At 34.6% G+C, this 72089-nt stretch overlaps 1 protein-coding gene and 1 long non-coding RNA gene across 2 annotated transcripts; one reads left to right on the forward strand and one right to left on the reverse strand.

Annotated features, from left to right (window-relative positions):
• Positions 1-1941: 1941 nt before the first annotated feature.
• Positions 1942-25875, forward strand: LOC136043017 (uncharacterized). The gene is made up of 2 exons (XR_010621530.1): positions 1942-2399; positions 25509-25875. It is a non-coding gene; the product is annotated as an uncharacterized LOC136043017 (long non-coding RNA).
• Positions 25876-48197: 22322 nt separating this feature from the next.
• LOC136043027 (uncharacterized) lies at positions 48198-53612 on the reverse strand. Its single transcript, XM_065727916.1, has 2 exons — positions 52667-53612; positions 48198-48687 (listed from the first exon to the last, which is right to left on the reverse strand). The coding sequence occupies exons 1-2, from the start codon at positions 52752-52754 to the stop codon at positions 48287-48289; spliced, it is 489 nt and encodes a 162-aa protein (XP_065583988.1). The 5' UTR covers positions 52755-53612; the 3' UTR covers positions 48198-48286.
• Positions 53613-72089: the final 18477 nt, after the last annotated feature.

The raw sequence follows: 72089 nt of genomic DNA on the forward strand, positions 1-72089 counted from the left end.
TTTTTTGAAAATTTTTTATAGTTGCCATTAATTCACAGTGCTTAGCAAAATATTTTAACAGGTATTTTATGATTATGAGATAAAAATCTCAGTTCTTAGAAAAACATTCCAACTAGTATTTTATGATTATGGAATAAGAATCTTCTTTTGTATTTTCAAGAGGTTTAGATCTTTCTTTTTTATATTTTCATATAATTTTATTGTCTAAAAGGTATTCAACAATTTTGTTCTTTCAAAAGGATTACTCAATAATTTATCCTATTTTACAGATAATTGAAAGTAATTTGCCAAACACTTTGTTTAAAGTAGGGCTTGTTTTGCTCTAAGCTAATATTACGACTAAGCTTTAAGTTTATTCGTTAATTAGACCTAAATGCACCTGAGCTTTACAAGAGTTTACTTTACAAAGTAAACATTTCAACGTTAGAGACAAATTTTAGTAAAATAATATTGAAACCAACTTCATAACAACAAATATGTTATAAGAAGCAACAAAATATCAAATATGTTACAAAAGTTTTCCTTACAAAACATATCACAATTGAACCTAAATCCGAACTCTGTTGAAATTAGTCTTACAGGAGTCACGGATCAGTTTATCAAAATCCTGTTTTAATAGAGTTATAGGAGTATTTGAGAGAAGATCCAATATTTGGGTGAACACATAGTATCAAGATTTAAGTCTGGCGTATTTGAGGGTGTTTCATAATGGGATCAATTTCAGAAGTATCTCTACTGCATGACCAGAGAATGGTCACTGGCAAAATAACCATGAACCTTGGTAAGAGTATCTAACTCATATGATTTTGATGCCTAGTGACGAGCATGTAATCAATGAAACTTTAGGGTTTTCCATCTGGCGACTTCGATGTTGCCTTTAGTGTCCTTGGTGCTGAAAGAAAGTGTTAGCAATGTCCATATTGTAATCTTTATAGAACTCAATAAGAAGTTTTTTCCTCTTGTTAAGTCGTCCATGGCTAAATATACCCATAACAACCTTGTTTCTAGTAAAAGAGGTTCCTACAAATCATCAAAGTTACAGGTGATAAGGAAAGGTCTTATTATGGAAATATCTCAAATTGTTTTTGCAGTTGAAACTGAAATTTTCAAACTTGACATGTGGCCTACTGCAGTTTTGAGTATAGACCTGTATAATTATTATGTTGATCCATACATCTTTTATCCGTGTCATTATCAACCGTTCTGACACAAGTATTGCGGAAGTAAAGGGATCACTAAACATTAAAAATCGACACCTTAGGAATGGAGACGCTTAGTTTTTCCTATTACTATCAGAATAGAATAGCTGATCCTTTCTTAACCAGTGGTAGATAAGTTTGTTTCTGAGATTCCCACGATACCCCATTTATAATGATGTAGTTTATTGAGAATGAGATTATTTTCTTTGTTTTGCAAGCAACCCTCCAGGGTTGGAGCTGCCTGAGTGGTTAAAAAGTTTCCACTTGTTATTTTCCCAATCATCAAATCATCGGTTGCACCAGACACGGTAGCGCTTATTTCAAGGTCTATTGACAATTATCTCAGACCCGGTAGTTAGCAGCTCATGGCGTTTGTTGGTTGCCCCAGAAGTAGTAGCATAATGATTTGGAAACTTGATTTATTTCTTCTGACATAGTATTCCGAATTTTGAGAGTGCGTTCTGTTACTACTGTTGCAAAGATGACCGTCATCGTGTTGTTTTCCCTTGGTAACGAAGGATTTGAACTAGATAAGCATTCTTTCTACCAGCTGCTAAAAATAGTTGCTAATAAAGTCAATTAACACAATATTTTGGTATTACTTAGGGATTATAATTCAAAGTTTAGAAGTAAACGCCTAAAACTAAATCACACTGATTGCCACACATGACTATTGTGATTTTAGTGAAAATGTTAATCGTGTCATTGATTTTTTGCTAAACACCAATTAATTTTTAGATGCACTTCGTTTCCGCACAAGACGGTTCATAAGAGTAATTGGAAATCTTTTGAGGGCAGGACCAACAATTAAATGGAGTTAATACGTATCAGCAAATTGAGGAGATCGTTGCTTGAATATGTAAGAACGCATGTGATAAAGACTGCTTCTCAGATCATAGATTTGTGAAAACAGAGTGCCAACTAAAGCTGAAAATTGAGAAGAAAACCTAATATAATAATACCAAGTTTTATTGTATCATGAAAAGTTTCATGACAAAGCTCTAAAGATGAGAAATGATCATGAACTAGAAAATAGATTCACCGAACAAGAGCTGAAAGCTTGTAATGCATAGAAAATAGATGGATATTGTAATTCAGTGCCACAAAAGACGGTGCCACAAAAGAAGTTGGATATAAGAAGGTTGAGAAAGAAAGAAGGATTAGTGATGTCACTTTGCAGCTAGATAAATTGAAATAAAGGTAAATTGTTGGTAAATATTCGTCTAATCATCTCTGTGCTAACCATTAGCTTCATATTTTGAAAAAAAAATGTAAAAGTGGTAATAAAGAGGTAAATAAGTCTGTAGGGACGATAAGAGAGTATATATTTAAGAACATAGCCATAGAAGCTGGAAGGGCTGCAGGTCATGGAGATATTTGAAATGTATACTTAAAAACCAAAAAAGACGGCAGGTAGCCAAAGAGACATCTTTCCATTTGTCGAAGACGTAAATTTTCAGCTTCCGACCAGTCCAGAAAAGGTGACAATACAGTGAAGACAAAACTTTACTTGTGTTATCAACCAACTCATTTCATAGGAAGCCGTTGATATTCCATATACCCCATTCTTTAATCCTGAAATATATTCAGGTCTAATTCTCCCGATGAAGTGTATACTGCATTTAGGGATACAAGTCCCTAAGAGATGTGTAACCAGCTCACCATGACAGAGTTCCACCTAAATTGTTTAAATATGACAGAAAGGCTATCAAGAGACCACTTAGTAAACTACTTACAAACTATCATATTGATGAGAAAATTTCACGGGAATGGTAAAAAGGCAAGATTGTCAAATTTTTCAAGAAAGGAAAGAAATTAGTGCACGATAACTGGAGGGAAATTAATCGTCAGAAAGTCGGAAGTAAGGCTCTTCGTGATATAATATTAAATAACTTAATATGATATATTAAATTGGAACAAATCTATGTGGACGGACGGTTTAGTACAAATTAATTAAAAAAACTTCATGGAAAAAAAAAATTACAAAGAAAATCAAATGCCATATAAAAAAATGTTCATGGTAAGGAATTGTAAGTGAGGGGAAATACAGCTCAATAGTAACCAAAACTCGAAAAACCAATTCTTGATACCAGTAGGCATATCGAAAGATAAAGCTTATTATGCTAATTCCAAATATACAAGTTCCACTTAATTTACTGTTACCTATCAAAAGCTAAGTTTCTGAGGAGATTTGCCAGACTTTCCAAGAATGGAGGAAATTCTCACTGAAAGTTAAATAATTATAACAAAAATAACACCGTTAGATTCACCGTATAAGAGAGCCTTGTTACAAAAATTTCCAGTCCTATCCGAAGAGATAGGACATTTTGTGTTTTTTCATCACAAGAAAGATCACGAATGTGTGTTCATTTGTATTGCTTTATTAGTTTTTTGTTGTTTTTTTTCTTGGGGGGATCGTATCGACCCAGTGATCCTATAATGTCAGAATATCGAACGAAAATTAAAAGTTTTAGTACCCTTTTAAAGTGAGCAAAAGATTGGAGGTCAACAAGGCCCCCACCCACACCCTCCTTTCCACAAAATTATCCGAAATGTTTCTCTTTTTTCATAGTCATTTTCCTCAATATAGATGAAATACCCAGTAAATTTGCTTTTTGAGATAACCTGACTCCCCCCTCCCCACAATCGTGAGGGAAATGTCCTTAAGTTTAAGATTAGCCCATTGTTTACACATAGTATTTGCTATTGGGAAGTCTGAATAAATTTTTTGGAAGGAGAGGGGGAGGGTTGAAATTTTTGGTGGGGGAGATTCTCAATGAGAAGGGAAATTTCCAGAAGACGGACTTTTTAGGAGAATTTTATACTGGGGATATTTGCTAGAACTCTTGTACGAAACTTTTGTCATATGTCATTTTTCTCTTTGCCGACTTAATTTTACCAGTGGATATGTTAAGAGTAAATGTCCAACATAAATTTTCACCTGGTTTAAATATTCTAGAAAATATTTTGGTGGAGACATGGGATTTTCCCTGGAGGTTGAACTCGATTTTCTTGTACTATTCAAAACGATCAGAAATTAAATAAAAAAAATCTGCCAAAATAAAATTTCAATATATTGAATTTAGTTTAATGAAATTAAAGCCAAAGTTTAGTCTTTGCCAAATCTAAATGACATAAATCAAGCTAAAATAAGGAAACTAAGGAGACTGAAAGTAAGGAGCAACGTTTAAACTTAAAACGAAAAGAAATTATTCCATAAATGAAGGTTGTCACCCCTTCCCCAACACCCACTCTTTACGCTAAAGTTGAAATTATGTCGCATTCTCTAAATAAAACTCTTGAAACATAAAGTTTGTTTAATTAGAACAATAAGAAGTTTTTTTAAAAGTACTAATGCGCTCTAGCATGAAGAACTAGGTGTTTAGGAAAATAGAAGCTCCTTTATGTGCGTAATAGTTTCTGCTCGCTTTAAGGTTTAGTTTTGCTCCTTACTTTCAGTGGATTTTTTTTTTATTTAATTAAACTTAAGATCAGCAGAAACAAAAAACCTATAATAATTCAAACTCAAAACCACCAGAAATTGCTTTTACAGAGCACAAAACAAACACAATTAGATAAACAATTAGAGCAAACAAGCATAGAACAGTTATTAAAATAAATAAATACATAAATTTAAAACCTTTTTTTTGATTGTGAAAATTATACTTAACAGTATTTTACTTTTAAACAACGATTGGCACCTATTAAAGAATTATTATTAAGGAAAAGGGTTTTTATTTCTGCTGATCTGAACTTAAAAAGAAAACTAGAATTTTCCGTTTCAAATCAAATGAGCCCTCTTCAAAGCTAACACGACCACCGAAAACCTCATATGTTAACAGTGGACAACTTGTATAAAATGCAGCCCTTGTCTGGGGACTCCGGTTTTTTCTTCAACCCCTATGTTGTATTTATTTAAACTTTGGACTATTTTGAACAAAATGGCTATTTCAAAATTTCGATTTTGAAATATATCGAAATTTTGACCGTTTTTGTCAAAAACGACCTTCGATCGTTTTTGTTTCTCAAAAAAGGTCAAACTATTTCAGTTTTAAATCGAATGAGCCTCTTCGAAAGTTTATATGGTCAACCATTCCATAAAAATTTCAGATGCTAAGAATAGACGGTTTACATAACCTACAGTCTTAGCATGAGAGGAGGGGCTTAAAAAAATCTAGAATTTTCATTATGTCATTAAAAGTTCATACGGCCACCCCTTCTTTAAAATTCTTATATACCCAGGGGTAAAATTTACAACCCTTGACCCTGGTCTCTGGGGGTGTGTTTAAAACCCAGAGCCATTATTATGACACAAATAGACTAATAAAAGAAAAAGACTATCTCAAAATTTCAAACAAATGCATTTTGGGGGTAAAGAGAAGGCAGGAGTGTGGCTACCCTTCGATCACTTTTGAGTCTTAGAAAGAGCACTAAAACTTTTAATTTTCAATCAAATGAGCCTCCTTTGAAATTCTTTCAACCCCTCCTTCCATATAATCTTTATATGCTCCTAGGGCATTACTTTCAGCATGTAATCCCAGTTTTCTGGTAAATTTTGTCGACCCCAGAGTTATGTTATCTGATCTTTGAACTATGTCAAACAAAGAGGCTATCTCGAAATTTTAGTCGGATGCATTTAGGGAAAAGAGGATGCAAGAGGGGGTTTAGTTGTTCTTCGGTTACTTTTAACTCTTAAAAAGGTAACTAAAACTTTCAATTTATAATCAAATGAGCCCCTCCAAGGTTTGTAAACCACCCTTTCTCTAAATCCTTAAATGTCCCCGGAAAATAAACTTTAGCACGTATACATGGGTTCTAAATGGGTTATGTCGACCCTTGAATATTTGTTACCTAATCTTTCGACTATTTTGAAATAAATGGCTAATTCAAACTTTTAATCGGACGCGTTTTGAACAAAAGAGCGTAAAGGGGGCTATCTGTCCTCTGATCACTTTTCACTCTTAAGAGAGGTAGTAGAAACTCCAAATTTTATTCAAATGAGACCCCTCTCAAGTTTATACGACAAGTCCTTCCATAAAAAACTTATATACCATCGGAGTATAGCACCTATTTGTAATAATTGACTAGTTTAAAATTTATATTGAATACATTTTTGGAAAAAGGACGTGGAGATGAGGGGGGGTTTTTTACCCTCTGATCTTTTGACTCTTAAAAAGGGAATATAAATTTCAATTTATAATTGAATGGGCCTCCTTCAAAGCTTATATGACCACCTCTTCATATGACGTGTCTCTCGGGAAAAACATATTGTTATTTTGGAATAAAATTTGACTAACAAGATTTTCAAGGGGCAAATCTAGCCATGAGGCTATGGGGGACAATGGGTCAGCACTCATGATTTTGGAATAAAAAAACGTTAATATTTTTCTAGAGGCAAGGTTGAGGTTAGGCCATTATGGGAGGGCCTGGGGTTAGCTCCTATGATATTAGAATAAAATATCGTTAATCAATTGTTTTTTTGCTTATGTTTTTTTGGGGGGTGAAGGGGGAGAGATCATCAAGGGGAAGCCAGGGGTTAGCTCCCTTGATTTTTGGAATACAATATCGTTAATAAGGTCGCATTGCCTTTTAATTGAATTAGCCATGGCACTTAATTTTTTCATAAGACTGCACCGATTTGATTTTAATTTCTTTTGGTTATAATTCTAAAACACAGGAGTAAAATACCTTCAATAATTTTGTTGGGTGGAAGGGGGGTCGGGCAATGGAGCAAGGGCCAGGGGTCAGCTCCATGGGTTGTTTTGAATAAAATATTAGTAATAAGTCCGTCTTGGCTTTTCTCCAATCAGTCATGGCTCTTACGTCTTGTTTTTTTTTCTCCAATCATCCATGGCTCTTAACCCTTTCATCACAGTCCACCAATTTGATTTTAATTTGAAAATGTTTTGAATTAAAGTCAAATTAATGATTAATAATAATAAGATATGAGAACTTCGTTCATGATTTTATACTAAGAGGCGGAGGAGCTTATTTATGGAGGAAAGACTGGGTGTCAGCTCCAATGCTTTTTGGAATAAAATCTCGTTATTAAGTTTTCTTGAGGGGAAGGAGGTCTGCTTATGGAAGGAAGGCCAGGGGTCTGCTCCCATTATTCTAAAATAGTGTATCGCTAATGAATTGTTATTTTTTGGATGAGGACGGGGGCTTTAGGCCGTGGGGGGAGGATCGGGGGTCAGCTCCCATGATTTTTGAAGCAAAATATCATCAGTGGGTTTTTTTGTGGAGGGCTTGAAGAGAGAGCCAGGGGTTGACTCCTAGGATAGTTGGAATAAAATGTCTTAATGTTAAAATGTCTTGTTGTTGTTTAATTTTGTTATGGGGGGGGTCTTCAACCCCAGAGTATTTGTATAAGATTTGGTCTATTTTGAACAAAATATTTGCCTCAAAAGGATCTTAAACAGGAGGCTAAGGTATCCATAAGAACCTTATATCCACCCGGAGCGTAAATTACAATTTCTTCCCGCCGATTTTGGGTTATGATTGGAGAAAATATGGCATTGAAGGGGGTATTAGTTTCAATCACATAATTTTTCCGCTTAAAAAAGAGCTAGAAGTTTCAATTTCGAATCAAATGAGCCCCCTCTAAAGCTTATATGGCCATTTATTCCATTAAAACCATATATAACCCTGGGGTATGATTTTCAATCCTTTCCCCCAGGCTCTGAAATGTTGTGTCAATGCCATAGGATTGTTGTTTAATTTTTGGACTAATTAAGCAATATGGTTATCTCAAAATTTCAATTGGATGCATCTAGGAAAAAAAGGATGTAGGGGGAACTAGCTGCTCTCCAATCTCTTTGGCTCTTAAAAGGGGTAGAAGGACTTGCCATTAACAATCGAACGATCTCCCTTCAAAGTTTATACGATCGCCCCTTCTATAAGAGCCTTACATGCTAATAATGGAAAAAGAAAATAACCCAGAGCCCTTTCTCTGAGAACACTGGGGGACTTGTCATCCCAAAAGACGTGATTAAAAGACGTGAGTAAATTTTAAGCTTTAGGACCTTTTAGACCCTATACGACCGTTTTTGTTGAACAAAATAGTTATCTCAAAATTTCCACTAGATATGACTGGGAAAAGAATGGGTATGGGGAGGCGACTAGCTGCCCTTGAATGACTTTTGACTCTCAAAGACTTCAGTAGAACTTTCTATATCCAATCGAATATGCTCTTTTTCAATCATTTGCGACCACTCAGGCTTGTAAAAATACCTTGGTAAAAGAAAATAAATTAGTACATAAATAATACGCTGTACCCACATCAGTCTTTACTTAGGCAGTGCTACTGTGCTGCATCTGAATATACCATATTTAGAAAACGGGCCAACTACCTGACTTACAGCCCTTGCCCTGAGGGTGGTAGAGGAAGGGCTAGGTATCCCCAAATATATAATTACTGGATCTGTCCACAGTGCTGAATAAAATACACTAGGACTTAAGATTAAAAATCGAACAAAAAATCCAGTACCTTCAAAGTTTATGTGACCACCCCTTCTATAAGAGGTTTACATGCTAATGGTATCTAGAATGACCAAAAGCCCTTTCCCTGAGGATAGTGGGGGACGTGTCATCCCAAAACATATGATTAGTGGACCTTTTAGCTTTAGGACTCTTTAGACATTTTACAACCTTTTATGTTGAACAAAACGGCTATCTCAATATTTTGACTGGGTATGTCTGGGAAAAGAATGGGCGCGAGAGGCGACTGGCTGTCATTCAATGACTTTCGGCTCTAAAAACTGTAGTAGAACCTAAAGTTTCTAATCGAATATGCTCTTTTTAAATCTTTTGTGACAACTCAGGCTTTACAAAATACCTTGGTAAAAGAAAATAAATTAGTAAGTAAATAATACGCTGTGCCCACATCAATCTTTGCTTAAGCAGCGCTGTTGTGCTTCATCTAAATATACCATATTTAACAAACGGACCAACTACCTGGCTTAAGGCCCTTGCCCTTAGGGTGGTAGAGGAAGGGATAGGTATCTCAAAAAATATAATTACTGGACCTTTCAACATTGCTGAACAAAACAGATCTCTTTGAATTTGGATTGGATATATATTCAATCGAAATTCTTAGAGGGCTAATGAAGGGCATAGGGGGCTGATGACCTGCCGTTCACTTTTGACTTTTAAAGAGGCAACAGCAATCACTTATTATTTTTGTTTCATAAAACAGACTGTAACTTTAAATTTATAACCAAAAGAGCCTATGGTCAAGTTTATACGCCCACCCGTTCAATAAGGGGCTTGCATGCCCCAAGTGAATAACTAATGACCATTGCTTCCATGCTCTGGGGGTTGTGTCAACTCTGACAGCCTTGTTATGCAATCTTAGGATTTTTTTTTATTATAATGACAATTCCAAAATTTCTGTTGCATGCAATCTGGGGTAAAATCTTAGGGGAGCACGGTGAGTTTCCGTAAGATCACTTTTGACTCTTTACAAGATAACGAAAAAAACAAGTTTTTTTAGTTTTTTTAATTGAAATTAAGGAGCGACACTAAAACTTAAAACGAACAGAAATTACTCCGTATTTGAAAGAGGCTTTTCCTCCTAAATGCCCCGCTCTTTACGCTAAAGTTTGACTCTTTTTCTTAATTGTACATTTTAAAACATTAAAAAACTTCAGCTTAAAGAGTGAGGCATTGAGGAGGAAAAGCCCCTTTCAAATACGGAGTAATTTCTGTTCGTTTTAAGTTTTAATGTCGCTCCTTACTTTCATTTAAAAAAAACTCTTTTTTTTTGTTTAATTTCTGGACGTTTTTGAATTAATGCATGGTTTGATCTTGGCTCTCCGCAGATAAATAATTAAAACAAAATTTGCATATTAATTTTTTGGGGCTAAATGGTTTTTTCATAGTTTTAAACGGAAGATTTTGAGAAAAAAGCAGCGAAGGAGGAGGCCTAGCTGTCCTCCAATTTTTGATTACTTAAAAAGGCAACTATAACTTATAATTTTGTACGAACGTTTTCATAAGTAAAGAATATACGTAACTTACGAATTAAATTACGTAGCGAACTTCTGTATTCGTATATTTTTATTGCGTATATAAGGGGGCTCACCCCTCGTCGATACCTCGTTCTTTACACTAAAGCTTAAATGTTGTCCCAATTCCTTACGAATGGCCCCTGAATCACAAAGGCCGTAGAATAAATTGTTGAAATTACTAAAAATACTTTAGCTTAAAGAGCGAGGTATTACGAGGAGGTAAACCCCTCATATGCGTAATAATTTCTGTTCGTTTTAAGTTTTAATGCTGCTTCTCACTTTCAGTAGAAAAAACTTTTCATATTTAATTTTTCTTTGTTATTTTAAATAATGCTAGAAAATCCTGCGCCCCCTCCATTAAAAGTCTCCTTCCCCATGAGAAGCTCCTCCATTGAAAGATCCTTCCCGGTTACTCTCCCCCTCAAATATCCCCCAACACCAAAAAATCCCCCTGAAAACGTCTGTACACTTCCCAGTAACCATTACTATATGTAAACACAGGTCAAAGTTTGTAACTTGCCACCCCTCCCACGGGGACTGCGGGAGAGTAAGTCGTCCCCAAAGACATAGGTATTGGGTTTTTCGACTATGGTGAATAAAATGAGTGAATATCTGAGGGTTTTTCAACTATGGTGAATAAAATGAGTGAATATCTCAGAATTTTGATCCGGTGACACTGGGAAAAAAATAAGCGTGGGAGGGGGCCTAGGTGCCCTCCAATTTTTGGTCACTTATAAAAGGTACTAGAACTTTTAATTTCTGTTAGAATGAGCCCTTTCGCAACATTCTAGGACTACTGAGTCGATACGATCACCCATAGGGGAAAAAACCATAAAAAAAAACAAATAAACACGTATCCGTGATTTGTCTTCTGGCAAAAAAAAGGCGAAAATCCACATTTTTGTAGATAGGAGTTTGAACCTTCTACAATAAGGTTCTCTGATACGCTGAGTCTGATGGTGTGATTTTTGTTAAGATCGTGTGAATTTTAGGGGGTGTTTCCCCCTATTTTCTAAAATAAGGCAAATTTTCTCTGGCTCGTAACGTTTGATGGGTGTGACTAATCTTGATGAAACTTGTATATTTAAAATCAGCATTAAAATGTCATTTTTTTGATGTAACTATTGGTATCAAAATTAAATTTTTAGAGTTTCGGTTACTATTGAGCCTGGTCGCTCCTTACTACAGTTCGTTACCACGAAATGTTTGATTAAATTAAAAAGACTAGTTTTTTTAACTGAAAATAAGGAGCGAAATTAAAACTTGAAACGAACAGAAATTACTCCGTATATGAAATGGGTTGTCCCTTCCGCAATCCCTCACTCTTTACACTAAAGTTTTTAATTGTTTTAAAAAGTAGAACTGTGGCAAAGAGTCAAACTTTAGGGTAAAAAGGGAGGGATTGCGGAGGGGACAACCCATTTCATATACAGAATAATTTCTGTTTGTTTGAAATTTTAATACTGCTCCTTGTTTTCAGTTAAAAAATCTATTTTTTTTATTTAATTTCTGAATGTTTTTGAATTAATGTATGTTTGATTTTGGCTCTCCACACATAGATTATTAAAATGAAATTCGTATATTAATTCTTTTTTCGGCTAAATGGCTTTCTCTTAGTTTTGATCAGACGATTTTGAGAAATAAGGGGTGGGGAAGGAGACTTGTTGCCCTCCAATTTTTCGGTTACTTAAAAAGGTAACTAAAAGTTTTAATTTTTAACGAACATTTATATTAGTAAAAAATATACGTAACTTAAGAATTAACATACGTAACAAACTTTTATATTCTTATATTTTTATTATGTATATGAGGGGGTTTATTCCCTCGTTAATACCTCGCTCTTTACACTAAATCTAAAGTTTTGGCCCAATTGTTAAAGAATAACCCTTGAATCAGAAAGGCCGTAGAATAAATAGTTTAAATTACTAAAAATACTTTAGCATACAGAGCGAGGTATTTATCTTCTCCTAAATACCTCGTTCTTTATGCTAAAGCATTTTTAGAACCCCTAATATGCGTACTAATCTCTGTTCGTTTTAAGTTTTAATGCTACTCCTTACTTTCAATTGAAAACACTTTCTCATGTTTATTTTTTTATTGTTTTTATTTATAGTGATGCTAGAAAATCCTGCGCCCTTTTCATTGAATTTCTCTTCCCCATGACACATTCCTCCAAGGAAAGATTCTCCCTCATAGTCCCCTTCCCTCAACCCCACTCCCAAACCAAAAAAATCCCACTGAAAACATCTGTAGCCTTCCCAATAACCATTACTGTATGTAAACGCTGGTCAAAGTTTGTAACTTGCAGTCCCTTCCCCAGGGACTGTGGGGGAGTAAGTCATCCCCAAAGACATAGTTATTATGGTTTTCAACTATGCGGAACAAAATGCCTATCTCAAAATTTTGATCCGTTGACCTTGGGAAAAAATGAGCGTGGGAGGGGGCCTAGGTGCCCTCTAATTTTTTTGGTCAACTAAAAAGGGCACTAGAACTTTTCATTTCTGTTAGAATGAGCTCCCTTGCGACATTCTAAGACCACTTGGTCGATACGATGACCCCTGGGGAAAAAAAGAAAAAAAAAAAACACACACACACACCCGTGATCTGTCTTCTGGCAAAACCACGAAATTCCACATTTTTATAGATAGGAGCTTGAAATTTTTGATTCGGGGTTTTCTGATACGCTGAATGCGATGGTGTGATGTTCGTTGAAGATTCGATGACTTTTAGGGGGTCTTTCCCCCTAATGTCCAAAATGAGGCAAATTTTCTCAGGCTCGTAACTTTTGATGACAGAGACTAAATTTGATAAAGACTAAACTTCTATATTTAAAATCAACATGAAAATCCCATTCTTTTGATGTATCTTTTAGCATCAAAATTCCGTTTTTTAGAGTTTCGTTTACTATTGAGCCGGGTCGCTCCTTACTACATTTCGTTACCAAGAACGGTTTGAAAACTAGAACTTCTGATTTTTAATTAAATGGGCCACCTTAAGAAGTATATAAGACCATTATTTCCATAAGAACCTAATATTTTAATAATTGGCAACTAATGTGACTGAAACCTCTTGGCCTGGGATATTTGGGAGATTGCCATGCCCAAAAACATATCTAATGGACCTTTCAATTAAATTGAACAAAATGGTAATCTCAAAGTTTTTATTTGATTGGTTTAAGAAACTGTTGGGACAGGAGAGGGGATTGGTTGTCCTCCAGTCACTTCTTATTCTTAAAAAGAACACAAGACATCTCAATTTCCAATAGAAGGATTATCTAAAATATTACGACTTGAGGGGGGGTTTGCTGCCCTCCAATCACTTGCATTTCTTAAAAAAGAGACTAAAACTTTCAATTTCCAATGCAATGATTCACTTAAAATTTATATGACAATTTTTTCCTTACGAAGCGCATTAGTCCGAAAAGTCGCACTAACGGTCTTTACGAAGGCTGCGCTATTGTGCTGCCTATTATAAGTGTTCGTTTGGGGTATCAATTATTCTAGAATTCTCATTTGTGGTCAGTTTGAATTCGAATCATAATAGGTTTTTATTTTTGCTGGTTCTAGGTTTTATATTGCTCTTTAGTTTTCTTTGAAAAACATTTTTCCCAGAAAGTTTTTTAAAATTAATTTTTTTTTTCCAGTGCAAAAGATTGTTATATTTTCATATACTTATCTTGGGAATTAAAATACATACTTCCATTTTTTTTTCTAATTTGTGTGTTTTGTCTAATTGGAAATTCCCCGCAACAATCCTTTCTACAAAATGCCATTCGGTGTTCCTGCATTTTGCAGATTCTAAATAACCAGGATGCACACATTTTTTTATTAATCGTGTGTAACATCCATTTTTGAAATTATATACCCTTAACAGTTGCTAAGAAAACAAACACGCTGAACTACAAAGGTATATATATATATATATATATATATATATATATATATATATATATATATATATATATATATATATATATATATATATATATATATATATATATATATATATATATATATATATATATATATATATATCCAAATATATATACATATATATATATATATATATATATATATATATATATATATATATATATATATATATATATATATAACATATTGCTGTTATATGACTTTCAGGCCCTTATGAACACTCCCCAAAAATTTCAATGTAATACCCTTAGACAATCCTAAGATATTGCTTGTGCACCCTTTTGACAAACAAAATTTGACCTACTAGACTCAAACTTTTAGGGAAGTTGAGGGCATAAGTGAATTATATGGATAAGGCTTTTAGACTTACTTGATAAAAAAAGACTAAATGCTATTAACTAAACCACAACAACGAACCTATGCCACAGGGCAAAAAAAATATATATCAAATGATCTTTGTGTGCTCTGTTATCTATCAAATTGTTTGAGCAATATGGAATCCAGTATAGACAAAAAAAAAGACAGTGATAAGACCTAAAATATACAAACTTAAATAAACATTAATCTGACCATCACATGTTTTTCAGAAGGCTTGAATTTTCAATCTATTTAATCAAACGACTTATGGAATTTTTTTGAATAAAAAAAAAATGGTGACTGTGTTACATGCATTTACTTAAAAAGAATCTTTATCAGAATCAAAAAGAACCTTTTTCTTCGGAACCCACACCAAATTTTGTCTTCCTTGATTGTTACGTCATAGTTTTCTTAAAGTCTGTAAAAAACCTAAGGGTGTAGAGAAAAACCTGCAGGATAAGCCAAATAAGTATTTCTTTGGATGTTACCTCATAGGAATTGCTTGTTGCGTAATTGCGAGTGTTCTTTCTTAAAGATTTACGAGGGCTAGGAAAAAACCTTCAGGTCCCGCTAGTGAGGAATCTTCAAGACGCAGGACCCTAGCGAGAAATTATACTTGGTTCTTAGGAGCAAAATCTCCCGGGGCCCTAGAGAGGAATTCCAAGAGGATCCCTATCAACCACTTTCATCGGACCTCTCACCTAACCACCTTAGCTTCCTTTCTCACTGCGTACCCTAACATTCATTTCCAACGGTGGCTATAGTTTCTAATTTCACCAGGACACCTAGTAGTCTTTTCCAACGAGAAGGGCCGGCCATTCTATTCCAACGGGATAACATCTGGAATGACCGAATCATTCCATTGAGGCTCTAGCAACCAACCTCACCGAGGCCCCTAGTATCCAAACAACTGACCAGCCAGGTGCTTATTACATAATGGGTTTTGTTTGCTTTTGGCTTTTACGTAATAGGGCTTGTTAGAGTCTACCAGTCAGGCAGGCAATCCCCGGTCGTAACTGATTAGAACAAAACGTGGGTTGTTAACTAATACTTTAAGACATTTTTTTTCTTCAGGATTTGCCTTTTCTTCTGGATTTCATTAGTTTCAAGGTGTTTTTTCTTTCAAGTCGCTTTTGTCAGGGAACTGTTATAATCCAAAGATTTTTGTCCAGATTAGGATTCGAAAGAGATATTGCTGCCATAGAATGGAGTGCTAGAAAGGTTGACTATGAATTCCTCTCCATTATTATGATTTGGGGATACTTTCTACACGATAACCTATTGCTGGCACGGTGAAATCCTTGCCCAGCTTCTAAAACAATTAAATGAATTGCGAGTTCCACTTTGGCCGCAATAGTTGACATGTTGAGGAGAAAATTGATTACTAGAAATTATTAACATTTGGTATGCATCTGCAGGTTAAGTAATGCCTTAGAGAGTATAATCGTATAATATTGGGGCTTGTTCATAACGTATTTCCTTAGTTACAGAGTCTATGACTCTTTTGAAACTTGATACTGTTATCAGAGATAAAAGTGAGAGTAACATTATGGTTAGAGTATGATGTACCTTCATATATAATCAGAATTCTTTCTTTTGCTCTTCACTACACAGAAGTAATAACTTATATTAGAGACAATCTTGATCGAGCATACCTAAGTATGCTTAAATTTCAGGGTGCAAGATGCTTAAATTTCATTAGTGAAATATATTGAAGATTTGTTGTGGAGCAATAAATTTAAGGAATAATATGCCCAATTCCTTTTAATAAAATACGTTTACAAGCATTATTAAAACACAAAGAAAAGTTATTAAAACACAACAAAAGAAAGAACAAATCAAAGGATGAAATATAAGTGAAAAGAACCATTAATTAAAAAAAAAGTTGGAAATGATAGCAAATAATTCCAGCAGGAGCCGTAACATTCAATCTCACCAGGCCCCAATCATTTTACCCCACCAGTCCTCATAGCATCAAATTTCGCCGCGAAGGACCCCTAGCAACTAATTCCAACAGAGGGCCCTAGCAATCAATTCCATTGGGGGGTGGCAAATTCTTTGCAAATTCTTCGCTGTCCCATTGTCTGTGCATATAAATAGATTGTCAGGTTTACCGGCTCTTGAACATGCAACATATAATTGTCCATGGGAAAGCAATCGGTGTTCAGATCTATACTGCATTTTTCTAATGATTGCCCTTGAGCTTTGTTGATGGTGATTGCTAATCGAATATTCCCTGTGTCCCCGTCGTCATTTATATATTCCCCTGTGCCCTTCCAGCGTCCCCTTTTTAGTTGTGTCCCTGTGTCCCAGTCGTAATTTATGTCCCCTGTGTCCCGGTCTGTAATTTCTCTTTGAGTGTCCCGGTCGTCATTTATATTCCTTGTGTCCCGGTCTGTAACGTCATAAAGTCTTCAATGGCTCTGATGGGGCAGCCAATTGAGGAAGTTTAACGTTTCCTGAGGCGCAAAACATTCCCATTGTTTCACCATTATATTTCAAGGCCTTGCAATAGGGACAAAGTTTAGAAATAGTCCCGATTCAAACACATCTACTAAAGCTATAATCATTGACGGGGCTGTACTTGAATACCAGGCGATAATTTTGACATTGTTCTTGTGATTCTTCGGCAAGATTTGTTTTTGGTAATTTCTCTTTGAGACGCAAGCCTATTTTCATGCTGTTCTTGTGACTCATCGGTACGCTTTCTTTTCTTACTTTCTCTGTTAGCCGCAAACCTTTTGGCATTAACTCTTTGAGCAGCTTCCTCGGCTGTTTCTTTGCCATTGTAGGATTTATACTAAAACTTCTATTTGAGTTAACTCTTTCAGCAGCTTCCTCGGCTGTTTCTTCTGCCATTGTAGGATTTATACTAAAATTTCTCTTTGAATCGCCCCTTTAAATACTTTTAATGACGCCATATACAAAGCCTTATACACTTATAATGACGTCATCTGCGTACAAACAAAAAAACACACAACTTATTTATATACAAATATATAGATTAGCTCCAAGAATTCTTAGCGATAGGGTTGGGAACTATAAAATTGGGTGATATAGCGACGCTATGGCTATGAAACCCTAGTAGCAGGCTCAGGAAGCAAAAATCCTGTTTGTCTATTCACACTAGTAACACGAAGTCCCCTAGTGGAAGGGTAGGGAACTAAAATTCCCGAAAGGGATGCACCCCCACCCCTCTTCCTACTCTTCGCCATCTCTCACCAACGACTATTTAAAAAAAATTGACACTATTCTGAAAAAATACCATCCACAATAATATAACTCCTATTTGCTTAAAAATTCCTCTCATAAAATCGAAATTTCCTTTAGAGCGAAACCTTCCAAGAAAATATTCTACACCGCCCACCATTAACAAATCACATGCTTAAGTTGAAACTTATCCTAATTTTTTAAATTACGGAAAGAAAGATAAACCAAAACTTACATCAAAATATCATTCAAGGTTTCTTGATAACTTTTATTATATTTATTGAAAAGTTTATTATACTAAAAACTAGATTTTTTAAATTAGTACATTTGTAGAAAATCCTCTTATAATTAATCTATGGCTATGTATTTAAAATCTATTTTAAAGTGAATTTCGTTACTGCAGATTCTCAGATATCTAAATGGATAGGAATAAAAAGCTGAATATGAGATATTTAAAATGAATGTTGCTTTCATGGAATAGGAAATCAACTGCTTCCAAACTGAAATAAATTGTTTTATTATATATTTTAAAAACTAATTTATAGTAATGTGAATCTTTAATATCTAAGCTCTAAAAGGGCTCAGAATTGCCTTTCCCATTGCTAGATTCCAGAATTAGCTCTAGTGGGTATAATCAGGTTATTTTTACTTGGATGAGTATTATTCAGGTTGTTTTTATGGATCGTAAACTCATAATCTAGTTGGCTTAAAAATAAGTCCATTATAAATGAACTGACATTACCTTCTATAGAAATTCCAACAATTTGCTTGTATAAATTACAATTTAACTTTATAAATGTATTCAGTAGAATAAATTATAATGAATCATAAACCATATCCAAACTATTGTATCTTGATCTAATAACACTTTTAAGGAAGTTAGTCGATTTAGCGTTCTTATAACTATCATTATAAAAATAGACAAAAGGAAAATTTTCTTAATAAAATTTATTTCATTTCAAATACTAGAATAAGAGGTAGATGGGTATATAACACTGTAAAATTATATGCATGCACTCTTCTGGTTGAAACTATTGCTTGAGGGTCTATATCTTGTAATGAATTAATAACTTTCTTATATTCACTGATGTCCACCTCACATCATGACTCCTCGGAAGAATATATACTCACCAATATGGGTTTCGGCACAGTACATGCTTTACCCCAGCAAATTTCTCAGTCGGTAGTAGGGCCTACACAAAAACGAGTGCAACATGCCTAAGGTACTACACACAAATGAGTCAACCCTGTCTAGAATCTCTTCAACTATGAACATGCCTCTGCTATGGCTAACACACATACTAATGCACCCAGCCTGCAATACTAATCAGAACCTATGCTTGCATTTTGGAGGGAAATTAACTTTTAGTTAGCTATTTATCAATGTTTCCGATCTGAGTAAACTATAAATTCAACGGCGCATGATTTACTATTCCATATATTTACTACTCTCTAGATTTCATTGTACCTTAAAATTCACCAAGGGCAAGTTCACCAAGGCTGTTTTAAGCCTCTTGTTTATTGCCAGAAGAATACCATCTCTCCATTTTCCTCACGAAGACAGGTGCCTTTGAAAATAATAAAAGTGATTTCCGATTCATTATTACGGTTTCTCCACATTTATTTCCAGTAAGTGATTTAATAGGCTTCAGTGACTCAATACAAGGTGGAATTTTAAATATTTTACAAAAGTGAAGAAAATAAATTGTTTCCTTCTGCCAAAGCTAGCCTATGCCTTTTAAAATTAATAAAATAAGAAACGGTTTTTTTTAAACCAAAAGTAAAGAGCGACATTGAAACTTAAAAATAACAAAAATAATTCCTTAGATGAAATGGGCTGTCCCCTGCTCAACCCCTTACTTTTTATGCTAAAGTTTCTTATTGTTTGAAAAAGTAGAGCTGTGAAAACTGTTTGAACTTTAGCGGAAAGAATGAGGCGTTGAGGATGGGAAACCCCCTTTCATATGCGGAAAAAGTCTGTTCGTTTTAATTTTAATGTCCCTCCTTACTTTCAGCTAAACAAAACTTTTTTTTATTTCTGAATGATTTTCAACTAAAACAGGTTCGATTTTAGCTCGGCATATATGAAAAATTAAAACAAAATCTTTTTATTTAATTTCTGATAGTTTTTCAAATAATACCTGAAAATCTGGCTCACCATTTATATGATATACCCCCTACCCTTACGAAAACACCTCCGTAGAATTTCATTGAACATAAAATGTGTTCCTTCCGTCAATTTCCTTCAGGTCAGTTCCATCGTCACTGCAAATCCATTCTCCCCATAGAATTTCTTGCTGACGATTCAGCCTGAAAAATTCTCCCTTACATTTTTTCATCTAAATAAGATTTTAATCTTTAACAGGATTCTCAGTCATTCCAGGAATGCCCCTTCCGTGCAAATTATTTCCTAGTAATAAAAAAGCGTAGAAAATAGCTGCTGGATTATTTCCTTGGAGTATCTCCACATGAAAAATTGGCAGAGATAAAGCAGGAAAATTCAAAAGAATTTCGTACAGTAATTCTATCAAATACCATCGGTGCAACATTTCCCCTGGAATATTCATTCCGCAGGAATTTTTCTCCTTAAGAAAGATTCTACCCATAGAAATCCAATCCTAGCATAACTCCCCCCCACTGAAAATATTTTTAAACTTTCCAATAAAAAACACTATATTTAAACAATAGGCAAATTTCAGAACTTAAAGTGCTCCTCGGGTTATTTTATACGTAGGGACATAGTTATTTTTTCTTTTATCTATACTGAACAAAATGGCTATCTCAAAATTTTGGTGAGATGGCTATTTTAAACTTTGGTAAAAATTGGGTGTTAAAGGGGCCCCAGCTGAACTCCAATCTATTTGGTCACTTAAAAAGATTAAATAATAAAAAAAACAAGTTTTTTTAACTGAATGTAAAAAGCGACATTAAAACTCAAAACGAACAGAAATTACTTCGTATATGAAAGGGGCTGCTTCCTCATCAACGCCCCGCTCTTTACGCTAAAGTTTGAATCTTTCCCTCAATTCTTCTTTTCAAAACAGTAAAAAACTTTAGCGTAAAGAGCGGGGAATTGATAAGGAAGCAGCCCCTTTCACATACGAAGTAATTTCTGTTCGTTTTAAGTTTTAATGTCGCTCCTTACTTTCAGTTAAAAAATCTTGTTTTTTTTTTTAATTTAATTTCTGAACGTTTTTGAATCAATGCATGTTTTGATTTTGGCTCTCCGCAGAGGAATAATTGAAACGAAATTTGCAATTTTTTTTGGCCAAATAGCTTTCTCATAACTTTGATCGAATGATTTTGAGAAAAAAAGAGCGGGGGAGGAAGCCTAGTTGCCCTCCGATTTTCGGTTAATTAAAAAGGCAACTAGAACTTCTAATTTTCTACGAATCTTTTTATTAGTAAAAGATATACGTAACTTATAAATTAGCTTAAGTAAAGAACTTTTGTATTCTCATATTTTTATTACATATATGAGGGGGTTCGCCCCCTCGTCAGTACCTCGCTCTTTACACTAAAGCTTAAATTTTGTCCCAATTCATTAAGAATGACCCCTGAATCACAAAAGCCGCAGAATAAGTAGTTGAAATTACTAAAAATACTTTAGCGTAAAGACCTAGGTATTAGAAGGAGCTGAGCCCCTCATATGGGTAATAATTTCTGTTAGTTTTAAGTTTTAATGCTGCTTTTTACTTCCAGCTGAAAAAAAACTTTTTCATATTTATTTTTTCACTGTTTTTTTTTTAAGTAATGCTAGTAAATCCTGCACTCCCTTGAAAAGAAAATGGAAATTTTCTTCCCCCGTGAAAAATTCTTCGATATAAAGTTCCCCCAGTATATCCCCCTCTTCTCAACCCCTGCCTCCAACCAAAAAATCCTCCTGAAAATGCCTGTACACTTCCCAATAACCATTACTATATGTAAGCACTAGTCAAAGTTTGTAACTTGTAGCCCCTCCCACGGGGACTGTGGGGGAGTAAGTTGTCCCCAAAGACATAGTTATAAGGTTTTTCTACTACACTGAATAAAATGGCTGTCTCAGAATTTTGATCCGTTGACTTTGGGAAAATAATCAGCGTTGGAGGGGGCCTAGGTGCCTTCCAATTTTTTGGGTCACTTAAAAAAGGCACTAGAAGATTTCCGTTAGAATGAGCCCTCTTGCAACATTCTAGGTCAAGTGGGTCAATACGATCACCCCTGGGAAAAAAAACAAATAAACACGCATCCGTGATCTGACTTCTGGCAAAAAATACAAAATTCCACATTTTTGTTGATAGGAGCTTGAAACTTCTTCAGTAGGGTTCTTTGATACGCTGAATCTGATGGTGTGATTTTCGTTAGGATTCTATGACTTTTAGGGGATGTTTCCCCCTATTTTCTAAAATAACGCAAATTTTCTCATGCTCGTAACTTTTGATGGGTAAGACTAAACTTGATTAAACTTATATATTTAAAATTAGCATTAAAATGCAATTCTTTTGATGTAGCTATTGTTAAAAAATTCCATTTTTTAGAGTTTTGGTTACTATTGAGCCGGGTCGCTCCTTACTACAGTTCGTTACCACGAACTGTTCAAATGCACACTCTCCCTATCTTCTAAGACAATTATATTAAGACGATTACCTCTGGAAAAAAAAACAGACAAATAAACACGTAATTGTCATCTGTTTTCTGGCAAAAATATTGAAATTCCACATTTTTTTACTTGGAAGCTTGAAACTTCTACAACAAGGCTCTCTGGTATGCTGAATATGATGACAAGGTTTTCATGAATATTTTTTGAATTTTAAAGTGTTTCCTCTACATATAAAATCAGACAAATTGTTTCATACTCTTAACTTTTGATAAGTAACACTAAACCTGACGAATCTTATATACTTGGAACATCAACAATTGCTTAGGAAAAGCTTAGGGTATCAAGTTGAAACTTTTATGGCATATTAAGGTGAATGTTTAGCTGAATAATACCCATTAATTGCATGCTACTTCTGATACTACTGCTCCAATAAGTGGTTCTATAGCTAGTCCTACACCCTCTTACACTATAGCTTGGTATTACAGTGAAAATGTCATGGAATGCTTAACTAAAGTGAAACACACTATATGAATGCTGGCTATCAACAAAGGGTAATAGCTGTATCCCATGAACAGCATGGATCATTTAGCTGAAGCTTTCAGTTCATGTTGAGGATAATTTAACAGTATCTTTCTAAAAGGTACTACTACTTGCAAATGGTTTACTATTACTAAAACTAATGGAATTAAGATGAAATTTCCAGGAAATATTATAGGAGAATTTCATCAAAACACACGGTATGTATGCGGACTGTCAAAAAAAATATATCAACCATGTCTTAGAAACAGCTTAGAGAATTAATTTGAAACTTTCAGGGCATGTTGAAGGGAAATTAAACTAATAAATTGTGTTGGTAGCAGTGCATACTTCTAATACTACTCCTGCTGCTAGTAGCCTGCAATTACTACTTTGGCTTATTGTATTACGGTTAAACTTTGAGGGATATTCGAAGGGAATATTGGGGCTAAACCATCTTATTGATTTAGCTCTAGTAAGAATTCCAACGCGCGTTACTCAACACTAAGCAACATTAATTGATAACATATTTGTTCGATCTCGCCCACTTGCTTCTTCTTATGCTGATGTAATAATTGGTGAGTTTTTTTTCATTTTCCTATGGTGGCAGTGACCTCGTTCCTACGTACACGAAAGCCAAAAATACAGAGGATAAAGAAAATACTACTGAAAAAAGAGAATCTTGATAAATTTTGGCAAGAACTGAGTGTTCTTTCATGGCAAGAGGCTTATGGCGAATATGAATGTCCATCCGCTGCATTTGATAAGCTTATAGGTATTGTTCAACCGAAATTTGATTCAACATGTTCAATGAGAACTGTCAAGCTGAAGAAATCTACTCCTAGAAAACTATGGGCAAGCCAGGAGCTTCTTCGACTAATCCAGAAAAGAAATGATTTATACGTACTTTATTTGAATTCAGACTCACAGGAGGTGTTTAACGACTTTAAAAATTTCGTAATGAAACTAATCGGTTTCACATATCTTGTGTTCAAAAACATTTTGGGATGAAATTTGAAAATAGAAAGGGAACACAAAAGGTACATGGAAGACAATTAATGAATTATTAAATGGTGGCAAGATAAATGAAAATCCAGCTAGCTTAAAAGTTGATGATGGAATAGTTGTTGAAGCGAAGGAAATTTCTAATTGTTTGGGTTGGTATTTTTCAAAAATAAGTAAATCAGTAAGCGAAAATTCATATAAACATAGCAGTAAAATTGCTAAACCATTTAAACTTGAAAGAGGTTTCAAGGCAACCATGAACATTGCTGAAACTAATCTGGAGGAGATGAATCAAATAATAGGATTGATGAAGTCGAATTCGTCTGGGAGTGAATGTCTCAATCTTAAAACAATTAAATTAGTAATGGTATATTTGCTGCCCTGCCTTGTATATTTTATTAACTTATCGCTGAAAAAAGATGAGTTTCCTTCACGATTAAAAGAGGCCACGGTTATCCCTTTGATAAAGGAGGTCTCAAGACAGATCCTTCGAACTACAGATTGGTTTCGATGTTTCTTTTGTTTTCAAAGCTACATGAAAATGTCATACATTGATGATAGTACGACCATCTGAGTCTACATGGATTTCTCGCACAAACACAGTTTGGATTCAGGAAATGCCATTATACGATATATGCAGTCCACCATCCACTCACAGTCCATTCACAGATTTTCTTAACTCTGCGCCTGAACGTGGGAGCTAGTGCTTTCAATTTCCATAGATCTTAGCAAAGCTTTTTATACTGTTGTTTTTAGGATCCCATTGAGTAGGCTACGTTTTTAGGTGTTCAGGGTTTATCTTTGAATTGGTTTGAATCCTACTTCGGAGGGAAAAGACTTCTAGAGCAAGTGTAAATGGCAGCGAATCAGGGAAGTTATAGAGTCCATTGCGAAGCTTCACAAGGTTCGGTGCTTGGGCTCCTACTTTACCCAATTTATGTAGATACCATGCGATACTATATTCCTGGGACATTAATCACATCCTTTGCTGATGATACTACTTTTACAGTAACATTATCTTGTAGAATTCTTTCGCTTGATAAGGCAAATAAGGCCCTAAATGAACTGGTAAGTTTTACAAAATGTGGCTGTATCTATTAATGTTTGTAAGACGATTTCATGACTTTTTCTAGAATTGATACTCCCAATGTTTTAAATAATAAAATATTTCTGGATGGTGTATTCTTAAAACATGCTTTTAGTTTACAAAATTTTGGTTTTTATCTTGATTGTAATTCTAGTTGGAACTTACACTGTGATGCAGTAGCAGCAAAAGTGGCGAGAGGTTTGGGTGTTACAAGAAGGCTAAGGAATAAGCTCCCACGAAGAATTTTAATGATCTTCTATCATTGTCTTATCAGTCCGTATCTATCTTATTGTTATTTGCTGTGTACTAGTTCTTTTGTGACAGGCTTAAAAAGATGCAAATTTTACAAAATAAAGTTGTTCGTGACTTAGGAGATTACATGGAATTTGAAAATAGTGCTTTGAGATGCTTCACCAAAATGAAAGTTCTAAATGTTTATAAGTTAAGAGACTATTATTTAGCTATTTTTGTTGATCAATGTATGAATCGTTATTCACCGGAGTGCTTTTGGGAAATCTTTAAGTCTAATTGTTATTAAACTATGCATTCTTCAGGGATAGTGTCTCGGGGCTCGAAGTACTCAACGTGGATCTTTATCTTTACGTTTTACAGGTTTACAGCTGCGGAATTCACTCCTCGAGGGTATAAAGAGGACAGAAAATGTTAGCCAGTTCAAGAGTGGGTCAAAACGTTACCTTCTGGGATGTTGTTAATAATTTCAGTGGATTTAAGTATGTCTGGCAAGTGATTCGTTTCTAAATCGTTTGTGGTCTAATCGACGACATTGTTTAATAGTGTGTTCTAATAGTTAAAAGTTGTTATATTTTCACAACTTTTTTTTATTTATAGGTGAACTGTGAACATATATCAGTAGATAATAAGGATGGAAATAACCATCGTATACAACCTAATGGGTTTCCCCGATGATTGTTGAAATATTATAAGCGTGTTATTTTGTTTAATAAATTATTTCTCTCTCTCTCTCTCTCTCTCTCTCTCTCTCTCTCTCTCTCTCTCTCTCTCTCTCTCTCTCTCTCTCTCTCTCTCGCATACCATTCAGCTTCTGGAATATCAGCCGAGGATTATGACGAAGAACGAGGTGCTGAGAAGGCAGCAAATTTAAAATACCATATTTCGATCTTGTTTTGCTCGAGCAAAATAGCTATAATAAGAGCTCTACGATGGTGATCAAGAATTTTGGAAAACCTCTGCTTTGTAAGGATCCGTGTGTCATTCACATGCCCGGTGTTAGGACACCCACACTCATTCCATATGGAAAACCAAAATTTTGTTTGTCCACGAAGTAAGAAGCTCTGGATTTGTAGACTATCCCGGAACAATTCCTTTGAAGACACGTTTTATTTAGGCGGAGGTTGAACTAAATCAAAACAAACTATGAATATGTGGACTTTCAAAAAGGTAGCAAAGCAATATCAGAAGAGCAGCTTATATTATTAATCTATACCTTTAAGAGTAATTTGTGGGGGATTTCGAATTAGCCAGAAGGCACTATATTTATACTTTTACACTACCACTACAATTACTGTGACTACTGATTCTAAGGGTATCAAGATGAAACTTACAGCTAGTTTTTCGGTAAAACGCAGGGCATGGCTTATTTCAGCACAATATATATCAAGACAAACCAGGACTACATTCTTAAGCAACTGGAGTGACTTTTGGAGGAGGTGAAATGGGACATTAATTTTACTTAGAATCGATCCAACCGATTCCAGGAACTGTGTTTGGTCAATCTTTCACCAGTGACGACGAGACCGCCACGCTGAGGAATCCCGTGCTATCGGACTACTTTGAGAAACTGAAGACGGCACACCGATAGAGCAAGTTATAAATAAGTGGTCAGGCAGCTGATAATCAAATATATCATTAACTATATTGGCGGTCAGATTTGAGGATACAGCAACGTGGTTCAAGTTGGAAGTTTGCGAAGACGTGTGAATATACATGAAATTGGACATTTTATCTAATACACGCTAAAAATCACTAAATAAACCCTTAACTATAGTAGTACATGGAGACGCCTGAGAATCTGGTTTAGACTGACTACAATTAATATCTCCGGCTATATGATAAGGTAAACCTAGACACCAATTCTTTTCTACACAAGGACCTAACTTTTTCGCACGATAAAGCAAATAATCGCTCTGAATGATCGTTGGTTTAATCAGTGGGTAGATACACACTAATATGAACACAGGACTCCACTCTCACGGCTAAGTAGTGATCATTTAGTTTAAACAAGATAGAACGGAGAGCCAATTTAATGAAAGTAACAAGTCAACCAGGGGGTCTGCCTATGTTATTCAGCTTTCTACCAGGCATGGAGTACAACGTCATTACATACAGCGTAAGCATGTTGATACCATGTATATTAATCAAAATGTTCCTGGAGGAAAATCCTGTTATAACTGGAGAAGTGGCTTTTTAACACAGAAACTTTATTTTTAAATGACCTGTTTAATCCACAAAAGTAGAGACGAGTCCACGGGTTTAAGTTATGCGGTTTTTTGGCTACTTTACTTTATAACACGCATGACTATTGGTTTTGCAACAAACGCAAAAGGCACTTTTTTGGCATGGTGTATCAGGCGTCAATTTGTGATCGAAGGAGCCACATTTAGAACACCGTGCATTCTTCTTAAAATTTACCGATTGCATCGCAATTGAAGCAATAATGTGGTAGGAACACCAAATCTTGAACAGGAAGGTGTTCATATCCAACTTTCATACATGCTTTCAGTAACTTATCAAGATCAGTTAGAGACGGAAAGTAAACTTTAAATATTTGGGACTTACCACAATGTACAGTTTTAGTACACTTGGGGATTAGCTGTTTCAGAGACAGTTCGTCTAAATCTTCTGGCACTCACTCAATCGCCGTGACAAAAGCAGGTTCCTTGACGAAAATTTATAGCGATGGTTCGGCGCGCTTAACATTTTCGACTATCTGGCTTGCGTTTTTTTGCATAATCACAAGTTAACATTTGTTATTGGAGTGGCGTAACTTGGCTATATCGCTTGAATTTGAACGCACCTTGTCAATGAATGTTTTTCGTTCATTTGGGCCTTTGAAGTCTTTTGGGACGTTCTTAAGTATCACAGAGTAGAGTGGTGAGGGAGCTGTGGATTAAGGTGGCTAGGACTTGTCAGGCAGACTGGTTGGGAAGCGACTACCATTCAACGTAAATACATCTTATTTTTTCAACTTAATTTACTTTCGAAACTACTGTGGCATGAACAGACTCGTCGATGGCAGGTACTTCACGGACTAAAAATTACAAACTTCAGGATCAGAATATTTTGCTTTACCGCCGTGACTAGCGACTTGCACATATCAGTTATATTGTCATCGTTTTTAGCATACGAAAGGGTTTGGATGTCCAGCTCACTGTGAAGGATCTTCTTAGCTTGTAAAACTGCATCGTGTTTGAAAAAATTAATAGCAGTCTTGACGATCGGATCAAGTTTAAAACCTTGTTTGAGTGACCTACTTAAAAAGCTCAGAACCGGGCCAAACACTTGCGTGTTTTTTGTCTTTTTTTTTTGGTTTTTTTTTCCAGGGGTGATCGTATCGACTCAGTTGTCCTAGAATGTTGCAAGAGGCCTCATTCTAACGGAAATTAAAAGTTCTAGTGCCCTTTTTAAGTGACCAAAAATTTTGGAGGGCACCTAGACCCCCTCCCACGCTCATTTTTCCCAAAAGTCTCCGGATCAAAATTCTGAGATAGCCATTTTATTCACCTATGTCTTTGGGGACGACTTACTCCCCCACGGTCCCCGTAAGGGGGGCTGCAAGTTACAAATTTTGACCATTGTTTGCATATAGTAATGGCTATTGGGAAGTGTACAGACGTTTTCAGGGGAATTTTTTGGTTTGGGGGGAGAAGTTGGGAGGCTAGGTGAGAGGATCTTTCCATAGAGGAATTTTTCATGGGTGAAGAGAATTTCAAGGAAGGGGGCGCAGGACTTTATAACATTATTTAGAAAAACAATGAAAAAATAAATATGAAAAGTTTTTTCAACTGAAAGTAAGGACCAGCATTAAAACTTAAACCAAACAGAAATTATTACGCATATTAGGGGCTTACCTCCTCGCAATACCTCGTTCTTTACGCTAAAGTATTTTTAGTAATTTCAACTATGTATTCTACGACCTTTGAGATTCAGGGGTCATTCTTAAGGAACTGGGGCAAAATTCAAGTTTTTGTGTAAAGAGCGAGGTACTGACGAGGGGGTTAACTCCCCTCATATACGTAATAAAAACATACGAATCTAGAATTTCGTTACATAAGTTAATTCGTAAGTCACGTATATTTTTTACTAATGAAAACGTTCGTAAGAAACTAGAAGTTCTAGTTGCCTTTTTAAGTAATCAAAAAATTGGAGGGCAACTACTCCTCCCCAGCTCCTTTTTTCTCAAAATCTTCCAATTAAAAGTGAGAAAGCCATTTAGCCAAAAAAAATTAATACACAAATTTCGTTTTTATTATCTATGTGCGGAGAGCTAAAATCAAAACATACGTTCATTCAAAAACGTTCAGAAATTAAATAAGAAAAAAAAGTTTTTTAACTGAAAGTAAGGAGCGACACTAAAACCTAAAAGGAACAGAAATACTGCATATATGAAAGGGGCTTTTCCTCCTCAACGCCCTGCTCTTTACGCTAAAGATTTTTACTGTTTTAAACAGTAGAGTTTAAGGAAAGAGTCAAACTTTAGCGTAAAGAACGGGGCGTTCAGGAGGAAAAGCCCCTTTCATATACGGAGTAATCAAAGTCCAAAGACTGTCGTTGAACCGGTAATGTAATGGTGACGTCGCACATTAATAACAATAATTTTATTTAGGGCAGGACCTATAATCCTTTGCCAAAGATTGCAAAATCTGACACACAGGGATTAAGTTCACTTAAAAAGCCAACTGGTTTGTAAAAGGAATATCCAATTTAGCACAGGTGTGTTCATTTTGAACTGTGAATCAATTCAGAATAATGTCACGTGAATGATAATGTTAATAATAATAATAGTACAGATAAAAATAATAATAATAATGTCACGATTATATTACGCTAGAAGAATAATTCATATCATAATTTGTGACGCAAACAAACTGTGGAGCAAAACCCAAAGAAAACCTACAGAGATGCCGTACAGAGATGACGAATATGCAGTCTTTTTGTTTTGAATGCTCAAGCTTAGCCGTCCCCCTCCCACTCATAAGAAAAGCGTCGATATAGGTTTAAGATAAATAGTTTGCGAAGTTGACTTTACACAGGAAAAACCTAGACTGCTAATGCAGAAAAGAAGTCACGTGGATGTTATTTTACCACCACACCCCCTCCCTACTACCATCCAAGCTAAGCTTGATTAACCCGAATTCTTAGAATCCAATAAGCAACTTCTCACAACTAGCTAATTCATAGATCTTAATCTGCACAAAGAATATCGAATAATATGCAATTGCAAAAGGATTGAAGACTTATCTTAATTAATCACATTTTTTCTTTATCTTTTACTTGGACCTAAGCATTAAAGCAACTAGTTCGTTTGCAAAATTTTAAAGTAATGTTGCATTCAATGCCATTTCATGACAACTGCTCCGGTCACCATCACGGGATCTCTTACAACCACAATTCAAGACGATGACAATTTTCTTCGGTGTCACTGGAAGATCCGTGAGGGTAATGTACAACATGTTGTTCTAGAGGGGCAGGGCGCTGAAGCCCAATCCAATCTTGTACTTGAAGATAGGACACAGTGAATTTTTACCGTTGTTGAATTAGGAGGTAGATCTTGGGGATGGACAAAAGTAGTAGACGTTGCTACTTTCTGCTGAAAGACTTGGTGTCGGTAACTGTCAAGATTATCAGTAGATTTGCCACTGGGCAATACAGGGATAAAGAAATACTCGCAATTTAAAGGGAACCTTAACAATTATGCGTCGTAGGTAGGAAGTGAAAATGATCGTTATTTAATCTGAAATCTGGTAAGGATATCTGGTAAGGATAAAAGTTCTAATATATCTGTTAAAATTAAAATGGTATAAAAATATTGATACAAAACTAGTAAGTTATGGAAACCATCCTGCAATAAAAAAAAGCTTTTCACCATCTATAAAAAAAGGATATTTAATATTTTCTGCATAAATTTTTGCCTTTGCACTTCAGACCACTATAGCAAGTGAATCAATCTTCTTATTGCAAAAAAAAAATTGGTCTTGAACCACCTTTTGGCGTCATGCACTCTTTGTGACAATCCGTATAGGTCAAACCATTTGCCATGTCGCCTAGCTTTGTGGCATGGCTTAGTAACTATGAAAGCAATGAAGAGTAGGAAATGAGAATAAAGATAAAACTTGTATGTTCATAAAAGATATATTAAACATTAATTACTAGTTCTTTTAGGAATATAACAAGAAAAACGGAACGAAGAGACAGAAATACATAGAAGACATTTAAAACGAGGGTTTTAATTATAGGCAATAATGCATTAGCAAATCACTGTTTCTTTTTAAAAATTGTGTTATAATAAACAAACAATTTACTAATCAAAATTTTACTTTTTATACCAACGTAGCGTATCTTTTTAAGTTTGGAAGTTCGATATATTTCACTTAAATAACAGAATTCACACTTTCATTGGAAAAAGTTTATTCATCTATTTCCACTCCCGCCATATCTATTTATTACACGATCGAAGTCTACCTCAATATTTAGGTGAATATTGGTTCTGTCAGTTTAGAGCCCTTTTGTTAGCATTTCCTCTTCTATTCATCCTAAAATACTCGAATAAAGGCCAAAATCGTCAGAAAATTATGAACTCTAATAAAGATGCATGTAGGTATTAGCTTCAAACTAAGCATATGAGTCGAAATACTCCTTAAAGAATAAATAATTATGTGTTTGTTATTCTTGTCTTTGCTAAGTAGATTGGTGATTTAAATTCCCAGGGTTCCAAGTTGAGGTAGATTCTAATTTATTTTTTTTTAATCTGAGGTTTTCAGATATTCAATTCAAACGTTTAAATCGGTTAAGTCTGTTGAGCACAAAATTAAAATATGAAATTTGTCTCAGATTTAGCCTTAAGTTAGAGAATTGTCCTGTAAAAATTTTGATTTATAAACAACCAATCATGGAAATATGATTGGATGGCATGTATGAAAATAAGTATAAAATCCTCAGCAGACAAATATATGCAACCCCTATACAAAAACATATCTCTTTGTTGTAACTGGTTGGTATTGAGGAAGGTGAGCAATTCAGAGGTAATATTTAGTTGCACTCCGTTTCTTCGATTAACTCAAGCTGTGTGAGTTTTCACTTTTATTTTATTATTAAATCTTTGAAAAAAAAATCGATGCCTTTCAACTGATTCAAACTGAGAATTCAGACCCATCTATACCAGCAGGAAAAAAAATACGTAATTATTTGCCTTCTTTTATAAACAATTTTTCAAAAATTTATTTTTCTTAAATGATTGCTCCGACCTTGCAAGGAGTATTTCGAATCATAAACTTTGTTTTAAGTATATACTCATACGAACTTTTGTTAAAGTTCTAAAGAGTTTGGCCTTTATTTTATTGTCTTAGGATGAACAGAGGAGGTGATATGTCATATAATGCAGAGCTGTAATTACATGTAAATAGGCCATAAACTGGCCTCCATTTCTTCAACCAAATCCAAAACTTAAGTTAATAATTTTTGCACTTCTCATACATTTACATTCTGTTAAACAAATATCCTAAAAACAACAATGTTGTAAAACCCACCCCGCTTCGCAAAAAAAGCAAACCCGAAAAACCAAAACAGACAGCCAAAAAAGTAATGATATCAATTTCTTCGCTTCAGTGCCATCGCGAATGTTTAACAGTAAAAAGAAGTAAATATTTTGCTTTTCAGTCCCGTTGGAAGAGCTCAATCTCGAAATATCATTTTGACAGCCTAAAGAAGGTAGGATTTTAGATTTTCCCTCCTTTTTATTAGAAAATAAAGATTCTCGCCTCTCGGTTGGCTTTTGTAGTAATGCGGACAGATTCCCTTGATAAGCCTGAATTTAATTAAATACTTTTTGGCGGTATGCAATATTATTAAAAACTAACAGAGACCAAACAAAGTGACAAAAACCTTGTTTCAAAATTGTCTGCAAAAAAAACAGTCTTAATAATTAAAAACTTATTACAAACTCAACTACTAAAAACCAAATACAAAAAAAAATAACTTTCGTTCCAACTCAAACAAGAGCAAGCGGTCCCAACCAGAAATCAACCACTAGACCCGACGGGCGCCCCCCCCCCTCTTAATATGCCACTGGTACAATATAGAAATTACAGCCTCTTCCGCTGCTTTAAATTCTTCTTTCGAGGCTTCAGTTTTAGGAATGGTTTAAGTATTTTTCCTAAGCTCTTTGTAGTCTCTCAGCCGTTTAAGCACAATCCCTTTGCCAAGTCCATGTAGACGAGAAGTTGTGTCGCAGCCTAGAATTGCGTGAGCAAAAGGAAGTTTCAGTCCCACTCTTCTTAACAATGGCTTCGATATCCCAAGTTACACCTAAAGTGGTTGGCTTAGGCCCACTCTACAATTACACCTTGTGGTGCTCGGGAATACAACGATAAAGTAACAAGACCAATAAGCGGCGATGTAGCCATCAAAGACAATAATGGCGTCTGGTCTGCCATCAAAGTAAATAATGGCGTCTGGTTTAAGATCTCCGAATATGTTTCTTTCTTCGCCCAGGGAATCCTGTGAAGCAATGCGCCTGCATCTAAGACACAGGTGCGATTCATAGTATGTTTTCCTCAATTGCATCAATTTTTGAAGTAGCTTGATAGTTTTCGCTAGTTCTGGTTTATTTGGCGTTCTAAAATCATAAAAAAGCGACGCAGAATAGGAACAAAGTTCATGTTCAAATGAAGATTCTTCACCCATATTCAATCTTTTGCGTATAGTTCAAAGACCCTGAAACAGCAATGAATGGTTTATGCGGTAGATATCTCCCCAATTTTTCTGCTTCACCTTAGTAAGGACTGTCGGATCTTTTGGTCTGAAAGATTGCTACCTCTGAGATTTCCCTACCATTCCGTAGAGACTATTCTTTCCGACTTCCACTGCTGTTTCAGCATTAAAGACTGCAGCAGTCTTGCCAGTAGCAAGTCTTCAAAGTGATAGCGGATAACCTTCGAAAGAAGATGACTGCTCAACAAAATCAATAATTATTTGTGTTTATTTGCAGTCCCTTTGCTGCCTTGAAATACCAAACTCTATGTGTTAGTCGCTTGTGTGATACAAAACAACCGTCAGTTCTTGCATCACAAGATTAACATAAGCACAGTCTGGAGATCCCATTACCCACTGAAGTCCTTGTACTTGCTTTACTCTTTACCTCTAGTCAATCCGGTTTCTGTTTTCAGACTTCTCATCAGTTCCTGTTCTATGACTAAATATATTTATAAACCGGCCCAAAATCTCTCCTTTCTTCCCACAACATGTAAGCCTTTTTCGAAAGACTGGATAAAGGTTGGGTTTGTATGTTCAGGTCAGATCATCCTTGTAGGTACAGCGCTGCCGACTTCAAGTAGTTGTTGTGATCAGTTTTCCCAGGGTAAGGAAGAATATTGGATATTGTTTGCAAATGAAGTTCCCAAACACCAATGTTCAAGGTGCCAGAAACAAATTAACCTACCTAAAACACTTATTGCAGTTAAACTTTTGATAGTATCAATCAATCAAACTAGGGTTTCTTCCTTCAGACAGGAAAGCTATATGGTATTCTTAATAATTTTTTTTGAATTGTTCACTAAATGAGGACTGAGCAATTGAGAGTGTCAGGCTAAACCCATGTGCGGTTCAACCCCAACCTCCACAATGTAAAACCGGGTTTCATGTGCATTATCAATGCACCATTCTCTTACTATGCTTTTAACAGCTTCACCAAACATTCTGGTCATACCGCACGTATAATTATAAAATTGTGGTTTTCGCCGTACATTTCAATCAATCTAGTAGAGAAGTAATATTTATTGACAATTAAATGCATCCTTACTTATGATGGCTCATATTAAAACATACCCATCACGACCTTTCACCATTTAGCTAGATTTGGATTTTAGTTTGGCAAAACCTACCTTGATCTTGAATGTAACTAAAAAGTTGACTAGAAGCCCAACTTGATGAGTAAGCATACTGCTTGTACGTTTTTTCAAACTCGAATGTCAGCAAAATCGGTCAGCTTGTTAATGTACATCACCGCATCTATTGAATAATTTACCCCCAAGAACGTTGAAGACCATTGCAGATGCGTTTCAATTTTGAGATGTGTGCAAATCACTTATTTGATTTGGTGTACGTGGGGGGGGGGGATATCCACGATACTAGGGCGAGAGTTTTTCCTAGCATTTTCGCATAGGAAGTGTAAATTTTCTCTGCCTGGATCCAACTCTGTGTAATATGCGACGTGCGTTAATGCATATTTTATCCCGAGTGTTTTTGTTTATGGGGGAGGGGGGGCAAAAAAACTCAGGGACGGTCAAAGCACAGAACTGAGTCCATATCCGTGATCTATAAACCATATTTTCTTATCACCGACTTTTTAGAAGTGCAAATAATTTTTAAGTTTTTATTATAGAAGAAGAGACGAAAAACGTCCATTTCGCCTCGACTAATTTTGGCCGATTCTTTATATGTTGTAAAAAACTTTTCCTGGCTTGAAAGATATCAAAATCAAAACTATTGCAATTGGCTTGAGGTACCCCTTATGGCAGTAACAGTAACAGCAACCATAGATAGTAATATAGTATATATAGTAAACTACATTCAGCACTAAACTAGTAGTACAGCGGTACTACTAGTACTAGTAGCACAGAAGTATTACTAGTACTGCTATTACTACAAAAGCTGAGGGTATTAAGTAGAAAATTTTTGGGAATGTTAAGGGGATTTGAACTAAATGAAAACATACTATATGCTTGCATGTTGTCCAAAGGAAGCATTAGCAACATCCCAGGGGCTGTTTAGGCTGAAACTTATAGCGTGTGTTGAGGGGAATGTTGGGAAATTACAAAAGGTTATGTGGGCACAGAAATGATACAACAACTTTTGTCATTACTGAAGCTAAAGGTATTAAGAAGTTAATCAAAATAAGAAATTAGAACAGTTAAAAAACCTAATTGAAAAAAAATACTAAATTCAGCATAATACAAATTTACGAAATTCAAAGGAAAAAATCCCAGTTTATTATTTTCATAGTTTAAAGAATAAGTGAAGGGATGCACTGATAAAAATGCAATACACTTAGATTCAGTTTTCTATGCTGTAATGAAAGGTATATTAAAGAAATCATACGGGTTTCTGTTTATCTAAACATCAGAGAACGCATAGTGTGTTTTTACCATTCGAGTGTCTAGTTTTTACTACCAGTTATTATTTATATAAACACCGACTAACTCCTACTTTGGAAAAATACTCACAATGGATATGACAAATAGTTTTTTTTTATTTCTAAGCTGTATAAATAAAAATATGTATAATGTATATGTACAAACCTCGTCCGTTTACATTTAATTAACCTTACTGTTTCAATCTGAGATTTGAGTTACACCTTCTGTGAATTCGTTTGATTCACTTTTATTTATAGAGCTTACTTTGGCGTTGTTTCCTCAAGATTTTCGATGTATGCAAGACTATAAGAAACCTTTTATAAGCTGTCATACCAGTGTATATTTTGAACCATAAGTGGCTATTGATTGTAATTATGAACTGACGACCGATTTCTACGAATTTTCCGTAGAAGGTGTCACAGAAAACGAGAAGCTTGAACAAAAGCCAAGTTTTTTGGTACAAATGTTGCTACGAAAAGATCTAATGGGGACAGCGCATATGCTAAATGTTTTCAAATTACAGAAAATTTTAAAGAACGTTTTCTAAGAACTGACACATGGGAAAAGCTTTATAAGTGCGACATGTATAAGAGAAAATTCAAGTTAAGCTCTGATTTACCTAACTACAGAAAAATTCATACGAGAGAGAAACTTTTTGTATGTGACAAAAGTTTTGTTTCCGCGTTTGTTTTATTCACACACCAAAGAACTCCGTACGGAGAGAGACAGTACGAGTGTCACATATATGACAGAAGTTTTTATATTAGCTCTGATTCGTACAGACACCAAAGAACTCACACTAAGCAAAAACCGTTTGAATACGATATATCCAAGAGAAGTTTTGCTTACAAATATTGTTTATATAAACACAGGACGGAGGATGGAGTATGCTCTAGAAGTTTATGAAAAAAGGAAATTATAAAGAATTTTCTGAAAGTACTTATGGGCGGGTAAAGTCATTTGAGTTTAAAATATACAGAAGAAAATTAAGGTTGTGCTTCTATTTATCTAACCATCAAAATTTCATACTGGGAGGAAATTTTTTAAGTGTCAAGTATGTAAAAAAAATTTCTATCTGGAAAATATTTATCTAGACAGCAAAGAAGTCATACTGGGGAGAGACCGTACGAATGTATAAACATATATATATATATATATATATATATATATATATATATATATATATATATATATATATATATATATATATATATTATATATATATATATTTATTTGTAACCCACATACATCAAAAAGACAAATAGTGGAGTAAAGACTTGAAGAAAAACGGAAAAAAAAAATGTGATACAAAAAAAACGAGAGTCAACAATAGACATTAATCAAACAAACGGATCAGATCGTGGTGAGGCGACAAACGCCGATACGCCGTTTCTGAGAGCTTTTTGTGTAGATCAGTCAGCTTCTCAATAATATTCGGAAGATGGAACTTTTTGATTATCTTTCGATTCCTATAACCACAGTGGAAGATAGAGAAGATATTTACAGAAACGGAAATAAGAGGATCGAATATCGCTAATATCCTTTTTCTTAAATATAGGGTAAAGCCCAGAAAGGTAAAGAACAGAATGATCGGAAAAAGTAGAATAAAGCTTACCAAGGGCAATACGATTGTATTTCCCTCGATTGGCAACAATTTTAGAGTAACCAATCTGGATTTTCACTCTAGCATCCCAGACATCACGCTCCCGAAGAGTTTTAAGATTTTTTGTAAGTGTAATACCCAACCACCGGATCGAATCTACATGAGGGATAGAAAAATTTTGAAAAATTAGAGGCCTAGGAGAAGAGGGAACATTGAAAGAAAGATACTCACATTTATCAACATTAAGCGAAAGACCGATTTTAGTAAAAGAAGAAAAAACTTTAAGAAACATCTGCGATAGACTGAGTTTAGACCGGCTAATTAGAAGAATGTCATCAGCATAAGCAAGGTAAGAAATATCACTCAAACCAACAAAACACATAGAAGAAATATTCTCAAGAATTCCAGAGATACAAAATTTGAAAATACTAGGAGATAACACTCCACCCTGCCGTACGCCCCGACGAACAAGAACATTAGAAAATGAAAGGGCACCATTAGTTTTAATTCGAAGATAAGAATTACTATACCAAAACTCTAGAAGAAAAATAACTGAAAGGTTAATACCGTGACTATAAAGAGAGTAAAGAGCCTGACAATGTACAACACTATCGAAAGCCTTAGAAAGATCAAGAGCACAAATATGAAGACCATACCCTTTAGCCGAAGTATCTTTAAGAAGGAAAGCAAGAGCACGGTGAGCGTGCTGGCACCCAATGCCAGACCGAAAACCAAGCTGATTCTCCCCGAAATTAGCATTCATACTTATGAAAGGAAGTAGGATGTATTCAAGGATTTTACTAAAATTACAAGCAACAGTGATAGGCCTGTAAGAAGAACAATCCAAAGGAGTCTTACCTCGTTTAAGTACAGAAGTGACAGTTCCACACAAAAAGCTGTCAGGAACGAGGGAACAAAAAAGGCACATTTGGAAAAACAACTGTAAATGGAAAAACAAAGACGGGCAATTTATTTTTAGATGACGAGCACTGATACCGTCAATATCAAGAGAATTTGATTTCAATTTCTTAACAGATGCAATTACAGCGTCAACTGAAACGGGAATAACTTGTGCCTGAGTCAGGGAAGGCGAGAGAACCGAATCAAGCAGTTTCGAATAAAGCGCGTGCACTGCATAATTCACTTTGGAAAATATAACTGAATAGTGGTCTGACCATGCGGAAGGCGTAATGGGGCAATTAGGATTTGCTGAGTTATTTAATTTAGCTGAATTAATCACTTTGTCCCATTCTTTCTTATTGGTAGGACAGTCTAACCCTTTGTAACGGCTCGATCGCAGACATTTCTTAAACTCACGCTTAGTTTTTTGTTTTATTTCAAACACATTCCCAGCTAATGGTCGACCGTTAGCAACCCAAATACGCAGCCACAATTTGGCTTTATTTTTCACACTTTTCAACTCAGGGTCACACGACCAGATTGGTTTCCTTGTACTTTTCCTCACTCGCTCCTGAGGGACAGCAACCTCCTCAGCGCGTTTTAAACACCACACGATTTGGTTATAATAATGATTCAGATCGTAATTACTTTTAGTAGGACTAACACTCAGCTGGAGTAGATGAAAAGGTACACGTAAAGAACCAAGGAGAATGGCCAGGGTTGAAATATATAATGGCATATTAACATTTTTCCAATTACTCCGCACAAACCATTTAGAGGCAGGAGCACAAGCCTGGTCAGCACTATCTTTTCTAATCGAAAAGCATAGCGATAAAGGAAGGTGATCAATATCTTGCTCATCTTCGTGGACATGCACTGTTGAAGATGTAATGAACGGGGAACAAATAACATGATCAATATCCGATAAGCTGCCGGAATTATGCACATACGAGAAAGGTAGATCCTTCGCAATTATTCTGTAATCAGGGAGACAATCAAGTAGGTTCACAGTACGAGCAGAATCACGTTTTACATCAGTGTTCATATCTCCAATAATAATAAGTTCGTACCCATTTTTGCTTATACTTTGAAGGAGAGTTTTCAAACTAGAGCATGCTTTGGAGAATTTATTAAGCGATGTCATGTTCTTCCCATCGTGAGGCAGGTAAGTGTTTATCAATACGGTTTTACCAAGTCTTATAGCCAATAAATGTTCATCAGAGAAATAGCATGACGGAGACAGAAAGCTGAGCTTTTGTTTTATAATACATGCTAAACCCCCTGAATGCCTTCCAAAAGTAGATTTAGAATTTTTTGTGAAAACAAAGTGGGCGGAACTGCGGCGCAGGAAATTAACACTCGTTGCGGTCAAAAGATGTTCCTGAAAGCATACAATGTCAAACTTACTGTACAGTTCATCAATGGTCAGGTCCTTGTTTTTCGTCCCATTAATATTGAAGGACACGAGTGATACTGATTCCGACATTAGTTTGTTTTCGGTAACTTGCGACTGACAATTGCTTTCAATTTAGGGCAAGTGAGGCTAAACGAAACATGATCACCTCCACAGTTTGCGCACTTAGGTGACAAATTGCAAGGCGAGTCTCTATCTGAAACATGAGGACCGGCACATGGCGCACATTTTGGTGTAACACTGGGACAAGACGACTGGAGATGGTCAGGGGATTGGCAATTGTTACAGCACCGTGGAATCGCTTTGAACTCATAAACACTTAGGATTTCGTATCCTACTTTGAGACCATATCTAAATGCTTCGACTCTTGATGTTGCATCGGAGAATTCAAGTTTTACTGCAAGCGATTTCCCTAGCCTAGAGGCACCAGAAACACCAGGGCATGATATCAGGTGGGACAGTTCAAAATCAGGCGGGATTCCCTTCAGGAGTCTGTAAAACTTCCTGGTTAGAACTTTCGCAGAAGAGCCAGTAAACGCACCAGTCACCGATAAGCGGAAATCTTCAGCAACTGACTTATCTATATTGATAAACAGCTTGTCACGAACGGGACGAATGCTAGTGATTGATTCGTGTCCATCAATCTGATCTATCAGATCTTTTCGTTTTATTGGGTCCGAAAGGGTAGATGGAAGGTTCGACACAACAATAGTAGCATGCGAGTCGGGAATTGCAGGTTTCGGCAGTTGCGGGTAATTCAGTTCATAAGCATCCAGCTTGGTGGCAACAACCTTGAGTAGTTGTTCCACACGATTCACCTTTGTTGACAGCCTAGAATACGCGACTGCGGGCAAAACCGGGACCTCAGTTGGAGACTTGATCACATAAATCGGAGTTGATATCTCCTCAGAGTCCAGTTTCTTAATAAAATCAAGAATATCTTTCACATTGTTCGCAGAAGCTTTCGCACCGATGCGCCGGGGGCAATTATCATTAGGCGCAACCTTCGCCCAAAATTCGCTTTTCGCATCAGTAATAACACCGCATTCAAAAAAGTCTATTGCGTGCTGAATAATAGTAGCGTCTTCAATACCTTCTTCCCAGTTATTTTGCAAAAAGTTCATTACCGGGCAATGCACATACTCGCTGTTATCCATTATGTTATATATATGGCTATCCCCTGAATTCTGGCATTATGTAAACATTCCTTGGAATGAACTGAACAAATTCAAAGCTATACTTTTCACAGGTCTTGCCAATATAGATACAATTTTGTGCCACTATAATCCGTATTATTGCCAAACTGGCATACAGCTCTTTGATTTTATATGAAAATATCTTAATTTAATAATGCCGAAAGTTCAATTTATGCAGCGGACAAAAACTTCAGTTAATCCAAGTTATTCAGTGACGTCAGATATTCCACTTGGTTATAGACACTGAATGGATATTTTTAATAGTTTATAAGACGTAAAAATGTTCTTACTATTTCGTAACTACTGAAACAATTCAGTGTCTAATTAAATCAGAATAAAAGTCCTTTACCAATAACTGGTTTGAAACTGAGATAAATCCTTTTTAAAAGAATAGATAGATCTTCACTGTTCAACGACTGAATCAAAAGCACTATGCTAGCGCTGATTTATCTAGACCCCAGGAACTCATACAGGGTAGAAACCTTTCAAATGTGATAAATGCAAGAAAAGTTTTGCTCGTAAGTTTTCTTTATCTATACATTGCAGAACTCATTCTGATGGGAGAAACGCTATTCAAGTGTTAAGTGAGTGAGAAATCCTTCAATTCTAGTTCATACTAATCTGACTGCTTATGGACAGACAATGACGGGAAACATCGAGTATTTGAAAAATACTTTTCTACGCCTCTTATCACCGAATAGCTCTCACTAGGGAGAAACTATTTGAATGTAATTAATGTAGGAAAGTTTTATTTCTATAGTTACAAATAATTGGAACACAAAGGAACTCTTATTGGAGGAACCCGTATAAGTGTGATGTGTAATAATCGTTGTTTTCATATAAAATCTTTGATGAAATTGGAACAGGAAAATATAATCGAATTCTGTTTAATGGAATATAAATTAAGATTGGCTTAAGACCAATGTAGCTCATTGAAAAAACTTGCACTGAGCGTTATTTGTATTGTCAATAAAATTTTATTGAAAATTGAATACTTTTGAATAATTTCTTAGACAACAGTGGATTTTTATTTATAATTGAAGCAAAAATTTGTTGATAGCAGGTAAATTTTAGATAAAGACAAATTTAAAATAAAATTTTAAAACAAAAAGATAAATTTTAATTAGATAATTAATTTTAATTAGATAAAGACAAATTTAAAATAAATAATTTAACACAAAAAGAATTACAGAAGTCAAAATATTTACAAAAAAAACTTACTACAAAAATCAACCATAAAACTGTATACACACACAAAAAAAAAACAAGAAATCGTTTTTCTATTATTTAAGGTATCTTTTTTGGAAAAGCCATTACAAATCAAAATACCTATAGTGAAAATGAATTCTGTGTCTACATATATTGGTCAAGGTGATTCGAATATCTTTTGAACTAAAGAAATAATTAGTCCCCTTCCAATTTGAGCATAATTATTTAACTTAAAAGACAAATAGCGGTTATCATTAGTTGATTTATGAATGATTAAATAAAAAAAACAAGTTTTTTTAACAGAAAGTAAGGAGCGACATTGAAACTTAAAACAAACAGAAATTACTAAGTATATTAAAGGGGCTGCTTGCTCATCTGCGCCCCGCTCTTTACGCTAAAGTTTGACTCTTTCTCTTAACTCCACTTTTTAAAACAGTAATAAACTTTAGCGTAATGACTGGGCGTTGATGAGGAAGTAGCCCCTTTCATATACAAAGCAATTTCTGTTCGTTTTAAATTTTGATGCTGCTCCTTACTTTCCGTTAAAAAAAACTTGTTTTTTATTTAATTTCTAAACGTTTTTGAATCAATGCATGTTTTGATTTTGGCTCTCCGCAGATGAATAATTAAAACGAAATTTGCATATTTTTTTTTTTTTTGGCTAAATGGCTTTCTTATAGTTTTGATCGAATGATTTATAGAAAAAAGGAGCGGAGGAGGAGGCATAGTTGCCCTCCGATTTTTCGTTACTTAAAAACGCAACTAGAACTTTTAATTTTTTACGAATGTTTTTATTAGTCAAAGATATACGTAACTTACAAATTAGCTTAGAAATGAACTTCTGAATTCTCATGTTTTTATTACGTATATGAAGGGGTTCACCGTCTCGTCAGTACCTCGCTCTTTATATTAAATCTTGAATTTTGTCCCAATTTCTTATGAATGACCCCTGCATGACCTTTTTAAGGTTACTGAAAAAGGCTACTAGAGCTTTTAATTTTTAACGAATGTTTTTATTAGCAAAAGATATACGTAACTTGCAAATTAGCTTACATAACGAACTTCTGTATTCTCATTTTTTATTACGTAAATGAAGGGGTTCATCCTCTCGTCAGTACCTCGCTCTTTACACTAAAGCTTAAATATTGTCCCAATCTCTTAAGAATGACCCCCTGAATCGCAAAAACCGTAGAATAAATAGATGAAATTACTAAAAATATTTTAGCGTAAAGAACGAGGTACTAGGAGGAGGTGAGCCCATCATATGCGTAATAATTTCTGTTCGTTTTAAGTTTTAATGCTTCTCTTCACTTTCAGTTGAAAAAACTTTTCAAATTTATTTTTTCATTGTTTCTTTTTAAATAATGCTAGAAAATTCTGCCCTCCCTTCATGAAAATTTTCTTTCCCCATGAAAAATTCCTCCAAGGAAAATATTCCCCTCTTCTCAACCCTCCTCCCAACCTAAAGATCCCCCTGAAAACGTCTATACACTTCCAAATAAACATTACTTATATGTAAGCACTGGTCAAAGTTTTTAACTTGCGGCCCCTCCCACGGGGAAGTAAGTCGTCCCCAAAGACATAGTTATAAGGTTTTTGACTACGCTGAATAAAATGGCTATCTCAGAATTTTGATCTGGTGACTATGGGAAAATAATTAGCGTGGGAGGGGGCCAAGGTGTCCAACAATTTTTTTGGTCACTTAAAAAGGGCACTAGAACTTTTCATTTCCGTTAGAATGAGCCATCTAGCAAGAATCTAGGACCACTGGGTTAATACGATCACCCCTGAAAAAAAAAGAAATAAACACGCATCCGTGATCTGCCTCCTGGCAAAAAATACACAATTCCACATTTTTGTGGATAGGAGCATGAAACTTCAACAATAGGGTTCTCTGATACGCCGAATCTGATGGTGTGATTTTGTTAAGATTCTATGACTTTTAGGGAGTGTTTCCCCCTATTTTCTAAAATAAGGCAAATTTTTTCAGGCTTGTAACTTTTGATGGGTAAGACTAAACTTGATGGAACTTATATATTTAAAATCAGCATTAAAATGCGATTCTTTTGATGTAGCTATTGATACCAAAATTCGGTTTTTTAGAGTTTTGGTTACTATTGAGCCAGGTCACTACACAGTACGTTACCACGAACTGTTTGATATATCGGAAAAGCCAATTTATCATTGTTTCTGCGAATACATCTAATTATTGTAACTTTTGTCTCTATTTATCTTTCAAATTTAAAGACTAAATACACACTCTCCCTCTTTCCAGATTATACTGAAGTTCGAAAAACCCTTTTATCCCAATTCATAATTCCATCTGAACAAAAACATCATTAAACGGTCCAACCCCGACTTTTGGCTTAAGGAAGCATTGTTTCTAAAGATATAGTTTCCGCATAACTTACAAAAATAAGAGGCCACGAAATAGAGATTAGCACCGCTATTTTGGACCTTAGGGGTCTAGTGCCGTCATATATACGTTGCCTTTCCTGTGCTCCATAAGGCAAAGTCTATTACAAATCATCCTTGTTTCTTATCTTATTGCCTTTCCTGTGCTCCTAAAGACTAAGTCCATCTAAATGATCCACATTAATGATGATGAAACTAAACCCTCCCTAACTTCAAATCTGATTTAATAGAAAACCATCTATTAACCTCATTTTCTATCTTAATCATGGCTTTATTAATCTCGTACATCGTACTAATCATTTTAATATATTTGTTTGGCATACCATAAAAGGATAAGACCTTCGCTAAAGCTGTTCTATCAGCTGAATCGAACACTTGATCATAATCTATAAGACTAGGGGCTAGAGGTGTTTGATGACTCAGGCACTTTTCAATTATTAATATAATGGGAACTTTAGTCTATACATCCTTTACCCGTCCAAAACCACACTATTCCTCTCTATTAAAACCCCTAACCCTCTCTATTAAACATAAAGCATTTTCACCAATATTTCTTGCTGCCTTCCTAACTTTCTTCACTAAGACATCGACAGCAACTTCACAAACTATTTACCTCAAATTATTCCATTCATATTTTACATTCTCAACTCTGCAGTTTTTGCCAGTATTCGGTTGACAATAACATAAAAATAAGGTTAACTTACTTATCATCCTGTGAATACCAAACACTGTATTGTTTATAACTAGATTGGTAAGCCTATAAACTTATAGCAGTCTGCCGCCATTGCTGCTTCCTTTTCCTAAACCAAATTTACCTAGGCGAGGATACCTTCTATTTCTGTTTCTACTGACAAGGGCATTGAAAAAATATCAAACATTGATCCAAAACCAAAAATTATCTGATTACGCAGAGAAATGTATTTAATGAGCTTAGCACTGCCATAGAACAAATACATATGGCAGAAATCAGGACTTTTTACTCTATTAATTTCCTTTGCAAATTGGGTTTCGAACAATGTTGATCAACAATGTTAGTGCAATGTTTAGACAGAGATTTGGCATAATAACGTTTAGCATGCGAACGAAATTAATTCACAAGACCAATAAAAGACTTTTAACACTTTCCACAAAGAAAACGAGAACTCGGAGATACGCCGATAAGCTACTAACCCAGTGTTTATGGACATAGCAGGGACTTCAGATCTAACGCAGAACTATTTGATCGGGAAAGCCTTTTCTTCTGCCCAAGGTATTGTGAAAATCAAATTACTTGTATAGGATTTGACAGAAGCTGCTTCTGTTATAGGTAATGACAAGGCATTTTCCAGTAACTAAAATATCATTTTAGTCTTGTCAAGTGTATCACCACAGCCTGACTGAAACAAATCAAAATCTTTTTTTATCACACTCAGACTTATTAACAATTGGAAAATGTTCAGATTTGTTGCTATCAGATGCAAGGAAATATTGAGGTTCCTAGACTTGCTTCTTGTAGGTCTTCTTTTTCTCTTGTTTATAGAGCGTCTAAGCTTCGGAACATACTTAGTAAAGATATTAAGGATAATGGTAATTTTAACCAGTTTAAATCTGATTTATGTTTGGAGTTGATCGGTAGGTATGCTTTCAAAACAGATTAATATATTTTCACTGGGTTATTTTTCTGTATTTTCATTGTGCTGTTTTGGGGTTTTATATTGTAGTGGTTTGTTGTTTATATATATTTTGGCTTCGGTAAATGGTCTCATGCTCCATATTCTTTTTCAATTTTTTTTATTTTAGGACATCCTCGCAAGCTCCACTTTTGTTGTACCATTATATTAAAAATGTTTATTTTCAATAAAATTGTTCTACTACAACTACTACTTCTACTATCATTCGCCACTTTAGTGATTTCTTTAGCGTCGAAATCAGCAAAAAGTTCTGACAATATTTTGGCTTTCGATTCTGGGAGGAGGTTAATTCTATGGAGTAAATTTAAGTTAAGCCAGTACCATTTTTCACATATTTCACATCCTTGCGGACCCAGAGAAAGGAATGCCTCAGCCTGACGGCTAGACTCATTTTTGAGATAACAGTTTAAATCCCTACCCAGAATTATGCTGTTAGAACCACCATTTTACTAGTAACTTTCTCGGATAATCGTATTACCAATATGATGTTGCACGTGAATATCCGTACGTCTGCAATACTTATTGTTAAATATCTAAAAGCAATATTGAAGAAGCTCTGACAGCGTCCGGAATTCATATTCATGAATTAGCAGCGAAAAGATTTATCTATTAGATGGCCGTAGTTAAAGTTTACGGGAGTAGATTTGTCTACATACTCCATAGCCAATCAGCAATGGTATTTTATCACTATATTTAATTTTATTCTGGAATGTTTGCAATGCCTTGGATTAAACCATTCTTTCATTCGTCTTCTTTTGTTGTATAATTAGTTTTAATTATCATTAGAGACTAGCGATCATTATTTTAGGTTCTGGGTATTTTGCTTGATGAGAATCTCTCGCTCAGACTTCATATCAATCAAATTATAATCAAGATTATCTTTGAATTCTTGTAGACTTGAACTTATTTTCTCTGGGGGGATTCTAAAAAATTAGCTCCACAGTTTAATTCAATCTTACGTCACTTATTGCCCCACTTTATGAATGTAAACATTTTCCCCTATCTGACACAATCTCTTTTGGTGGTTCATTGATTGTTTTCCTTTTAACGTGAGTGTTTTTTTCGTCTTTTTCTCTTTGTCTTTAGTAGCAGGGGAGGGTACCTGATGGATCATTTTGTTCTGATGACTATCAATATCACAATAATACCTGTAGCATACTCTAGCAACGCCCAATAAGTATATCCCGTGCTTAAGAAAAAGATGTGTTTTTTTAGCTTCTCTTTGTTTGGTTATTACAGTACAGAGAAAAGCAGTGACTGTAGTTTACCAGGAGGTAGTCAAAATCTAGAATTTTTAATGATTCAGTCTTGCAACATAAATGAACAGTTCGGGAAAATGTTCAACAAAACCTCCCAAAGGAGGAGTAAAAAAAAAACAATTAGCAGAGATTCATTTCTGATTTTGAATTCAATGTGCCAATCTTTACCAACATGAATGTCAAGAATTTCTAGCCTGTCTTAATTGGACTAGGAATTTCTAGCCTGTCTTAATTAGTTGTAAATTAGTAGCTTCAAATAATAAATTTATTTGTATCAAATTATCAAAGAGAAAACACGTTTGTAAAAATCAAATTATGGTTAAAGCAGCACGTTCTTTTATATTTCGTCAACCTCCAATATCCAAAATGCTAGTCCGTTTGGCAACCTGGGCCCTGGTTGATACCTGGGCCCAGAATTGGGAGACTCGTAACTATACATATTGTCGTAGCTGATAATTTTGGCACTATATTCTTTCTTTAAAAACGACATAAAATCTAAAGCCCGAATACCATAAATCTCATCAGCACATACAAATTGTGGTGCATAGTTCATACCCAGGCCTGCGAAGGCCTGGGTAGAAGAGTGAAGGTTGGAGTTACGGTTGGATATATTCAAATTGTGGCCAAACTTGAGCTGCAAAATATTGGATAGACGGACTCTCTGATCCTCCCTTAATCCATCTACGTAACATCTATAATCGAAAAGTGGAATACTCTCAGCAACACGGATAAACATGCCTATAACAAAACACCATAAGAAATATACAGTTAGTTTTGACCGAAACATTGTCTAGTCAATAAAAAAAAGAGTTATAGTGCTTAAAATTTGAATATTTAGTAAGATTACTAAGTAACCATTGAACTGAACCGGGTCTAACTCGACTTACATTAACTATTTAGATGATTTAAATTTTTAACATTCCTTGGAAATATGTACTATTTCATGCAACGTCTATGTTTAATTTATTAATACAGATACAGTTTGTTTGTTTATTTACTTTTTAAACTACGTGTTTATTTTTATTCTTAATTTTCCGATCTCTTTTCCCAAGCATAAGCATGTTATATTGTATAAAAAAAAAGCCTCTGAAGGTTTTGTCTTTGGAAAAAGAAAAGAAAAAATAACAAATGCTCAGTTGCTGAATTAAACTTAAATCCAAGAAACACACTAACAAAACCCTACAGTCTGAAGACAATGACATAAAACCAAACTGAAAAAACGAAGTTATCTTAAAAATCAACATCTGTCTTCATAAAATAGCTATAGATAGCGCAACAGCGCTGGCTATGTAAAGTGATGGGAGCACAATGTATTTTTTTTTCATAAAGACACCTCGTATTGAAGGAATTGTCGCAGAAACTTGAGAAGGAGCTTGAAAATTACCAAATGAAGGTTGGAAGAGCCTTTTTTAGAGTCAAAAGTGATTAGAGGGCCACCAGACCCGAGCCATCCCATGCATTCCCCAAACATATTCAATCAAATTTTTAAAATAGCAATTTTGTTAACATAGTCCAGTAATTAAGTTTCTGAGGACACCAGCCCCCCACAATCCTCAGGGCAAGGGCTGTAAGTTATGTAATTCGCCCATTATATACATATAGTATTCCTCAACCGGAGAGAAAACATGTTTGACAGTGAACGTTCGATAAGACTTCTAGAAAATTCCGAAGTATGTAACTGAATCAATACTGAATCAAAAGAATTCAGTGTTGAACTGAAAAAATTCAGTGTTGAACTAAATCAAAAGACGTTAGGTGCATAAAGGTTGTCAAAAAGGCATAACTCAGAAATGACTCAAGATATTAAGTTGGAACTTTCAAGGAGCGATAAAGAGGATGATCAACTGACCAAAAGGGCAATATTGCACGCTACCAATACTACTACTGTTGTTACTACAACTACTGCTTCTGCTGTGGCTACTACTAAAGATGAGGATAATAACACGAAAATTAGAGGAAATTTTGAGGAGAAAGTTGAATAAAAATAAAATCATCCTATATACTTTCAGTTTGTCAAAAGGGCGTATCAGCAATATCATAGGAACAGCTTACCGTATCAAAATGAAACCTCTACAGTATCATGAGTCGGATGTTAAACTGACCAAACATGAATACGCGCATACTGCTATTGCTATTAACACTACTGCTACTACTCCAATAGTGGTACCTATAGTCCAACTACTTCTACTGCTACAACTACAACTAATACTTTTACCACTCAGACATTACGACTACTACTGCTATTACTGTTAAAGCAAAATCTTTAGGAAATGTTAAGGGGGAGCTGTTAAAGCAAAATCTTTAGGATATATTCAAGGGGGAGTCAAACTAACCTGAAATCAAAACAGATATTACAGGTATTAGAAAGGCATATTGGCAACTTTTTAGTAACATCTTCTTGCATTAGGCTGAAACTTCCAGTCCTTGATGAAGAGGGAAGTTCAAGTGATCAAAAAGCAAATATGCACAGCCTACTTCTGCAACTACCACCAGTGCTACTGATGTTAGTACAACTACTAATCCGAAGGTAAATTATGAAATTCACCGGTTGTTTTACCTATAATATTTGTTATTACGAAAGAGGATATGTTTGAACTTTGGAGTTCAGGAAGGCCAGGGGCATTGAGGTGATTCTTCCAAAGAATGTTGCGGGGAGCGTTGAATTAAATTAAAACACTTGATGTACATACAGGATGTAAAAGGGCGTATCTCAGGGACCCAGGGTATGAAGTTGGAACTTCCAGGAAATGATAAGGGGGATGATCAATTTACCAAAAGACGATATTCACACGCTATTTCTGTTCCTACTACTACTGCTACTACTTTCGTGATTATTATAGTTATGGCTGTTGCTACTATAACTACTGAAACCAAAATCAACTGTCAAAAATACTTAACTGAAAACAAAATATATTTGAGGTGTTTTCTCTTTTGTTCACTTTAACACATCATTAAGATTCACGATTACAATCATTAAGACTCTCAGGAATGAATACCACTCTTTATTTGAATTGAATTACTCCTTATTTTAGTTGCTGCTCAATTATAAAGCCATTAAAGATTCTTCAAGTTATGGAAGTAAGAATACTTGGAGATTTTGTACATCGACTTTAAAAACTTGAAAATGTATTAGAAACAAAAGCGATATACATTTTCCCTAAATTTATTAGATTTAAACATATGTAAATAATTAGTATTTCCAAATGGCATTTTCAAATATAAAACCATAATAATTATTTCTACAAGAAACCTCTGCTGATTCTGCCCCCCTCGTTCAGGTCGTCAGCAGTTTATAACATAGTATAACAATTCCTTTTGTAAGTTCTGAAAGGTCCAATACCAACACCTTTAATTTTCGACAAATTGAAGTTGATTTCAAAAAATTTTTTTAATTATCCATAATATATAAAGAAGGACATAGTAAAGATTGTCAATTGATGACGGAATCTTTTAAATTTTAAAATATATTATATTTTTCCGAAGGTATCTATTAAATTTTGTGTCCCGGTTTTGAGATTCCCTCCCACGCCCATCCTGCCCAAAATTTCCTTGCTTCTTACGATTTATTTTAGTATCATTTTTACTATTATTATGACGAGATACATTTTTTTTATATTTCGCACTATGTGTCAACCCCAATGTTACAAGCTTTGCTCTCCGTTGAGAACTAATGTTTTTTTTGTATCTTTGAATTATTAATAAAACAGTTAAACAGTTACAGTTAAAATATTTCTTGTTGGGAAGAGACATTAGTGACTGTCAAATTTCTTTTCATCACTATTTGAAAGACAAAATTTTAGTCAATATCTGTGTTTTGATTGCATTTGACTTCATTATTACTATTTGCATTTATCCTATTACAATTTGCATTTAACTTAACTATTAACTATTACATTTAACTTTAACTATAAGGCATTGGGTCATAAAAAAATTTCTAGTTATAATTTACAACCAACGAATCAATCTATATATTTTGATGAGACCATAATTTGAATTGACGGAGCCGTAAATGACTCACCAACTGCTATCATTTGCATTTGAAACAAATGGATTTAAAAGAAGAAAAATTTGATGAATGTTTACGACACAGTAGGCTAATGAAGCTAAAATAAACTACAGCGGTGTTTAATTTGAAAAACAAAACAGAATTATATTTCAAATAACTTTTTTTTGTGATTAAATTATTTCTAATTATCTAAATTTAGAAGTTCTTTCCCAAAGCAACGTGAAAACCCATGCCTTTGTGTGCCTTTTTTAAATTTTAGCATGCTATTAGTTTTTTTATCCTGATTTTAAACCAGTAAAAACAACAAAACAAGTTTCTGAATTTTTCATTTCATTTTGTCTATTTACTCGAAATCAGCTTTAATTTCATACTTTTTTTATAATTATATTTTCTTATTTGGGTCAAAATCTGATATTTCAAAGTTTTAGCTTCTTAATTTATGTTTTCAATTTACACATAAATAAAGCTTAACCACTGTGAATGAATGAATAAATAAATAAACTGAATCTAAAGATTATAATAGTTTAAAATGAATTATAAACGCTATAAACTTCCAAAATAAGAATAAGTAATTTAATCTAGTGCTTTTAGATCGTAACTTTTACTTTAATTTTATGATAAAAGACGATACTCCAGAATTGTGAAACAGAAAAAATAAAACGATTCAAATTAAGGTTTAAACACCAAATAATATTTATATAGGCTGTATACCTGAATCCTTCTTGTCTTTCGTTTGCACCTCAATCTGAGATTGTAGCTTTACAAGTTCCTGTTGTTGCCTTTCTGCAAATGAGCACATTAGGCCTAAATGATGACTCGTCGATTCTTTTTGATGTTTCTCAACTATATGTTGCGTCCCCTAAAAGCAAGTAAGGAAAAAAGACACAAATCCATGTTTAGTATTACCACAGTTATTTACAGAAATCAAAGGATTTTAAAAAACTCCCCCAAGTTTAGAAAAAATAGACTTTTCAATGACTCGTGAAACTTAGGAGTAACAAGCAAGAGCTGTGTAAAATATTCTAATAAATTTTCAGTTATCTAGAATACTTTACTGGCAAACATAGCACTGACCGTACCTTTTAAACACATTTCAATAAACTAAACAAAATCTATTTACTATCGTGCTCTTGAAGAAGAGGCAAGATTTATGAGATCATCCCTCAATGAGCTATGGTCTCTGGCTTAGGATTACCCTACGTGGTGATCACCGTTTTTACAATATGCATTGGTAGGCGTAAGAGAACATAATTCTAAGCAAGTAAGTAAATAATTTACCATATTTTGCTTTGGATTTGGCGGATTTGGCTTTATGTGTAAATTATTGATAAGGCCCAAGAATAATACAAACCGACCCCATTATGGCCAACTGCTTGCATAATTGCAATAGTAGCAATTGCCGCATTTGAAATCAGCATTAAAACCTGCACGGAGCACTATATTCAAATTTTAGCTAGCAAAGAATCTAGAAACCCTAAGATTAACCAATTTTATTAGAAATAAACAAAAAGACTTCTTTTCTTCATAGATAGCAAGCTACAGCTATGTATAGGTTAACTGAGAGTGTGGTCCTTTTTTTGGTTGAGAAGTTGCTTGAAACTTCAATCCATTCTGAGAGGGGAGACGGCGGACAACAAGCACTTTTCACTGATTCAATGCATCTCACGCTCGTAACTCAAAACATAATCAAAACTTCTTCAATAGCTGGTCAAATAACGACTCATAGAGAGAGAAGAGAGAGAGAGAGAGAGAGAGAGAGAGAGAGAGAGAGAGAGAGAGAGAGAGAGAGAGAGAGAGAGAGAGAGAGAGAGAGAGAGAGAGAGAGAGAGAGAGAGAGAGAGAGAGAGAGAGAGGAGAGAGAGAGAGAGAGGAGAGAGAGAGAGAGAGAGAGAGATCGAGAGAGAGAGAGATCGAGAGAGAGAGAGATCGAGAGAGAGAGAGACAGAGAGACAGACACGAGTGGAGAGAGACAGACAGAGAGAGAGCATAGAAGAGTGAGAGAGAAAGAGAGAGAGAGAACATCCACAAACACACATATTCAGATAAATAAACACAGAAAGTCAGAGAAGGAGACAAGTGAATATTAAATCAAGCACATAGGCACAGAGAAAGAGACGCGATAGCGACCCTCAGAGAGGGGAGGTGAATTGTACGAAAAATAACCATGGTAATAGCAAGCTGATAAAAAAAATCATCCAGTGATTCTACTTTGATATTTTATTAGCATCTTCAATTTAGATGAAGTCAGTCACTTCAAGTTTACCTGAAAGTTTTGATTTTCCAAATTTCGTCATTGAGAATCAAAAAGGAATTTTCATTTGAAATCTAAAAAAAATGAATTTTTTGAAGTGGGTGCACCTCCTCCCCCTGGCCCTTGTCTGTGCTACCAATCATGAGTTCAAACCAGAACCTACGGGCTTAGGTAAATTTAAAGTTCTTATACATTGCCCTGCTGAGCCTATTTTGGGCATCCATTTTCTATAAGCAATTGGTGTAATAAGGAGGGTTGTTACTTTAAGGGCTCTTGAAGGATATTGAAGAAAATTTACAAATTAAGCGACTATATGCAGGCTACATTATGGATTTTGGTCGGGGATTGCCCGTAGACTCTTTTAGAAGTAAAGGGGCATAATTCAGAAAATTGTACGGGAAGCAATACTAAGATAATAAAATGTCATCAATGGGTATTACCTTTTTGAGGAATACGGAATTCAAGTAGGCTCTTCAAAATACCTTCCCAAGAGACCAATAAGGTATCAATATACCTTCAGCCCTACCAAAAAGAAGATACTATAATGTTCTAAAAAAATTTGAAAAAATTCTAAAACGCTTACTTATATGATTCTTTAAAGCTCTTTCAATGTTCTTTTGATTAAATGGATTTAATAGCAAAGGGTGTCGGCCAAGAATTGGCGCCGTTGAGAAGGAAACATGTTAAGAACACAATTTTGTGTGTTTCCCATGCTTATTTTTGGTTTCTTGATTTTGTTAGTAGGGTATTTATTCAATTTGAGAGTACATGGGCTGGAAGAAGAGTGAGACATGACTAAATAAACTGGAAATATATAAATTGGTCTATATACTTGCAAACTAGTGGGAGGAGATGGTGGAAATATAGTGGTTATGCATTTTAAATGTGGTAGCTTACTGTTTTCTGCATCATGATTGCAGCAGTAACTGCAATAGCGAGTCCATATTAACCAAAACTTGATAAATGTGTTTTGTGAAAAAAACTTCTTAGGGAGAAAAAATTGCCATTTGACACTGTATCAGGAATGGTAACTATCGTTTTGTTTACTCTTAAAGTAAAAATTCATTGCAAAACAGATTTATGGGGATTTTGAAAATTGTTTCGAATAAAAATAATAAGTGCACCATTAGCATTAACATAGTCAATAACCTAATATAGGATACTTATAGTCCTCCAACTTGAACACTTTTTGCATAAGTATCCCTGATGTCTGCTTTTTTCTACAACGGGAGGAGGGGCCACAACATCAAAGACATGTTTAATTGCCCATTCAAACAAAAATTAAGTTTTCTAGTGCCCTTATTAAGTAACCGAAAAGGTCGGACGGCAGCTTGTCCCCTTTCCCTCAAAGTCATCTGATCAAAATTGTGAGATATCAATTGTGTTCAACATAATTCAAAAGTCAAGTAGCTATGATTTTGGTGACTATATGACCCTCCAAAGTCCCTGAGGAAAGGGTTGTAACATCGAATCAGAGGTATCGATAACGCGTGTTGGTATCGGGGATATCTGTCTTAGGCGTTTTATTTTTCAGTCATGATTTTGTACTCCTCTATCGTGATTGCAGCAGTAGCGGCAATCATGGTTGCAGAAATAGAGTCAAACTAGTAGAGAGCAAACCAAAGATCATAGTAACTGAAAGTGGAAAAGTTTGTTTTAAGAAAAAGTGCATAATGAGAAAAAATTACCGTCTGACATTAATTCAGGAATTGTAACTATAGCTTCGGCTAATCTTAAAAGTAGAAGCGTATTGCAAAAAAATTATTATGATTTTGCAAAACAGCCTTAACCCCTCAGAAATGGCATCGGATCAAAATGGAAATAGCACAATTCCAATCAGTATGGTCAAAAACCTTTTACAGGGTAACTAGAGTCCCCGACCATGAACAACAAAGAAAATCACTTCTTGCATGGGAATACTAATTTGTTCTTTTTTTTTGTTTTTTAACTGGTGTAGCGGGTTACCAGACACCTGAAAGAGATATTTAATGGCTCTTGCAAAAAGAAAATTAAAATTGATTATTCCTTTTTTCAAGTGACAAAATATTGGAGGGTAGCTAGCCAACCTCAATCTCCTGTAAAAAGCCCTTTTCACCTCATCATGTCCAATCAATAACCCTTTTTTCGTCAGCTGAAACGTCCAATAAATTCTGTTGGTGATGATTCGACCGTCCGTTGCCCTTGGGAAATAGGCAGTAAGTTTTGCGATTAAGGTCCTAAAAATGTCACTCAATTACTAGAGCTTGTTCCCCCTTACCCCAAAGTCGATTATTAGGTTACTCAGATTGCTAGAGCTCGTAGTTTGGTCGGTAGAGCGGTGGAGTTGGAATCAGAACGGTAAGTCACTTGAGTACAATCAGTACTGAAATAGCATTCATTCCGTGAACACCTATCTGTATGCTCAAAGTTACCAGTGAGAAAAACCGGTTTCTTGATATAGTCTAACTTGCATAATTGGATTAGTATATCTGGATTGGACATAGTTCATTATAAATTTGGTCGTCAATACGGAGCATTTACAATCCATTCTTTGTAAGAAAGGGTTTAAATAGCCCCCCTATAAACATCATTTAGTGTCAGAGGATAATAACTTATTGGATATTTTGCATTGAATTGAAATAGCTTGACTGGTAATACTACATGAATTTGACTTTGAACGAGTAACAGCAGAATCCGGGTACCTACATAAAATGTGTGATGAAATGAATTATAGTGTTCAAGATTAATAATTTCCTTATGTCTCGTCATTTGCATGGCAAAGTGAGGTAGGGAAAGAGAACTGAATGAAGAGGGGAAAATACAAAAGGAGCAATAGCTTGTATAAGCCCCTGAATTAAGAAGTTGTGACTAAGGATGTGTTTTTTGATGTGACCAAACTTGGTTGTTTTGGCCTATAGTTTCGGATGCGATTATATTTGGTTTTCTCGGCTTATAGTTTCTGAGTTCCTGGATTAGTCTTTGTGCTATATAGTGGTGTTAGCCGTGCCCTTGATTGGGGACTAATGCATTGAATGTAGGCAATGGCATGGATAATAATCTGACACTTTTTTCCGGTAAGATTGTTTCGTATATTTCTACATAAATATGGGGAAAAGAAAGAAGCAGAAAAGAACTGAAAATGCATCAAGTGGTCTAAATTCAGTGTTTTCGAAAGCTAATGATGAGTTATCTTTAAAATCTTTGGCTGATAATTTCACTCAGATGTTAGAAATTGTAAAAGATAATAAGAAGGTTTTGGAAGATAATAAGAAGGTTTTGGAGTCAATTGATGGTAGATTAAAAACTTTGGAATGCCGTATTTCAACAGTGGAATCTGGACATACAAATTTAAAAACAGAAGTTAATCGTGTTGAAGCTGAAGTTACTGGTGTGAAAAGCGAAATTGATGAACTCAAGAAACATCTCTGTGTTGTCTCGGAAGAGGCTCGTTTCTTCAGAGATTCTACATCTAGTTTAACAAACCGCCTAATGTCCCTTGAATATAGATCTAATGACAGCAACCTAATTGTGTGGAATGTTCCGTGTGAAAGCCAAAATGAAGCTAAAGTTATTTTTGAAAAAATTTGTGAGGACGGTCTGCAGATGTCTGAAGTACCGAAGTTCTCTATTGTGATGGTAAAGAAGGAGAAAAAATTTTTTAAAGTGAATGTTCGGTCATCTGATGTTAAGGTAGATATATTAAAAAGAGGTAAACGGCTGAAAGGCAAGTCAGTAGATAATCACATTAACATTCATTTGAGTGATGATGCACCTATTTCTATTCGTGTTGCTAGGAAAAAGTTATTTGCAATGAAGGATAAATTGACTGCACTGGGTATATCGTCTTGGGTTTCAAATTCCGTTCCGCCAGTTATTCGTGTCGAAAGAGCAAATGGAGTGAAAGCTGTTTATCAATGTGACCAATTAATTCCCGAAATAAGCCAACCAATGTGTTTAGGAGGTGTTCCACAGTGAAATTATAATTATGTTGTATGTCCATGTAAATGTTTTTTTTTTGTTTTTGTTTTGTGTTTTTTTTCTTTTTTCTTTTTCCCTTTGCTTATATTTTTTTCTTTTAAATGTATGTTTGTAGATGTTGTTTTTGTTGTCAAGATTAATTTATGTCAAAGAGAAAAGTAAATAATTTCCCTTTTTTCCCCCCTTTTAGTGTGAGTGTGTGGTGCATTTGTGTGTGTATATTGTGTAGGTATCCGGTAAATAAATATTGAGAATTATGTTAGTTTGCAACTCATTCCTTCCTTGGCCGATATTGGAAAGGAAAAGTATTGCTTGTATCTTTTTTCTGTTTGTATATTTTCTTAATCTATTTTCTTTTAATTCACTTATTGCTTGTGTTAAGGATAGTTATTTCAGTCATATTATTGTTGGTTATATTTATTTCCGTTTTTTAAAGGAAGTTATTAAGGGCTCTTTTAACTTTCATTCGTCCCGGGATTTACTGAGAAGAATAATATTGGATAGTTATGATGATTTTTTCTCACTTGACCAGTACCGTTTAAATGATTTTGAAAATGGTTGTAGATTCTGATAGATTGCGTCCACTTGAGAATAGTCCACTTAATTTGGCCCATTTGGAGATAATAGATGAAAGTAGAGGGATTGATGATTTTGTTGTAGAGGAAAGTAAAATAGCAGTACGCTATATTAGCCCGGTTGATATTTCTGAATCGATGCCTAATGATTCTCTTACGGTTTTCCACTTGAATTGTCGGGGACTGCAAAGCAGTGTAACATATTTAAATGAACTATGTATGTTTTCTGGAATTCAAATATTAGCTCTAACTGAAACTTGGTTACAGAATCATAATTCTAGTTTATTAGAAATAGGTAATTATCGATTGTGTCTTAAGAATAGGGAGACTCGTCAGCATGGTGGACTGGGTGCTTACATTAGAAAAGACTTGCTAGCTATAGAAAGAGATGATTTAAGGGTTAATAGAGAAATGGTATTTGAGAGTTTGGTATTAGAGGTTAGCAAGAAATCCAAGGTGTTTTATTTGGTTGTTGTTTATAGACCTCCGTCGAGCAATATTAATGAATTTTTTATGTTACTAGAAGAACAGTTGGACATGATTAGGAGTAGAAACTTACCTATATTTGTGTGTGGTGATTTCAATATTGACCTAATGAATCTGTTTATTAATACAGAAGTTAGCCAGTTTTTAAATATTATGCTGAGTTATGGGTTGAAGCCTACGATTACAGTCCCAACTAGGGTTACTATGAATTCAGCATCGTTGATTGATAATATTTTTGCTAATGTCAGTTACTATAATGCAAGTGTGATAATAAATGAAGTATCTGACCATTTTGGGATATTTTTGAGTGTTCAAAATTTTTTTAGTAAAGGTACTAGGCTTAACTCAAATTCACAAAATAGATATAAAAAAGTGATCATTGATAATAATGTGCTCATTCTTTATAAAGTAAAGTTAGAGAAATGTAATTTTGAATTTTTAAATAGTAATGAACTAGATATTAATGCTAAGTTTCAAAACTGGTATTCACTTATAAATAGTTTATTGATTGATTGTAGTATTTGTAAAAATGCAACTCGTCGTAGAGAAACTCCAAAGAAACCCTGGATCACCCAAGCTCTTTTAAAGGCTATTATTAGAAGAAGATATTTGTTCAAAATGTGTGCGGCTAGTAATAGTGTAAGTGATAAAACAGAATACAAGATTTATAGTAACCAGCTAAATGCACTACTTCGTAAAGCCAAAGCTGATTACTATCGTAATAAATTTAAATCTTGTGAAGGTAACCCTAGAAAAACATGGCAAATTATAAAATCCGTCGTAAGTCCTAATAATGATGGTATATTTCCTGACGGTATACATAATGATAGTACAACTGCTGATAGAATGTGCCGTCATTTTGCTAATGTGGGAAAGGATTTGGTCCAAAGTATAGTTATTTCTGAGCATGAAGGTAGTTTTAAGAAATATTTATCGAATGCAAGTGATGTTTCGGCGTATTTGAAGCCAATCAACGCTTCTGAGCTTTCTGAAACATTGAAAAATTTAAAAATTGGAGCTTCAGGCTCTGATTTTGTAACAGTTAAAACTTTAAAGTATATTTACCCTGTTATTTCCGGTCATTTAGTGTATTTATTTAATGAATGTTTAAGGACTGGGGTGTTTCCAAGTTGTTTTAAAATTGCAAAAGTTATTCCTGTCTATAAAGGTGGAGATAAAAATGTACTAGGAAATTATAGGCCCATTTCTTTATTACCAGTAGTATCTAGATTGTTTGAGAAATTGATAGTTAAAAGAATGGTTGAATTTTTGGAGAGTAAATCATTTTTTAATCCAAATCAATTTGGTTTTCGGAAGGGTTTATCTACTGAGCATGCTGTTTTATTTTTGACAACTTTTGTGAATGATGCGTTGGATAATGGTATGAAAGTCGCTTCTGTTTTTCTTGATATTGTAAAAGCTTTTGACTGCGTTGACCATTTTATACTCATTGCCAAATTAGAAAATTACGGTTTTAGAGGACCATTTCTTGAATTACTGTCCTCGTTTTTAAAAGAAAGAACTCAATATGTACAACTAGGGGATAATGTTTCTTCAGTCAGTAGTGTTAAATTTGGAGTACCTCAAGGATCTGTTCTTGGTCCCCTGTTATTTTTAATTTTTATAAATGATTTATGTAGAGCTTTTAATATGATTTCGTATGATCTTGACATTGGATGTGACGGGGAAAAAGTAATTGTCCCCAGCTTTGCGGATGACACTCATATAACTGTGGCTGCACGAACAGGAATTCAGCTGTTGAGTCGTATTAGTTCTTGTCTGGAGTTTGTACACAATTGGATGAAGCTTAATAAGCTAAATTTGAATTATAGTAAATCTTGCTTTTTATTGTATGGTAGGAGCTCAAATTATTACCCTTGGATAGACAGACTTAATATTGCTGATATGGGTATTCTAAGAATGAATTGTACAAAATATCTAGGAGTTTTAATTGATGAATGTCTCAGCTTTAGAGAACATATAGATTATATTAGTCTTAAACTCGCTAGGAATGTTGGCATTTTAAGAAAGTTGCAGTATATTTTCCCAAGAGATATTTTAAGAACAATGTATTATTCCTTAATTCATCCTTATCTGCTATATTGTTGCAATGTTTGGGGTAGTATATTTCCTTCTCATCTCGATCGTGTTCGAGTTTTGCAGAATAAAGCGCTTCGAGTGATATGTGGTGTAGGTTTTAAAGACTCGGTACAAAAGAGGTATATAGATTGCAAAATCTTGCCTTTAGCAGGACTTATTATTTTTTATCGAAGCCTGTTTATATATAAATATTTTCAAAATTGTTTACCAATATGTTTTAAAAGTATGTTTGAATTAGGAAGTGATATTCATACACATTCTACGAGACAGTCCGATATAATTCGTCGTCCGCTTACTATTACTCGTAGATCTCAATTCTCTATTCGGCATCTAGGACCCCATGCATGGAATTGTTTACCTACGACTTTGAGAAACTTGGATAGCTTTCTTGAATTTCGGCGGGAATTAAAGCTATTTTGCCTTAATATTTATGGTTTTGATAGTTGAGTGGACCTCAAGTGGAGCTAAGATGTTGGTTTTGATTTTGGCGATACTGGTTAAGTGGTTTTAGTTTCTTTTTGTTTTGTCTCTTTTGAAGTGTAAATCCGTTTCGATTGAAATGCAGGGTAATTGATTTTTTCTTCTTCTTCTTTCTTTCTTTTTTCTTTTCCTTTTCTTTTCTTTTTATTTTTTCTTCTTTTTCGTATTGTTTTATATGTATGTGTATTGGGGTTGTAAGCCCAAACAAGCTTTGCTTCGGGCCATTTGCTTGTTTTGTTGTGTTATTTATATTAATAAACCCATCTCTCTCTCTCTCTCTCTCTCAAGTGTCCAATTCCTTATCGGGTATTTTTTTTTCAATCATGGGTTTGCACGTTCTATATGATTATGAGGATAATTTGAATTTGCTGACTATTGTGCCAAAAAATCTTGACTAACGCCAAAATTCGAGTCGTTTTGAGCTTGATTTTTTTCTGATAATTTCTGGAGGTAGAAAATGGCTTCATATTTGTTTTACATTTTTTTAATTATTTCAGAAAAGAACAATTCAAGTTACTTGAATTCGTCAATTCATTATTTCTTTCTGTTCTCATAATTTTCAAAGATAGGGTTTGACATATGGCCTTGCATTCGTTATTGAGAAATATTCGGAGATATTTTACTGTTGGATATTTGTATGGAGAGGGGGATTTTCACCGAGAAGAGTTTTTCATTGGAAGGAAAGTTTTTGGGGGAAATTTTAGGCCAAATTTGACAAGAGAGAGAAAAAAGTATCCTAGCATTATTTGAATACAGTCACAAATAAAAGATATCAAACAGAAGTAATCAACAAAATTAAAACTTAAAACGAACAGGAATTATTATGTGTATAAGGCAACCCTCCCAGAAAAATTAAAAATGTCACGGCAGTGTTTGTTCTAAATTAAATTAAAATTAAAAACTGGATTAGTATGACACTAAGAAGAACCAGGAATACACAATTTGCGGAACCGGTTTCCTTAGACACCAGATCCGGCAGTGAGCTTCCCTAGAAATGAGATTGCCTATAATTACAGGCGGTAAATCTCATTTTCGTATTCCCATGAGAATCCCATTTATATATACCAGCCGTGTTAACATTTTGTAAGCCCGAAACATTACTCTGAATCAATAATCATCCGGGTTGAACGAAAGAGGTTACAAGATCATACGTTTCCTTGTTGAGTAAATATAAAGCGGGATTTGAAATGTATCAAACAGTTCGTGGTAACGACCTGTAGTAAGGAGCGACCCGGCTCAATAGCAACCAAAACTCTAATAACGGAATTTTGATACCAATAGTTCAATCAAAAGAATTGCATTTTAATGCTGATTATAGTGTCAACACATCTTGCCTTACCTATCAAAAGTTACGAGGCTGAGAAAATTTGCCTCATTTTTGAAAAGAGGGAGAAACGCCCCCTAAAGGCCATATAATATTTAAAAAAAATCATACCATCAGATTCAGCATATAAGAAATCCCCACTGTAGAAGTTTCAAGCTCCTATCAACAAAAGTGTGGACAAACCACGGATGCGTAATGATTTGTTTGTTTATTTTTTTTCCGGGGGTGATCGTATCAACCCAGTGGTACTACAATGTTGCGAGAAGGCTCATTCTAACGGAAATGAAAAGTTCTAGTGCCCTTTTTAGGTGACCCAAAAAATTGGAGGGTACCTAGGCCCCCTCCCACGCTATATTGTTTCCCAAAGTCACTGGATCAGGGGGAGGGAAATAAAATTTCCGTAAGGGGGGCGCAGGATTTTCTAGCATTATTAAAAAACAATGAAAAAACTAAAATAAAAAAGTTTTTTCAACTGAAAGTAAGGAGCAGTATTAAAACCTAAAACGAGGAGTAATTGTTATGCGTATGAAGGGTTCACATCGTCCTAATACCTCGCTCTTTATGCTAAAGTATTTTTAGTAATTTCAACTATTTATTCTACGGTCTTTGTGATTCAAGGGTCATTCTTAAGGAGTTGGGACAAAATTTAAGCTGTATTGTAAAGAGCAAGGTACAGAGGAGGGGGTGAACTTCCTCATATACGCAATAAAAACATACGAATATAGAATATCGTTACGTAAGCCAATTCGTAAGATGCGTATATCCTCTACTAATAAAAACGTTCATAAGAAATTAAAAGTTCAAGTTGCCTTTTTAAGTAACCAAAAATTGGAGGGAATCCATGCCTCCTCCTCCACTCCTTTTTTTCAACATTATTCGATCAAAACTATGAGAAAGCCATTTAGCCAAAAAGGTAAAAATACAAATTTTGTTTTAATTATTCCTCTACGGAGAGCCAAAATCATTACATATATTAATTCAAAAACGTTCAGAAATTAAATAAAACAAGAGCTAAGAGCTCATATGGAACTTGTGACGAGGCAAGAAGAGCTAAGAGCTAAGAGCTCATAAGGTATGAGCTCTAACAAAATTCTAAGAACCAATAGATGCTTAAATTCTAAGATGCCAATAGATGCAATAGAGGCTTAATGCCTGTCAGGATTTAAAATAGGAGCTCTGAGTCATAATGTTCCTCTAACTATCAAAATTCCTTAGGATCTGATCACCCACTCGTAAGTTATAAATACCAAATTTTTCATCCTAGCACGTCCAGAAGCACCAAACTCACCAAATCATTGAACCCCTCCCCCAACTCCCCCAAAGAGAGCAAATTCAGTACGGTTACGTCAATCGCGTATCAAGAACATTTGCTTATTCTATTCATTCGCTCATTATTCTATTCTATTCATTATTCTATTCACCAAACTTCATCCTGATTCCTCCACTCCAAGTGTTTTCCAAGATCCCCCCCCCCAAACTCCCACCAATGTCAAAAGATTTAGTCTGAATTTTAAATAAGAACTCTGAGACACGCATTCCTTCTAAATATCAAATTTCATTAAGATCCGATTACCTATTCGTAAGTTAAAAATACCCCAATTTTCACATTTTCCAAGAATTCCGGTTTTCCCCTCAAACTCCCCCCAATGTCACATGATCTGGTCGGAATTTAAAATTAAAGCTTCAAAGCACAAGATCTTTCTAAATATCAAATTTCATTAAGATCTGGTCACCCTTTCGTAAGTTACAAATACCTCAATTTTAAAAATTAACCCCCCCCCCCACCCAACTCAACCAAAGTTAATATTAACTTTATTAACTTTTAGTTCATATGTCACTCCTTACTTTCAGTTAATAAAATATGTTTTTTATTTAATTATACTAAAAATCGCCGACTATTAACGTATGTATGGTGATGATGAACAAAAACGACGAAGAAAAAATAAAATTAAAAAAAAATGAAGAAAAAGAAAAATATTTAAAAACAAAGGAAATATAAAAAGCAATGAAAATATAACCACAAAAAATTCAAATTTAAGAAGTAAAAATAAACAAAAATAAAAATATATCTAAGAATAAAAAAAAGAAAAAAAAAACTAAATGAAAATGAAAAAAAAAACTAAAAATATAAAAATAAACAAGGAAATGTATAATACTTAATTTTGCTATTGACTTTGAAACATGAAGAAATTGGCTGCATTTTGGTATTGGGTCAAGCATAAAGTCGAAATGTAGTGATGAGAGTGAAGAATGATGTGTTCTCTAACTTGAAAAACGGGGTTTACTGGAATATTAAGGAAAAAACTTGTCCTGGAGTGATACAATAAAGCCTTTTTAAAAGCACTGCTTTGTATTTGGTTATGCATAAAGTTGAAAAGTAAGACTTGGAGCGAATAAAAACATATGCTCTAATTTGAAAAATTGTTTTTGGAGGAACATTAAAAAAAGATCCTGCTCTACAATGATATAATAATACCCTTTGATAGGTATTGCTTTGTGTTTGGGTCTGCATAAAGTCAAAAGGTAATTTAAGAAGAGAAAATAGATATCCACCTCAGTAATATTGCCATAATGCTTTTAAGCGGCCAGTAAGCCCTTCAAATCCCAGTCTCGGCACTTTTTAAACTAGTTTGAGATGCAGGTGTTATTCATTCTCTTCAAAACACAAGTACTTGTCACGGAATTGAGCGTGTATTTTTCAAGATGCAGTTGTTTGTTACGTAATAGGAGTTGCTTGTTTACTCATGACAATGTTTTCGTCAAGATGCAGGCGTTTGTTTTCCTCAAGATGCAGGTTTTTTGTTGCGCAATAAGGAATATTTTTTTAGTTATTCAGATTCTCCCTCTGAATACAGATGTGTGTTACGTAATTGGGAAATGTTTTCTACTTAAGCAAACGTTTTTCTCTAGATGGAGGTGTTTATTACGTAATCTCACGTTACTTGTCAGAGTTCAGGGTCCGCCAGTCAAGCAGGAGAGCCTCGTTTGTAACAAAAAACAGATCTTACTCCAATATTTACCTATAAAGATGACGTTACCTTTTGTGAGTTGTTTTGGTTCCGGGGGCCGTTTACAATCCAGTGAAAACAGGATTTGAATGTCAGCGACAAGTGAATCGTTAGTTCTTACGATTGACTTGCCATACCTACCAGTTATTCTTAAACTTTTGAATTCAGTCCATGGATAATTTTTTAACCTGAGCCTTAACATGATTATTGGTAGAATACGCATAACGAGTACGAAAGGGTCTAGTTCCCCTCAAAATATTTTTTCTGGTTTTGAGCAAGAAATAGAGACACTCTACCGTAATAAATATGACTGAGTCCTATAACCTCCTAATATTAAAAAAAAACATCACAATAATAATATCTCGAATACAGAACGTCACGAAGAAAATACAACATCTCGAAGTTAAAAAGGCGTCATTAAAAAACGTCACGAAGAAAAACTGTCTCGAAGAAAAAACCACAAACAAAAAAAAGTTATGAAGAAAAAAAAACATCTTGAAGTTAAAAGAAAAAGTGAAAACGTCACAAAGAATAAACAGCGTCTCGAAGTTAACGTCACGAAGAACAAAAACGTCATAAAGACAAAAATGTCTCGAAGAAAAATGTCCAAGTTAAAAATAATTTCAGAGAAAAAACCTCAAAATGAAAAATGTCTAAGAAAAAACGTCATAAATGAAGAAAAAACCATCTCGAAGTTAAAAAACACCTTTCGAAGTTTAAAAATCTCGAAGATACATCCAGAAAATTCAAATTGTTCTCACAAGAAAAACATTTAATACAAAACAAAAAACTATTGTTTTAAAACAAAATATATCCTTAAATATAACAAATTTATCTTACAAAAAAACAAAACACTTCATACAAGACTAAAAAAATTCTTAACTAATAAAATACAGGCTAAGAAATCGCAAATTCTTCATAAGAAATACAAAATAATTTTACAAAACAAAAATTAATTCTTATATAATTTTTACCAGAGCCAAACAATCCCAAAATTTTCTTAAAAATAAAAATATTGCTTACAGAACAAAAATAAATCCTTAAAAATCACAAATTGTTCTTATAAATTACTTGTCACAAAACGAAATAGTTCTTACAAAATAAAAATACATCCTAAAACTTCACATATACTTATTATAATTAAAAAATACTTCGTACAAACAAAAAATGATTCTTACAAAACAGAAATAAGTCCTAAAAATCGTAAATTGTTCTTACAAAGTTCAACATATTTCTTACAAAACAATAAATTATTCTTTAAAGCAAAAATATATCCTATGAAGTCTAAGATTGTTCTAAAAAAAAATGCAAAGTACTTTTTACAAAACAATAAATACTTCTTACAAAAAATCCTACTAAACAAAAATGCATCCAAAAAATCACCTTCTCATTACAAAATACACATACAAAACAAAAAATAATTCTTGCAAGAACAAAATCTATCCTAAAAAATCACTAATTCTTATTACAAATTATAAAATACTTCTTACAAATCAAAAAGTATTTCTTACAAATAAAAATAAATCATAAGAAATCAGTGTTCTTTCAACATTCCATTTTTCCTACAGAAAAAAACTTAAATAAATAACTAAATAAAATACTTAAATATTAAATACTTAAGTCCTAAAATAAACCTCCTATTTTTATTACAAAACACAAAATACTTCTTACAAAACAAAAAATAGTTCTTACAGAACAAATAATTCTTAAAAAACATGACACATTAAAAAATCACTAATTGTTCTTACAAAACAGAAACTAATTCTTACAAAAACAAAAATACATCCTAAGAAATCGCAAAATATTCTTAAGAAATGCAAAATACTTCGTACGAACCAAAAAAAATAATTCTTTTAAAATAAAAAAGTCTTACAAAACAAAACATAATATTTACAAACAGAAATATATCCTAAGAAATCAAAGATTGTTCTTACAAAATAAAAATCACTTCTTACAAAACAATAGATACTTCTTACAAAACAAAATAATTCTTACAAAACCAAATATTAAAAGAAAAATATACTAAAAAAAATATTAAATACAAAAAAAATGAATAAATAAAAAAACTAAAACAAATAAAAATAATACAAAAACTAAAATTACAAGTTAAATTAGAAATTTTTTCCCCGATTCGATCATTTGGGGGGGAGGGGGCAAGGTTAAATAAAAAAGATTAGAAAAAATGAGGTATTTTTAACTTAAAAACGGGTGATCAGATCTTAATGAAATTTGATGTTTGGAAGGATATTGTGTCTCAGAGCCCTTATTTTAAAATCAACTAGATTTAGTGACATTGGGGTGAGTTTGGGGGGAGGGAACCTAAAATCTTCAAAAACGCTTGGATTGGAGGGATCGGGATGAAATTTAGTGGGAAAAATAAACAGAAGTCCTAGATAAGTGATTGACATAATCGGACTAGATCCACTGTATTTGGGGGAATTGGGGGGGGGGGGGGGTTGATTCTGAAAAATTAGAAAAAATAACGTATTTTTAACTTACGAAAAAGTGATTGTATTTTCATGAAACTTCATATTTAGAAGGACCTCGTTACTCAGATCTCTTATTTTAAGTCTCAACTGTATCTAGCATCATTGGGAGGGGGGGGGGGTAATTGACTGGGGGACAGGAAATCTTAGAAAATACTTAAAGCGGAGAGATCAGGATGAAACTGGGTGGGAAGAATAAAAACATGTCCAAGATACGTGACTCACATAACCGGACCGGATCCGCAATCTTTGGTAGAGTTGGAGGGGGGGGGGGGAGTTTGGAAAAATTAGAAAAAATGAGGTGTTTGTAACTTACGAACGAATTATCAGATTTTAATGAAATTTGATATTTAGAAGAATCTTGTGCTTCAGAGCTTTTATTTTAAATTCCGACCAGATTCTTTGACATTGCAGGGGGAGTTGGAGGGGGAAACTTGAATTCTTAGAATATGTGAAAATTTTGGAGTATCTTTTTCTTACGAGCAGGTGATCGGATCTTAATGAAGCTTATAGAAGGATCTTATGTCTCAGATGCTCCATTTTGGACTCGAATTTGGAGGGGGGAAACAGAAATCTTGGAAAACGCTTAAATTGGAGAGATTGGGATGAAACTTGATGGGAAGAATAAGCACAAGTTTTAGAAACGTGATTGACATAATTGGAACGGATCCGTTCTCTTTGGAGGAGGTGGTGAGTTTTATTTTGGAAAAATTAGAAAAATTGAGGTATTTTTAACTTAAGAACAGGTGACCAGATTTTAGTGATATTTTATATTTAGAAGGAGCTTATGTCTTAGAACTTTTAAGTCAAATACCGACCAGATCTGTTTATATTGGGGGGAGTTGGAGGGGAAATTAGAAATCTTGGAAAACGCTTAGAGTTGAGGAATCGGGATGAAGCATGGTGGGTAGAATAAGCAAATGTCGTAGATACGTGATTGACGTAACCGTACCGGATTCACTCTCTTTCGGGAAGTTAGGGGGTGGGGTTCAGTGCTTTGGGAAGTTTGGTGCTTCTGGACGTGCTAGGATATGAAAACTGATAGGTTTGTCAAATTAAGGTTTGTCCTTGACCAGAACTTAAAAAACTAGGTTTCAGCAGGTGCGGGGGGGGGGGGGGTTATACCCAGGTTTGGGAGGGGCTGTTGCTCACCTACCCCATTTGGGCAAATGTTGCCTACCAGCAAATTTTGCCCCTGGTTGTATACCTACTAAAGTCTAATAAATACTTACAAAATCTTGATAGCCTTGTAATTTGGATGTTTGACCATTAGTCTTCAAAAATTTATTCTTTAAAACAATTTATTCTTACAAAGGCTTATATGCGTGAGTACTACAATTGGGTAAGCATCCACTCTACCCTGAATCCACGCTCAGTTTTTTCAAAGCTACAGTTCACAGTCAAAGCTTGACAAGACTGTTTAATATGAGATTCTATACCTTTTTTCAGTGAGGTCAGCAGTTTTACAGTCGTGGGGACATGCAATGGAAGTACGAGAGTGTTCTCCATTATCAAATATAAAGCTGGACACCACTCTGTCATATATGTTTCTATGAATTTCAATGTCTTTCTATATCTTGTTCAAATAGGTTAGTAGTTTCGCAGCCGTAATGATAGGCAATGGAAGCACCAGAGTGTTCTCCATAATCCTAAAAATGGAAGAGTCTTACAAAGGTATGTTTGGATTTACAAAAAAAAGTGTCTTATAAAAAACCTTTTAAAATGGATGAAAAAGTTGCAAGTAAAATATCTTGGATTTTTGCTGATCATTGATTGTCTCGTATTTTCTAGAGGTCAAATATTGAATTGTTTTGAAAATTCACCTGCCTGATTTTTAAAAAGGGGGGGACGCCCCTTGAAAGTCAAGTAATTTTAATGAAAATCATACCACCCAATTGATTATATCAGAGAATCCTGATGTACTTCTAACTTTACATTAAAAAATATGGAAATTTGTATCTTTTAATATAGAGAGAGGAGCTGGATTTGTGTTTTCGTTTTTTTTCAGAGGTGATTGTGCAGAACAAATAGTTTTAGAAAAATTCTGTTGCCCTTTTTAGGTAACAAAAAAGATTGAAGGGTGACTAGTCCCCTTCCCATGCCCCATTATTCCAAAAAAGACATCCGCTCCAAATTTTTAAGAAAACCCTTCGTTTAAGCATAGTTGAAATGTTCTATTATTTTGGGGATTACCTTCCCCCGTAACCTCTGGGGAAAGGGTCAGAAGATACGCAATTTACTCGTTGTTCACATATAGTGCTTACAACTGGAAAAACCACAGATTTTAGGGGGAGTATTTCAAGGGAAGAATTACCCATGGTGAAAAATTTCCAGGGCTGAGATATCCAGGTCAAATGTTAACACTAGGGGTATTTGCCACAATTTATAAATGAAATTCAACTTATCTAGACTTTCTTTCTCTTCGCCTTATCCTGTGTACAAGTGAAGATGTTGCAGGATACATATCCAGTTCCGTTAGAATTTTTGGGAAGATTTTGTAGTGGGTTGAGTTTTTTTTCTGGGAGGGGTTCTTTGTTAGAAAAACTTTTCTTCAGGAGTTTTTCATGAGAGAAATTCTACATAAGGAAATTCTGTTTGGAAGCAACTTTCCATTAGAAGGGTTAGAATTTCCAAGGAAAAATTCAAAGGAAGGAGAGATTTCCAGCTTGATTTGAAAAACCAATTGGAATTTTTTTTTCAAATGAAAGTATGCTAAGGAGAATTTTTCAGGTAGAATTGTCCCCAAGAAATTTTCTAGGGGTTTTCAGTGATGATGGCATTTTCCAAGGAGAATTTTATGGCGTGGGATATTTTAAGTGAGATGAACTTTCCATGGAGGGATTTCCGGTAGGGGAAGGAGCTGGATCCCATAATTGCTTGAGAACTGATCAGTAATATAAAATGAAGAAGATTTTTTTCAACTAAAAGTAAGGATCAGTACTATAACTGAAAAAAACAGAAATTATTTCGAGCATAAGGGTGTTGCCCCTTCCTTTTGAATTTTTGTTCCAATTCCTTAAGAACAACCCCTTAAGCGCAAGAGCTGCTTTTTCAGAATATTTTTTTTAGAAGTATTAGCAAATTTTAGTGTGAAGAATGAGGTATTGTGGAGTGGGCACCCCGCCCCCCTAATCTATGGAACAATTTGTGGTTCTTTTTTAATTTTCATGGTGATCTTTACTTTCAGTTGAAAGAACCTGTTTGTCATGTTTTATAATAAGAAGAGGTGAAACTAATTTTTAAGATCAACAAAATTCTTTGAAAAAATCTAGACAATGAGAAACTGTACTTAGAATTGATTACGGTAACTGGTATAGCACATGAAAAAAAGCAAAATAAAATAAAATAAGTAAACTCTACTCCCAGTTGTTATTTATTCTTTTTTTTTATTACAGGTATGCTTTTCCGTGTTAAGGAGTGTCCCTGTGGTCCATCTTACGCGAGGTGTAACTTAGAAGGATTAGATC

This window comes from Artemia franciscana, unplaced genomic scaffold (genome assembly GCF_032884065.1).
Source record: "Artemia franciscana unplaced genomic scaffold, ASM3288406v1 Scaffold_284, whole genome shotgun sequence".
Classification (NCBI taxonomy): Eukaryota; Metazoa; Arthropoda; class Branchiopoda; order Anostraca; family Artemiidae; genus Artemia; species Artemia franciscana.

Bases quoted from the DNA above. Each gene is read 5' to 3' on its own strand.
- LOC136043027 (XM_065727916.1), bottom strand. From the start codon at position 52,754: ATGTGCTCATTTGCAGAAAGGCAACAACAGGAACTTGTAAAGCTACAA. The intron at 48,688-52,666 runs GTATACAGCCTA...GTTTTGTTATAG, and splicing joins GAAAGACAAGAAGGATTCAG to GCATGTTTATCCGTGTTGCT.